General features: G+C 34.0%; 1 protein-coding gene across 1 annotated transcript; it reads right to left on the bottom strand.

Moving 5' to 3' along the window:
* Positions 1-14,278: 14,278 nt before the first annotated feature.
* Positions 14,279-48,437, bottom strand: tkta (transketolase a). Its single transcript, XM_056468707.1, has 14 exons — positions 48,018-48,437; positions 44,538-44,655; positions 43,189-43,302; positions 39,572-39,669; positions 35,907-36,098; positions 34,485-34,603; positions 33,261-33,457; positions 32,290-32,454; positions 26,418-26,574; positions 23,883-24,013; positions 23,429-23,512; positions 21,212-21,305; positions 18,484-18,606; positions 14,279-16,490 (listed from the first exon to the last, which is right to left on the bottom strand). The coding sequence occupies exons 1-14, from the start codon at positions 48,122-48,124 to the stop codon at positions 16,303-16,305; spliced, it is 1,887 nt and encodes a 628-aa protein (XP_056324682.1). The 5' UTR covers positions 48,125-48,437; the 3' UTR covers positions 14,279-16,302.
* Between the last annotated feature and the right edge of the window lie 23,652 nt (positions 48,438-72,089).

Below are 72,089 nucleotides of genomic sequence, written 5' to 3'. Positions count from 1 at the left end.
TATATATATATATATATATATATATATATATATATATATATATATATATATATATATATATGTAGAGAGAGAGAGAGAGAGAAAGAGAGAGAGAGAGACATATTTTACACACATATTTATAAATAGGTACATATTTATACATTTTCATAAGGTATATAGATTAATTGGCATTTATATGTCAGTACGGCGACACAGTGGTGCAGTGGGTATCACGTTCGCCACACAGCAAGAAGGTCGCTGGTTTGATCCTCGGCTCAGTTGGCGTTTCTGTGTGGAGTTTGCATGTTCTCCCTGTGTTTGCATGGGTTTCCTCCGGACATGCGGTACAGGTAAATTGGGTAGGCTAAACTGTCTGTAGTGTATGAGTGTGTGTGTGGATGTTTCCCAGAGATGGGTTGCGGCTGGAAGGGCATCCGCTGCGTAAAAACTTGCTGGATAAGTTGGTGGTTGCTGTGGCGACCCCTGATTAATAAAGGGACTAAGCCGACAAGAAAATGAATGAATGAATGTAATCAGTACAATATGTATAATAGCATTGTAAAATATTTTTATTTCACTACTACTACTACTAATAATAATAATAATAATTATAATAATAACAATTATTAAATCATTATTATTAAATCATTATGTATTAGCATCTTTATTTTGTATAAATTTATAACATAAACATAATATTATTATCTTTAGTGTTAAACATTTTTAATGTTAAAATACACACACCCACACACACACACACACACACGCACACACACACAAACACACACACAAATAGTTTATAGTACACACATATATAGTATGTAGTAGGCACACAAATACATATAGGTTACAAGTAAAACAATAAATGAATATGCAAAAAACTTGGCATATAGCACCTCCAACTGGGTTTATTGAATTTTCTGAATTTATTGAAATTTCTGTATTTTTACATTTTTTTAAGGTCTGTCTTTTCAATGGTATAGAATATTTATACATATGCAGACGCATGACATATATACTATTAGCCTGTTGTGTAATATTAAAGACAACACGGTACAGTAATTAATTATGCAATAGCTCATTCAGTTCAATTCACATTCATTTGTATAAGGTATATAAAAATGTGTATAAAAAGTGCATTGTCTGTTCTTTGAAACAATAGGTTTAACAAAACTAGTATTGTATTTACAGGCGTGGGTGTCTAATACAAATTTTAGTATTTGCAGATAAAACATGCAGTAACTTTTACAACTTGAATAAATTAAAAGAATTATTTTGTATCTAAAATCCTTGCAGAGGCAGGCACTGTCTATACATAGGTGGGTCAGGTGAAGTCTTCATAAAGGACAATATTTCTGAAAAAAAAAACAGAAATATATTGTACTCAAACGATGGCACTGTCAATAATAATCAATGATGTACTTAGATTTCATGCTTGCAGCCCGTTTTCTGTCTTATATCAGTTTCATTTAGCCTTTTTCGTTTTTCAAAAAGGAACACAAATAAACACGGTCCCTAAGTTGAGCGCGAATAAGAAGCTGAAAAACGGAAGCGTCGCGGTTTTTAAGGTGGACCGCATAGCGTCAATAAGAAGCTGCGAATAAGAAGCTGGATTCAGCCTCGTAGGGGAAACTCGGTTTGCTCTGTGAGATCATCTGGCAGGAATACGAAGTGATTTTGCCTCTAGGGTGTTGTGGGTAATGTAGTTTTGCGTATGGGCTTTTGAGTTGTGTTGTGGTTTGAGTTGGAATGCATTACCCATAATGCTTTGTGTTTGTACACGAAGGCAACACAGGATGCACAGATGGTTCAGGGAGTGAATGCCAAACTCACCGCAAAATGCTGCTCAATGCCACCATCTGCTGATGGATGATGGATATATTTTTATACATATGAATGGATTTCCATGCTTGTTTTATCCCTTCTGTCGTGTTCCCATCCTGCCCCTTACTTTAGTGTTCCCGGTCAAAATTGACCGGTCTGTTTTAACTGTTCTTATATTAGCATTAAAATAAATTTTCTCCACCAATTTTTTATTCAACATTCTTTAGCTGTGAACAATGTCTCAATGTAGTGTTTAACATGAATTTACAGAATTAGACATAAAATAACTGCAATGAAAATAAAATTAGGTGCTGAAAATGTATTACAAAATGAACAATAGATGACAGAAATCAAAATACTTTGTTTCATTACTAATAGACAGCTCGCTAAAATAACTATCACAGGGTCTGACCAAAGAAATTGAAATTTGAATCCATCTGAATGATTTATCAACCAGCAAAGCACAACAAACAACAAACAAAATGCTATCCTTTTCTGTGTTCTGGGTGATTGAATTTTCAGTCCTTCAAGTGTACCGGTGAGCATGGACACAGAACTAGCACTAGTTATACTTTGGTCATTTTTGAGCGAGATATAATAAACTAATATAATAAGTCTAATATAATAAAATAATTGTTGCTAAGCTAAGCTAAAAGTGCTCCTGCTAGACTCAGAGATAGGCTGAATGAAGATTGGCAGAAAGAAAGACAGACAGACAGAAAGAAAGAAAGAAAGAAAGAGAGAGAGAGAGAGAGAAAGAAAGAAAGAAAGAAAGAAAGAAAGAGAGAGAGAAAGAAAGAGAGAGAGAAAGAAAGAAAGAGAACAAACAAACAAACAAACAAACAAACAAAAGAAAGAAAGAAAGTAAGAAAAAAGGAGAACAAGATTCATTCTCTGTGCTTCTTTCCAGAGAGAGAAATAAATAAATAAATAAATAAATAAACAAAAAGAATAAAATAGGGAAAGAAAAAAAAAAGAAAAATGACACACATAGATGGATTCACATAACAGACACCTAGTCTGTGTGAAGATATGATACACTGTTTTATCAGGTGTAAGTGAGTGAGTGAGTGAGTGAGTGAGTGAGTGAGTGAGTGAGTGAGTGAGTTGGGGTAGTGTGTGTGGGGATGTTTTCTGTCTGATAAATGAATATAGTCTGGATACCCATTCATTTCCTATGGCGGTCACTTTTGACCGGGAACACCACAGGTGTAACAAGGTTGATTAAAACACTCAAAAATCAATGAGACAATCATCACTTTTATATGTTCAAATGCATAGTGTGGAGGATATCATAAGGCAATATTTATGAGTGATTTAAGTTGTAAATCGGTCAGATTTGACCCAAACACGACAGGAAGGTTAAAGGATGTATTTAACCCTCTATGTCATGGTGCTGCCCTCAGGCAACAAACCAGTTTTTTGGCCCACAAAACCCCTCTTTAACTTTTAAATATAAAATATCACAAAAAAAAGTCTAATAATAAGTTGGTGACCAATGTTTGATTGTTATTATCTATATACTAATATGGTAGTTTTTCATTTGTTGCCTCAGGGCAACACTGTGCAGCTAGACCACTTTTGTTAAAACAATAACATCTTATAGACTGAAATGTGCAGAAATGTATAGTTATCACCATAATATATATAATTTGCTATACTGTATACTATTACTCACAGGAAATAGATGTTCAAGTATTTTATAGAGATAAAAAACAAGATTAAGCAGTTAGGCTTATTCCTTCTGACAGCGAGCTTGAAGAGTCACACTAGCTATCTGTTTCCATTCAAAGATGCGAATTAAACTAGCAAAAAGCCACAGTTCTGCAGAGTTTAACTTTAACCCTGATTAAACAAACCTGATTAAACTAACTGAGATCTTCAGGCTTGTGTTAAAGCAGGGTAGAAACTAGTTTGATGTGCATCTACATTCAGTCCACTTGATGGTCATAGATAAACAGAAAGGGAGATACAGAGTACCAGGATGGAAAGGTTCATCTAAAGGAAGGTGCCCAAACTCTGTCCTGGAGGGCCGGTGTCCTGCAAAATCTAGCTGCCAACCTTCCAATATGTTTCTAGTATGCTAGTTAAAGCTTGAGTAGCTGGTTCAGGTGTGTAATTGGGGTTAGAGCTATACTCTGCAGGACACCGGCCCACCAGGACCAAGCTTGGACACCCCTGACCTAAAGCCAAGTGACAAAAATGTGGCAACCACCTTTGCTTCACATCCACCAACAACTACTTTCTGAGGTTCCACAGTGAATAATAAACATTGGTAAATAAGTACATTTAATCGGTACCCCACAGGACATACAATACATCATTTATGGCTAGTTATTGATGAAATATTACTTGTTGATATTATGTTAAATTAATACTATTAGTATTATTACTACATTTTTAATGTATTGATGGCTTGTTTGTACCTCATTTCATATATAACAGTATAGAAAACCTTAGTGTTTTAGTGCCCTAACTGCACGTTGTTTCCCTGAGGCAACAAATCAATATCTGGTCGGCGGCTAGGGGGGAACATAATTTATGATTGAAATATTATAAGGGACACCCAAGCACAAAAAAATTAGGGTGAAATATATTTTCCTTGTAAAACAAAAATTCATGCCATAGAGGGCTAATTTCACCCTTTCCGGGATTTTGCAGAGACATTTTTTTAAATATTTGCGACAGAAAAGTTTGCGATGGTTTCTCTCAAAACCTATATATGGGATTTTTTTTTGCTTCTATTATTGCGTTTTGCTGTATAAATACACACAAATCTTGTAATATAAAAATTGAAAAAAATGATAAAAGAACCATTGGACTCATACAATCCTGGATGGACTCGCATTTGTTTGCCTCTTGTGTGGGAAATAAACAAATACAGGTTATATTATACAACAATAAACCACGGTTTACAGTAGCAAATCTAATGTGCACTACAGTATTTATTAGTTTACCAGTTCAATATAATTACTATAGTATTGTGTTGTTTACATGCTACAATATTAAACACAACAGTATTATCAGCCTGATCTCATGAAAAAAACGTAAGTATTTTTACGTTTTGTCAGTTTAGTGGCTAATTCGTACAAATTCGTAAAAGTAAAAGTTATACGTTTAAAAAGGAGGCGTGGCATCTAACCCAACCGTCATTGGGGGATGAGCAAATCGTACTATATTGTACGAAGTAGATCGTACGAATTCATACGAATAAGCCACTAAATTAAAAAGTTACGAATTGCGTTGGTATTATACAATACAATACAATATTATAGCATTTATAGAATTATCGCAACTCAATGACTTTACTAAAAAGTGTTAAAAAGACAATATAGTATTTAATGAAAATTACTATAGTATTTTTTACTTGGTCTGACAAGGCAAGGCTTGTCAACAAACTAAATATGAGCAGATTTATCCAAAGAAAATACTACTTGGTCAGAAAACAAATATTGTATATTGAATATTGATTACACATATGTTGTGATTGAAAATCTAAATGCTATATTATACTATACACCACGGTTTACTGTAGTAAAATCAAAAGTACTGAAGTTTATCAACTCACTAGTCAATACTACAGTACTGTTTATTTATATCCTACTAAAGCAACAAGTCATTAAAAGATCAAGAAAAAATAAGGTATCAAATAACTGTATAAAAAAGGAAAACACCTCATTTTTAAAATAAAAAAACACAATTAATAGACTTATTATACCTAAGCAAAATCTAAACAAATTACAAGATAATTACCAGGATGGGTTTATAAGTTGAGAAAATATATAAATAATGTAATAGTATTTAATTACGTCAACAGATTTCATTTTCCAAATAAGTTTTAGGTAAATAAAATGTGAAAATATGGATAAAATAATGTTTAATTGTCAGATATATTTCTGTAAAAAGTATTCTAGCTTATTAAGTGATCACATTAAATCCACTTATTATTGTTACACACTGTATATGAGTATAATAAATTATTTTTTAAACATTATTCCCCACAGGTTTGAAATCCCCTTAAATGGACAATACTTTTCTATCATTGTTTATTGTTGCTTCTCTAGGGATTTCCTTCAAGTGGCTTCCACAATATCATGTGACTGACTGAAAAACAAACCTCAAACTGGTTTTGCCAATCAATCTGAAAGTGAAAATGTTATTTATTATCATGCCATCATTCAACGGTGCCATATCTGAAGACAAGAACACACTTGAGAGTTAAAAGTGTCAAGAGTGAACTACGGTCGAAACCAAATGGTAAGTATTATTTATTTTTCCTCCTAGTACAATTACACTAAGAAAGATCTAATTGAGTATAATTTGTATTTATAGGGTGCGTTGGATTTTTACAACCACTGTAAGTTTGCTTGCTCACTATTTTACTATTTTAAACTAAACCTTTTGTTTAAATCAAATTATATGAATAAAAATCAAATAAATGAAAATATGATTTAATTTCAACATAATTGATTTCCCTACAGATAAATATTATCATTTTTTCTCCGTCTGCTTTGGTTTGGGCTGTGCTCTGATTTCCTACAGGCCCTTTTACTGTAAGGAATTTTTATATCACTATATATAATGAGTGAACCTGTTTTATAAGGCGTGTTTTGTGTGACTTTATTGAAGTGAAGGGTGAGGTTTACTGAAACTATTATAGTTACATTCCTTCCTGTTTTATCAACATGATAAAAACACTTTAAAAAGCTCAAAGGTTGTTTGAAATTTTTAATGACAGTAAGGGATTGAAATGTAAATGTGTGTTTGATATATATTTGAGTAATTAATTCCTCTTTCCTCAAAATCTCAACATTTCTCTTTTTCAGCCCTTGTGTTGCCATTAGTTTTTAGTTTGTTCTTCACGGGGGTTTTTGAAGGTGTGGGTGCAATTTTTGGTAAGTTTTTTCTTCTTTAAAAATAAATCTTATAAAATGAATTAGACAAACCAAAAATGTAAAAATTAACTAATTAATTAATGCTTCTAAAATTAGACAAGCTTTTATACTGTCAAAAGTATTCATAGTATTTTGTGTGCTTGAGCAATACTGTATAAAATGTATTAAATTGATCGACTAATATAATGTAATAAACACACACACACACACACACAGATATATATATATATATATATATATATATATATATATATATATATATATATATATATATATATATATATATATATATATATATATACAGATATAGATATAAATATATATATACAGATATAGATATATATATATATATACAGATATAGATATATATATATATATATATACAGATACAGATATATATATATACAGATATAGATATATATATACAGATACAGATATATATATACATACACACACAGACACACAGTTGAAGTCAAAATTATTAGCCCACTAAATATTTTTTCCCCAATTTCTGTTTAAAGAAGATTTTTTCAACAAATTTCTTAACATAATAGTTTTAATAACTTATCTCTAATAACTCTAATGACTTCAACTGTATATATATATATATATATATATATATATATATATATATATATATATATATATATATATATATATATATATATATATATATATATATATATATATATATATATATATATTTATGAACATACAGTGCATCCGGAATGTATTCATAGCGCTTCATTTTTTTTATGTTACAGCCTTATACCAGAATGAATTAAATAATTTATTTCCTCAACATTCTACACACAATACTCCATAATGACAATGTGAAAACAGAGTTTTTGAAATTGTGGCAAATTTATTAAAAATAAAAAACCTGAAAAATCACATGTACATCAGTATTCACAGTCACAGCTCTAAATTGAGCTCAGGTACATTCTGTTTCCACTGATCATTCTTGAGATGTTTCAGCAGCTTAATTGGAGTTCATCTTCAATTTAGAGCTACACGGCAAAGGCTGTGAATATTGATGTACATGTGATTTTTCAGGTTTTTTATTTTTAATAAATTTGCCACAGTTTCAAAAACTCTGTTTTCACATTGTCATTATGGGGTATTGTGTGTAGAATTTTGAGGAAATAAATGAATTTAATCCATTTTGGAATAAAGCTGTAACATAAAAAATGAGGAAAAAGTGAAGCGCTATGAATACTTTCCGGATGCACTTTATGTATGTAAAAGAGGGAAAAATCATATAAAATAAACTTTATAAAGTAAAATAAAAACAAAATACATAAAGTGATTTTACAAGACGTAAATAACACACATTTTCTTCTGCAGACCAATCATAACACCTCAATGCAGGTTTATTTGAGTAATATTTTGTTAACAGGTTTGCCAGCACACACTAAAAGATGTAAGGGTGGACCGTACCACTGGAAAGGTGATTTTATTATGTTCAAACAGGTTACCCTACATAACATCATTTGATAAATGGTAAATTTGCTTTGTTCTTCATTTCAACAGATGTCTTCTGGGGTTACTGTATGGCTTTTGTTGTGACGTTCCTTTATCTTAGCTCCTATTATGGTACAGTATGCGGACTTAACAAAATGAAAATTGAAAATTCTGCTTTGCCATCACAGGAACATTTGAAATATTTTTAAATGGTCATTTTAAAGTTGAATCTATTTACCTATGTTACTGTTTTACAGTATGTTGAACTATTAAAGACGCTGCATACAATTAAAAACACATTTAAGTATTTCTTTTATGACACTTTATCAATTTGTGTCTGTAGAATTCAATTACAAAACATATTTTAAAGGTTATTTTTCAAAATGCTTTTTGTTTTTCTACTGCACCTACAACTACAAATTTTCCCTTCAGAAGCACTTACATACACCAAAATGTCTATACGTCTCTAATTTATTTCATACATAACACTTATATTACTTTATACACAACATATTACTGTACAAAAATCTGACATTTTTATTTTTTGCAATATTTTCTAAAATATGGACTGATCAGAGGATTCCCAAAATCCTCTCTGTAAAAATAGGAGATAGGAGGATATAAGAATATTGAACCTGACTTTTTTCAATGTTTACATTTTTGTGTAAGAAATGTAAAGGCAAATTAGTGCACATTTAATTAAATAATAAATCATTTGCTATATATATATATATATATATATATATATATATATATATATATATATATATATATATATATATATATATATATATATATATATATATATATATATATATATACAGTTGAAGTCAGAATTATTACCCCCTTGAATTATTAGCCCCCGTTTATTTTTTCCCCAATTTCTGTTTAACGGAGAGCAGATTTTTTTCAGCCCGTTTCTAAACATAATAGTTTTAATAACTCATTTCTAATAACTGATTTCTTTTATCTTTGCCATGATGACAGTAAATAATAATTGACTAGATATTTTTCAAGACACTTCTATACAACTTAAAGTGGCATTTAAAGGCTTAACTAGGCTTAACTACTTAAAAATATAGCTTAAAGGGGCTAATAATATTGACCTTAAAATGGTTTTAAAAAATTAAAAACTGCTTTTATTCTAGCCGAAAATAAAACAAATAAAACTTCCTCCAGAAGGAAAAACATTTTCAGACATACTGTGAAAATTTCCTTGCTCTGATAAACATCATTTGAGAAATATTTGAAAAATAAATCATAAGGAGGCTAATAATTCTGACTTCAACTGTATATATATATATATATATATATATATATATATATATATATATATATATATATATATATATATATATATATATATATATATATATTTGTTAAGTGATGTTTAACAGAGCAAGGAATTTTTCACAGTATTTCCTATAATATTTTTTCTTCTGGAGAAAGTCTAATTTGTTTTATTTCGGTTAGCATAATAGCAGTTTTTAATTATTTTAAACCCATTTAAGGTCAATATTATTACCCCCCTTAAGCAATATTTTTTTTCCCAATATTTTATTTAGTACTATTTATTTATAATATATAGTAGTATCTTGTCAGTTTATGCTAACTTGTCCAACTGTTTTGCAGTTTATACTCTGTCTTGTGGCAGTGGTCTTGCTGTGTTTGCCTTAAGAGGGTCGATACGCAAATGTAATGCTCTATGGTAAGATTTTTCCCCTTGATTGTATGTTTTGATCTGTACTGTACTTTAGATATTTTTCTAAAAATGCATTCTGTTTTTTTAAACATGCAGTAAACGAAATTTAAAAAGAAAGCGTAACTAGCAAAATTGAACTTAGTAAGGTAAGAAAAATATTTTATTCTTACTTTATAGACACATTTTATGTATTAATAACTCCATCACTAATGTGTAAACAGCTTGTAATAAAACTTATGAAACACTTTTAGTCTTCAAATGTGATAATTTTCAATGCCTCTTGCAGGTGTCCATTTATATCAAAGGAAACCGTGTGATTTCTTTGTATATATTTAAATGAATATTGTTTATTATGTTCTTCTTAACATATTTGCTTTTTTTTTTTAAATGCATTTACAAATGCCTTAATTCATAAGTTATTATGTTCCTTGCACACACCACTGCATTTGTTAAAAACAAAATACTGAAACAATTGTGACATATTATTAAAATGTAAAGCAGCTTTTTTCTGTTTTAAAGGGCACCTATTTTTGCCCTTTTTCAAGATTTAGGATGCACAAGATTTGTGTCTCCAGAATGTGTCTGTAAAGTTTCAGCTCAAAACACCCATCAGATTATTTTTTATATCTATCAGAACATTTTTCTGCTCTAAACAATTCACCTTTCAATTCAATTCAATTCAATTCAATTCAATTCAATTCAATTCAATTCAATTCAATTCAATTCAATTCAATTCAATTCAATTCAATTCAACATTGTGCTTTAAACACAATGTCACTGTCAGTGTTGCCTGTGCATTTAATGCTAGTTCTCCCCACCCACTGTTCGAACGTGCCTGTCAGAGTGTGCCTCAATCTCCGCCTCGGCTGCGTCAGATAAACAGCACAGTGACAGACATGAAGGAAGCAGATCTCACGTAACGTTTGTAAGAAATACTACAGTAAGAACTTTACCAATGATTATTTGATGTGTTGTGAAGTTAATTCAAGCCTTTCTGCATTGATGAGTCACACACAATGCTGTAACGAAGTTCATGCACGCACGTGCACACTCACACAGCGAGCATGTTTAAATTTGCACTGTTTTTACACGCCAAATGTGACAGGATACACTTTAATATCCACTGCAGTATGGATATCAGTTATGTTAATGTACAAAATTAACCTGATTTACCCTCCACAAAACGGGATTGAAGCGTCTTCTTTTATAATTGCACTGACATGCAGCTGTGGTGATCAATTATAGCAATTTTACCATCTTTAACTTACTGTATTACAAACATGTGCTGTTTTAAAAACATTGTAAACTTGTAAAGCTCATTCTTGATCACATTTGGATTTGGATACTATTTTAATGTCAGGAAATTATTAAAAAAGAGACTTATTGTGTTTCTATCACTCCAATATGTCACTGGACACACAGTCCTGTCCAAACAGCTTACAAAAGATGATTTTTATTATAGTATGTTTAATATTTAATATATTTTAAAATGTCATTTATTCTTCTGAAGGTAATGCTGATTTATTTTAAACATCTACTTCAGTCTTCATTGTCAAATTATCATTTATTTTAAGTTGAATTTTGGTTATTTGGGTACTTAATATTTCTGTAATGTTCATGATTTATTCACAAATACAATTTCAATAAAATGACACTGTTTTATTATTTCTGTATTTTCTCATTTTTGCCATTTAAAGAACTGCTTTGTTTTACTTATGTTAAGCTTATGCTTTAAATAACTCTCTTAAACACATTTTCAGGTTTATCCTGCACTAAAATAACCACAAAAATATCTAAATTAATAAAGAAAACATTAAAATGTCTAAAAACAAAATGACAAAAACATAAAATTAATTCATTATATCTATAAAAATATCAATATGTCAATAATATTAAAATAATTCTGCAGTGCAGTGAAAATGCATGGCGGAGATGCTTAAAACTGAGATAAAAAGTGTGTGAAAACTAACCGCGTTCTCTCTAGAAGTGCGAATAAACCAGGCAGCACACACATCGACTCTCAAACTCAAATGTAGAGGGCTTTAATCAATGACTTGTTGAGATACATAGAAAAATAACAGAGGAGGTGTTTGTTGTTGTTCATAGTTCAGATATAACAGCACGTTTTACCTTCAACCATCTCTCAACCTCATCACATCACAAAACGCTACTCCATCTACAAACTACAAACACGTTCATTAAAGACAAAGCATTAACTGCTCGACTGACTGCACACTTTTGAATTGACTCACCCTACAGACATTCTCATTTGATGCTCTTTTTTTGTCTTATTTCTCAACACTACACTCTACTAATGCAACATCAACATCATATCACGTTTCCTGTGAAGTCCAGCCCCGCCCGGTCATCATAGCTACACCGTTACAATATAAAAGTAGTAAAATATAATCGCAGAAACAGTTTTGTTGTCGGGTCTTATCAAACGACGAGTTAAAAACACAAGTGTCAGGTTATACAGCATATCGATGTATTTCTGAGGTGATGGTGAAAAAAATGCATTAACGTTTCTACATTTTTAACAGGTTCAAAGTCAAGAAGAGGCTCTGTTTACGTCTGATATTAAGATGCATTTCGTGGTTATTAAAGCAAAACTGAAACAGCAGCTCTTTCTATTATTTTCAACTGTCTTATTTAGCGATAATATGATGTCACACAGAGGTAAAATTGATGTTGGACTCCAACATAACTTTGAATTTTGGTTGTATATGAAATCCGGTTGACGTCAGAACCCAACGTCAGTCTGAGGTTAGACTCCAACGTCAAGATGATTCACACAACATAAAACCAACCAAAGATCAACGTCTACTGATTGTCATATGGATGTCATACCATGATGTTAAGTTGAATTTGGATTTTGGTTAGTTAATGCCACAGCCTAAAACCAACCAAATATCAACGCCAGCTGACGTCAGTATTAGATATCAGCAAATTGATGTTATATTTTGGTCACCTGACGTCGCAACCAAAATAGACGTAAACAAACACAGACGTAAAGTTGATGTTAGACTCCAACGAAATTCGGGTTGACGTCAGAACCCTATGTCAGTTTTGTGGTTAGACTCCAACGTCAAGATGATTACACAACATAAAACCAACCAAAGATCAACGTCTACTGATGTTAGACTTTGACGTTGTATGGATGTCATACCATGACTTTAAGCAGATGTTGGATTTTGGTTAGTTAATGCCACAGCCTAAAACCAACCAAATATCAACGCCAGCAGACGTCAGTATTAGATATCAGCAAATTGATGTTATATTTTGGTCACCTGACGTCGCAACCAAAATAGACGTAAACAAACACAGACGTAAAGTTGATGTTAGACTCCAACGAAATTCGGGTTGACGTCAGAACCCTATATCAGTTTTGTGGTTAGACTCCAACGTCAAGATGATTACACAACATAAAACCAACCAAAGATCAACGTCTACTGATGTTAGACTTTGACGTTGTATGGATGTCATACCATGACTTTAAGCAGATGTTGGATTTTGGTTAGTTAATGCCACAGCCTAAAACCAACCAAATATCAACGCCAGCAGACGTCAGTATTAGATGTCAGCAAATTGATGTTATATTTTGGTCACCTGACATCGCAACCAAAATAGATGTAAAAAAACACAGACGTAAAGTTGATGTTAGACTCCAACGAAATTCGGGTTGACGTCAGAACCCTATGTCAGTTTTGTGGTTAGACTCCAACGTCAAGATGATAACACAACATAAAACCAACCAAAGATCAACGTCTACTGATGTTAGACTTTGACGTTGTATGGATGTCATATCATGACTTTAAGCTGATGTTGGATTTTGGTTAGTTAATGCCACAGCCTAAAACCAACCAAATATCAACGCCAGCAGACGTCTGTATTAGATGTCAGCTGATGTCAGCAAATTGATGTCATATTTTGGTCACCTGATGAAGTCGCAATCAAAATAGAAGTAAAGATCAACGTCATATAACATGTTTCTGCTGGGATTGATCTGATCAAAATGCATTTTAATACTAGGAGTAAACAGGGCCAAAATGTGTTTAACGTGTGAACAGTTTTTTACTGCAAAAATCAGTTTCTTACTTAAATTTTTCCCAATATCTAAAAACTCTTAAATGAAGTATTTTCTAGACAAGCAAAACATTTTGTCTTGTTTTAAGTAATAATATTTATTGATTGATAATAAAAGTGAGTTTTTCTATAAATAATCTGCCAATGAGGTAAGTAAAATAATCTCATATCAAAAGGAATATTGTTTTGCTTACCCCATTGGTAGAATATTTTGTTTGTTTTAAGGAAAAACTCACTTAATTTGACATATTATTTCTTAAAACAAGACAAAATGTTTTGTTTGTCTACAAGAAAACAAGACAAAAAAATCTAAGCAAGAAAAGCTTTTTTGCAGTGTTCAGTTTGTTTACAAACATGTTTTGTTTGAAATACATTGTTTTATGCAAGTAGAAATTATTGTAAATGTGATTTCATGTAGATTTTAAACTGTTATTACAGCAGAAGAGCTTGTAAAAGACTCCTGTGTGTGTATTTGCATTAACACTAGCATTCACAGGCTTGAGGTTTGGTAAGATTTGTTAGTGTTTTTGAAAAAAAAAAAAAAAAAGGATTTCTTTGATAAAAAAGTAAAAATGTTGAAAAATGAACACAATTTTTCTATTTGAATAGATCTTAACATGTAATTATTTTAAAGCTGAATTTACTGCAGTATTCAGTCAAGCGATCCCACTTTATTTTGCTAATTTGTTGCTATGACATTTTGTATTATCAATGTTAAAAACAGCTGCGTTGCTATTTTTTATTTGAAATAGCAATCTTTTGTAACATATAAACATACTTTTTGATAAATTGAATGCATCTATATTAATTCAAATGATTAAAGGAATAATTCACAACAAAAACAAAATTAACCATTTACTCAAACTCAAGTAGATCCAAACCTTTATAAATCTCTTTTTTTTTGGTCCCACTTTATATTAAGTGGCTTTATCTAATATGTACTTACACCGAAATTAATGATTTATTACAATGTACTTATTGTGTAAATACATGTTTTTACATCATACTTATGCTTGATTAAATACCTGTATGTAACTACATCTGTAATTAATTTCTGTAATTACATTTGTAAATACACTGTTGATCATCCCTTACACCTTAACCTGCCCGTAAACCTACCCATACCACCACAACTGTCCATAACCATACCCATAAGTGCACCACAAGTGTTCTCAAATACATTATAAACACAGTAAGTACATTGTATTTGTTTTTTGATGCAAGTACATAGTAGTTAAGGACACTTAATATAAAGTGGGACCCTTTTTCCAACCCAAGCTCATTCTGAATACGTACCCCTATATACATTTCTGAAGTGCGCCAAATACATCCCAGGAGGTATGTTTTTTGGCAGTTTTTGTTTTCGCGAATCCACTAGAGGCCGCTGTTCATGCTTCTTGAGATCTCAGATTTCTCTCGCAAAAGCTATTCGTGCCTGCTCTTCTCATGTAAATTCACCAGAGGCCGCTGTCGACTCACTTATTGAATGACCGACTGACTGACTAATCGACTGACCCACCCTCCTCCTTCCCTAAAACCCAACCAATAATGTTTTCGAAAGCACTGATTGACCTGCCCACCCACTTAGCCCAAACCCAACCGACAGTTTTAAAAAGCAATCCAAAAAAAGAAAAGCCCTTGCCTTATGTTTACCATGTTTTCAGATTTTACCACATTCTCACCCTGGTATTTACTTGTTTATTTTATTTTGGCTTTTGTTTTTGTTTTACAGGCTTTCTGGAATCTTTCTTCACCGGACTCGAACACCGTCATCGTGATCAACTCCTCTCTTTGTCTCAAGTCTACCGACGTACATTGTAAGCCACTGGACAAATGATGTCCACAAATGTATATAGGGGTACATTTTCAGAATGAGCCTATGTTGCTGTTTCTCTTAAACAGAAGCACAAAAAAAGATATTCTGAAAAATTTTGTAACCTGTAGCCATTGACATCCATAGTAGGAAATAAAATAGGAAGTCAATAGAAACCAGTTTCCAAAATTCTTCAATATACATATGTGCAACAGAAGAAAGCCCCAAAACAAGTGGAGGTTCAGTTTTGGGTGAACTATCCCTTGAACCTTGAACTATCCCTTTAATTTCTATTTAAAAAAAAGAAATCTTACCCCAAACATTTAACCTGTAGTGCATTTGTAATGAAAACCCAAAACAAAAAGTGAACATTACTTCAAAATGTACAGCACGTTTCTCACATTACTATTTTACTCACGTTAGGGTGATTGACAGTGAATGAGGTGGAGGGAGGGGCCACAATCTGAAGAACAGGAGTCATGTGACACAGTGTTATCTGATTGGTTGGGGTTGGAGTGGGCGGGGCAGAGCGAGCAGGATCACTTGGCGTTGGCCGAGGAGCTGAGCATCTTCCGCACCACCTGAGTGATGGAGTCGCGGTCAATGCCGTAGATCTTTAGCAGGTCGTTCATTTTGCCGCTGCGGGGAACTTGAGCCACTGCGAGACGCTGGAAAGTGAAGCCAGGCTCATTGACGATAGCGGAGCACACTGCCTCCCCTAGGCCTCCTGTGGAATTACAGTAGAAATAATATTTTTAGCAAATTACTGGAATAAGTGTTGTGGAAAATCATGTCTATGTTTGTGGTAACAGAAATATACAGTAACGAGTTGTATTTGTCAAGTTTTTTCTTGTTCACCCCTAAAACACATACACACACGTTTGTTTTTGTGAATTGTGGGGACATTACAGTAATGAGTTGTTTTTGTCATGTTTTGTCTTGTTACTGTTGAAAAAAAAGACATTCCTCCTAAATCACACACACACACACACACACACACACACACACACAGGTTTGATTTTATAAATTGTGGTGACATTACATAACACATATTACAATTGTGGGGTTTTATACTGTACAAACTGTATATTCCATCCCCATAAACCAACTCTTGGAAACTGTGTATAGTTTTACTCTTTAAAAAATCATTCTGCTTTAAGCTTTTTGAGAAATGAGGATTTCATAATTCACCACTTTCTTATAATACCTGTGTAATATCCATGTCATTATACAGATTTGTGTTCTGATGTGTCACAATAACACGTACACACACACACACACACATATAATATATGCTGCTCAGTATTTATGCGGAAACTATTTATGTGCATCTCAGGTCGTCAACGTACGTGTCGAGCTACCGGACAATTTACTCACCATTTACTTTAACTTTTATCAATGTCTTTCTTCTGTTGATCACAAAAGAGAAAGTTTTTTTTCTATTTTTTTTTTCAACTAATAATAAAAAAATCTGGGCAGCACGGTGGCCCAGTGGGAAGCGCTGTCACCTCACAGCAAGAAGGGCGCTGGTTCGAGCCGTGAATGAATGATTTTTTGAATGATTAAAAAAATCTACTTTATTTTAATAAACAAAAATCTTTTAATTCAGTGTCTACACGGGATAGATGTTAGAACTGCTAAAGTGACCTACAACACCCTTAAAGGCACAGTTCAACCAGCAATGACCAATTACTGATACTCAATTGGTTCTAAACAGGTATCAATTTCTTTCTTCTTTTGATCACAAAACACAATATTCTGAAGAATTCTGGTGAAAAAGCAGCCATTGATATCTATAGTAGGATCGTAAAGCATTTTGGAAGTCAGTGGCTGCTCATTCTTCATTATGTCATCCTTTGTGTTCAACTGAAAAAAGAAATTCAAACAGGTTTGCAACAAGTGAAGGATAAGAAAATAATGACGGGGTGAACCACCCCTTTAACGTGAAGCATAAGTCACTTTTCTGGTCCTATCTGGTTAAAACAGGTCTATTTATTTAGCAAAAATAAAGTTCAGCTTAAGCTCTTTTTATCAGCAAGAAACCACATCAGAATTGGCCTCTCTTCTTAAAATTATCATCCACCTGTGCATAAAGACCAATGTTTGACCTTCAGACACAAGTTCTGCTTCTAAATCCCTGACATGTGGAGCATCATGCCTTAAAAAAACCAATCCAAATCTCTCTTTATCCCTGCATGCCTCTGCGCTCAACATCCCTCGCATGTTCTCTCTGTCCATCTCTATCCTCTTTGTGTCCCGCGGGGCAGAGGGCATGTTTGCTTTCACAATGATTTTGGATGTTAAACTCTCTCACTCTCTCTCTCTCTCTCTCACTCTCTCTCTCTGCTCCTCTGGCACGCAGGCAGTAATGCCAGGTCCAGGGCCGTCTGTGTTATCTAGGTCACAACAAGCCCTGCGGCCGTACGTTTGCTTAAGGAGACCTGACAGCCCTCCGCTTCTCTCTGTCTTTTTTTCCCCCTGAATGAACAGAATGAGACACCGCCAAAAAAGAAACAAAAAAAATCAAGCGATTATGACAACACAATGCCTCTCATGACCTTTCATCCAATGACAATTCGCCAACACATCATGTTTCTCCCAGTCAGCCAATCGCACGCAGCCACGGTCTCCTCTCCTCGATACGAGTTGTTCATGCTACTTGGAAAATGCAGTCATGCTGAAATGTGCACTTGAGACAAGGGATAAAGCTTGAGACCCACCTTCATAATAGTGATCCTCAACCGTGATGACACGACCCCTGGTGGCACGCACATGGTCCACAATGGTTTTATTGTCCAGGGGTTTGATTGTGAAAGGATCGATCACTCTGATGTAAATCCTCTCTGGGGAATGACAGACAACAGGTGGAGAGTTTACATAAAGCTCACATAATAAACATCACAGTATCTGACTAATGGAGAGGTCAAAACAAAGCAATGGCCTTCTTCTTTAGATTTTTGTCTTGTTTCTAGCCAAATATCTAAAATTTCTAAAATCAAGAAGCATTTTCTAGACAAGCAAAAAATATTGTCTTGTTTTAAGGAATAAAATGTCAAAATTAAGTAAGTTTTTCCTTAAAACAAGCAAAATAATCTGCCAATGGGGTAAGAAAATTAATATTAATTCAAAACGAAACAAGTCTATTTCATTTGGCAGATTATTTTGTTTGTTGTAAGGAAAAACCCACTTAATTTTGGCATATTTTCTTTTGAAAATAGGGCAATATTTTTACTTGTCTAGAAAATGCTTCTTGATTTAAGAATTTTTAGATATTTGGACTAGACAAGAGACAAAAGATCTAAGTAAGAAAAGCGTCTTTTGCAGTGAGCACAGCTAACAATCAAGTGTTATATATACAACCCAGGTTCATTATTGATACGTACCCCTGTATACATTTCAAAACAGCACGAAATATGTCCTAGGATGTACTTTTTTTGCAGTTTTTGTTTTCGCGAATCCGCCAGAGGCGCTGTGTACGCTTTTCAAATCTTAAAATTCTCTCGCGAGTGCCGTTGGCATCTGCCCTTCTTGCGTATATCTACCAGAGGCCGCTTTCAACTGACTGACTGACTGACTGACTTACCCACCCACCCCCTTCTCTAATCCCAACCTACAGTGTTTTCAAAAGCAATCCAGAAAAAGAGAATCCCTCACGGCCGCTTGATTTTGACAACATTTTCAGATCATAACACATTCTCACCCTGTTATTTACTTGTTTATTTTATTTTTGTTTTCTTTCTGGTACTATCATTCACCGGACTCAAACCCCGTTGTCGCGGTCAACCTCTCTTTACATCATAAGTCTGCCGACGTACGTGGTGAGCTACTGCGCAAACCCGTAACAGCGGAAAAGCCACCACACGGAGGTAAGCAGTCAGCTGGTAGCGAGAAAAAAAAACAGAAGCCGTCTGCGGCATCATACCGCCCCAGAGCGTTTGCTTTAACTAAATGCAGCCATACATAGCTCTGGCTACATAATTCACACTCTCCAGAAATTTAAACAGGAGTACATTTTCACAATGAGCCTGTGTTGTGTATATATATATATATATATATATATATGGTTGAAAAAACTATTTAATTTTTCTACAATATATAATGCGAAATTAAGTGAAATTTCATCAGATGAAGTGAATAGCTTTATTTGGAAATAGTTTATCATTTTAGATACACTAGGATGAATTTGTAAGGGAATGCATCTTAATAAAATATAATAAACCAAACACAAGCATTGTTGAGTAGATACAAATGAAATAAACAATGCTTTATGACAATGCTGGGAGTCAATATTCAGGTGCACAAATTGAATAATCAAATGTAAAATAACACTGTGTAGTCTTCATCGTATATACAGTGCACTGTAAAAAATGCTGGGCTCCACACAACCGCTTTATCTTGTCTCAACGCAAATATAACTTATTGTTTTTTGCCAATTTTAAGTTGATTGAACATTAAACAATTAAGTTGTCCCTGAAAAAACTCAAGAACTGTTTTGAACAAGCAGCAAAAATGTTTTGTGTTCAAAAAATTAAGTCTATACATGAATACTAATAATAATTCTTAAAGTAACAAATATAATTTCTTATGCCTAAATGCTTTAAACTGACTGACCTTAAAAACACTCACAAATGATAAACGTTTTGGTAATTTGACTTGACGTTAATTTATTTTGACTACTATGGATGCTAAAACAATATAATGTTGCAAATTTATCATTCATTCATTTTCTTTGTCCCGGCTTAGTCCCTTTATTAATCCGGGGTCGCCACCGCGGAATGAACCGCCAACTTATCCAGCATATATTTTACGAAGCAGATGCCCTTCCAGCCGCAATTTCTGGGAAACATCCATACACACTCACTCACACTCATACACTACGGATAATTTAGCCTTCGCAATTCGACTATAGCGCATGTCTTTGGACTGTGGGGGAAACTGGAGCACCCGGAGGAAACCCACGCAAATGCAGGGAGAACATGCAAACTCAACACAGAAATGCCAACTGACCCCGCCGAGGCTCGAACCAGCGACCTTCTTGCTACGAGGTGACAGCACTACCTACTGCGCCACTGCGTCACCTGTTGCAAATTTAAATGTAATTATTTATTCATTTTCCTTCGACTTAGTCCCTCATTTATCAGGGGTTGCCACAGCGGAATGAACCGCCAACTATTCTGGCATATGTTTTATGCAGCGGATACATTTATACTGCATGTCTTTGGACAGTGGAAGATAGCGGAGCACCTGGAGGAAACCCACACCAACACGGGGAGAACATACAAACTCCCCACAGAAATGCCAACTGGCTTTTCTCAGGACTCGAACCAGCAACCTTCTTGCTGTGAGACAACAGTGTTAACCACTGAGCCATTGTGCTACCCTTAATTGTACTTATGTAACAGTATTTTATTTGCATCAACATATTTCCTTGCTTTTTATCATTTGTACCTTTTTTGAGTTGCTCGGCTGCAGCCAGAGCTTCATGAAGGGTCATTCCTGCTGCGATCACTGTAACCTGATCTTCTTTACTCTGGCACACCACCTGCTCAGAAAATATAGACATTAGTGGCACATTATAACACATAGGCTTGAAATTGCCCTTTATATCATTCACTCTTTACTATATTAGTGCACTAATAAAGTCCACTTAAAGGAGTGAACGTAAACAAGGGAGTGAATAGGAGCACTCGATGCACCAGGAGGGATGCTGTTTTGTTTGTTTGTGCTTTGCTGGTTGATAAATCCCTCAGATGGATTAGATTTTAATCAACTCGCTCAGATCCTGTGATGGTAATTTAACCCTTAGCAAGCTGTCTATTAATAATGAATCAAAGTACTTTGATTTCTAAACGTTAATTTAACAATGAAATAATAGTAATTTATTTAGAAATGCTGAAACCTCAGATTTATTAGAAACCTCATTGTGTGATCAGATGAAGAAATTCATTAAGTGCACAAACTTTCAAAATGTATTATGGGTATTCCTTAGCCACTGAGTGTACATTGGGTTGTACACTCATTTTTGTGGTGCATTAAGGGATTGATTGAGTGCACTTCAGAACATACAGGCTGCATTCCAGTCCACTTTAAGACACGCACTTGTGAACTTCCTTTCCCTTGTTACCTTGTCTCCATGTTATTGTGTCACTTCATCAAGTTTACATGGACATACTCTCGATCCATCGATTTTGACTGAGGGAGCTAGTCTGCTTCATTTGTCCACTGCAGCACATATGCAGTATGTCCACTAATGCAATGTAATTGGGACGTCTCAACAGTGTAGTTCCGCAAGTGCTCAAGGGTTTAGAGCAGGGGTGCCTAATCTTTTTCTTATAGAGACAAAACCCACACTTGATTAAGGGTGGTAGGCCGAAGGTAAATATACCAAACTATTATATTAAATGCCCTGATAGTATCCCAGTTTATTAATATTTATAAATAAATAGAAAAAATAGTTTAATTGTTTTGAATCTATAAATTTCTTTTACATTTTATAATGAACTTTTTACAATTAAATCATAAACAAACACTCTTATAACACAACGGTGTTCAATGCTGAATGCACAAGTCAAGCTGCACCTGCCTTTGCCTTGATTTGCTTGTCAATGTTTTATGTATTGTCCTTTATCTTCGTGGGACAGTATGTAAATTTTTAAAAATCTGATTCATGCACAACATTTAATTGAAACATTTCAATTCACATGTTTTTTTGTAGCTTAACAATGGGGTATATGAACACAGACTTTTAATTTTCATTCAGCCAGCCCAAGCACTTCTGGGGAACTGTCGTGCCCTTCCAAAATTACGTTTTCATTAAAAATCAGTGGTCTTCACTGCCTGATTGATAAACAAAATAAAGTTGGTCTCAGACCGGAAAAGAAACACAAAATAAAATTCAAATTTTCCACACCATGTCCTTAAAATATGATTTATTTTACCCCAGTATTTTCAATGGAGTTTCTGCGTTCACCTGCTACTACTGACGGCACTTGCATTTACACTGCCTTTCATCTCGTTTTACACTTGAACAACTAAATGAATGCTTAAGCCTGTTTAACTAATGTATTTTACTTCCATTAAAACATCGATGCTGTAAAAGGTGAAACCATGTGAAATTAAAAATAGTCCCATAAACCTTTCACCGGAAGTTTATCGTTGGCTGAAAGCACTAGCTGTTCATAGAGCCCAATAAACAAACTAACTAACAAAAGGTTACATTAAATTACAAATGGAGATTTCTGTTGGAGGCATTTAGGCCAACCTTCATTCTAAATCTCTTCTTAGGTTTGATGGTGGGTCAAATCAAATGTTTCCATGGGCCAACTTTGCGAGCTCTATTCTGGGCACCTCTGGTTTAAGGCATTCTATTTAAACAAATTCAAATGCTCCACCAGTAGTGGACACTTGTGTTAACGTAATCAGTGACGTATATCTGAGGGAACGAGACAGAGGGAAGTTAGCGAATGAAGGGTATAAACATTTGAACTGGAATGCAGCCTTACTATGGTTTCGGATACAGCCTTATATCATTTTTTTAAATAAATAATGAAGCTGTGAATGTGTATGAATGTATGCTTCAAAGATGATCAAATTTATAAACTATGATATACATTTATTTAGTATATAAATCTGCGGAAGCAGTCAATTTAAATGATGAATGATTACCTTGGCTTGGCCAACATGGAAGTCCTCATTGCTGTTGTAAATGATTGCAGTCTCTGGACGAGTGGTGCGGATGTAGCAAACACCCTACAGTGAAAAACACACTTTACAGATCCAGAAAGCTCACGGAAATCTATCTAAATACGAATTCTGTTCATAGAAATCTACAGTGCAATATACAGATTTTAAAAAATACATTTCTTTTTCATTAGCTTTTTCTTAATTTCTAAATTCCTTATAATTCTGTTTCCTTAGACTGCAGTTCTGCATCTTATCAGTCACCTCGATTAATTGCAAAACTGATTTTTAACACAAATTCTACTATACACTAGTTGTATTGAACATTTGTTGTGTTCAAACACTCTCTGCTGTGCTAATTTTATGTACTGTATGGGCATCAGACAAAAAACAAACCAAACTGTTCAACCGCTCATAATGGTAGACAGAACATGCCAACCTTTGTGTTGGCTGCGAGCTCCACAGCCTTTTCAGCAGACACAGCATCACTGGGGTAGAAAATGGTGGCAGTGGGGATGGCTCTAAAAATAGCCATGTCCTCCAGCCCCATGTGAGCCGGTCCGTCCTCTCCTAAAACACAAACACACACACCAGGCATACACGTACCGCTACATATACATTTCTGGAGAGCGCCAAATAAGTCCCAGGAGGAAAGTTTTTTTTTTTTTCCAGTTTTTTATTTAACAAACCCAAATTTGTTTTCAGATCTCAAATTTCTCTCGTGATTGCCATTCGCACCTGCTCTTCTCACGTAAATCCATCAGTGGCCAGATTCAACTGACTGACCAACCAATCCCCCTACCTTCCTCGTTCACTAAACCCAACCAATAGTGTTTTAAAAAGCAATCCAGAAAAACAAAAGTCTTTGTCTGATGTTTTCAGATTTAACCACATTCTCACCGTTATTTATCTGTTTGATTTTTGGTTTTTTTTTTGCTTTTGTTTTACCCACTTTCTAGAACCGTTCTTCACCAGACTCGAACCCCATATTCGTGGTCAACTCCTCTCTGCATCTCAAGTCCGCTGATGTACATGGCGAGCTACTTGACAAACTGGCAAAAGTGGGAAAGCCGTCCACACAGAGGCAAGCGTGAAAAGGAATGGCGTCATACTGCCCCGTAGCATTATTTTAAAAATGAAATGCATCCATACAAACTTCTGCCTACATAAGTCATGATCTCCAGAAAGGTATTTAGGGCTACATTTTCATAATGAGCCAATGTTGCATATTTACCAAGGGTGCCAACATTAGTGTAGAGCACTGTATGTAAAACAGCTGCAAACGCATGCGACAGATGGACAGGCAGGCAGGTGCACAGACAGACGAAGTGGCATGCAGTGTACCTGTGCTAACGGAGGGGATGCCAGGTCACCCAGAAACAGGGGGAGGGAGAGAGGGAGAAAAGGGTTGTGCAAAGAGTCGCACCACCTCCAGACGACCAGGAGAACAAAACACACATCAGAAAGACAGCTTCAGGAAAAGGAGGGGTGAGCTGCTCATAAACTAATGCAAAGACATCACCATTAAGAGTCACAGCTGCAGAGAGTGAGAGGAGAATAGAGTGCAGCAGTCGAGTTCTGGAAGTAAAATCTCCATTCGTGATCTTCATAAGGAAATTAATTTTAATGATATCCTATAAATCTTTAAAGACCAACCTACTGTGAGCTCCAAAGTGGTTAATGGATAGTATGTGCTTCTGTTGAATATCTATTCGCTTTTCAGCTTAGTAAAAAACATATCTTTTTAAATAGTTGTGTCCCAAATGATGCACTATGTAGCTTAATAATAACTTTAGAATGAAAGAAGTCCAACATTTAACACTTTATTATTATTATTTATTATTATACTTTTGCACAATCAGTCTTCTCAATTAGAGCCAGTCATTTTTGGAACACACTTCCCATTGATTTAAGGGATGTTACAAATTATTCAACTTTAAAATATAAGTTAAAGAAATGGCTAAAAGCAAATCAAGTTTGTTATCATGTGTAATTCTTTTGTCTAACATTTTAAGAAATTATTATTACATGTTTTATCCTGTTGTCATATGTAACTTTGCTGTTTTTGTATGTGTGATGATGTGTTTTTTGATTTTAGGTTGCCTTTTAAAATCGGGCAAGGGGCAACAGATGAAAATTACCCCTTGTGGCTATCTCTGGCTTATTTACAGTTTGACTGTTTATTAATGAGCATTGTCCTTGTTAAATAAATAAATTACAAAAATGTTTATTTAAATATATTACCAAATATTTAAAGTGTGCTTTTTCTTTTTGTTACTTAAATGTGAGCTCACTACTTGCATTATTTATACTTAAAAACAGCACTGAATAGTGCATAAATAGGCAGATTGGAACGCACCCTATGTTTATTAGCTGATCTATTGGTGGAAAACATTACCAATGATGCTGTGCAAAAACCCAGCAATCAAGTAAGTAAAATGCACTAAAATAGCTTTTTATCTCCGCCCACTCCCATGATGCACCATGTATGATGTAACAAATGTGGTATATCTACTCTCCCATGTTTTATGCAGCACATTCTGCATGTATTCTGTAATACACCTAAAATTAACAACTTGAAATGAATAGCTTCATATATTTTAATCATTTTTGATTGTGTCATTCGCAATGCTATGCGAGAGTATAGTTCTTTTTCCTGATCACTAAAGCCATTATGTACACAGTATTTTCTCTCTGTGAGTCTCTGTTTGGGGTTTAAATCATTTTTGAAATGTTAAAACAATACATTTTAACAAGTTATCAAAGCATTTTTATCTGTGTAAACAAATGAATGGAAAAAATTCTTCCGGATCCCATCCTGCTAAAAAAGTGGGCAGGTACTGCTGGAATCTGTGGGACGTGCTGGAAAAATAGGTGGGGTTTACAAGTAATCTTTTTGATTAGACAGTGCACTTGACTATTAGAAGCAGGGTGAGGATCTGGAGCCTTTAAAACTAAATGTTTCATTTCTTACCGACAGACAGGCCGCAGTGGGAGCCGCAGAGGTTAATGTTGCTGTCTGAGATGGCAGCCATGCGGACCTGGTCATAGGCGCGGGTGAAAAATGTGGCGAGGCCACTGGCAAACACAATGTTTCTCTCACGTGCAGCACAGCCTGTGGCAACACTGACCTATGAGAGATGAATATTAGCATGAAAACCTGCAACATTTCTTTTCCTACTAATAAAACCAATGCTTTCCATGTGATGGACTATTGTTTTTTGGGCTTCTTGGAGCCAAGAGTACAAGAGTGACTGCCCTTGCAACCCCAGTAACTGCATAGCAACTATACAGTCTTTAGTAAGTTTTAATATAACAGGGAAGAAACACATGGAATCCACTAAACAGGAACTTCCTTTTATCCTTCATATGATAGGAATTACCAACATGCAGCTCACACACTTGCTGTCATTTCCTGTTTCCTGTCTTAAATCCTCTCCATGCAACTCATAATCTAGAATATGATGGAGCCTCAGCCACAGCACATTTTACACACTTATCAAGTTATCACTTACAATAAAAATATATTCCTTTTGGCCAAAATTCTTTTACTCTATTTATTTCAATAAATGTGGGGTCAGAATAAATATGTACAAACATTATTTTAACAATATTTTGACATTATATTACCACAAAAGCTGAATAATACACTACAGTTTTATAGTAATTAGTAAAAAGTTGTTATTACAGTGCGTCCGGAAAGTATTCATAGCGATTCCCTTTTTCCACATTTATTTTTTCTTACAGCCTTATTCCAAAATGGATTAAATTCATTTATTTCCTCAAAATATTACACACAATACCCCATAATGACAATGTGAAAAAAGATGTTTTGAAATTGTTGCAAATTTATTTAAAATAAAAAGCTGAAAAATCACATGTGCAGAAGTATTCACAGTCGTTGCTCAATACTTTGTTGATGCACCTTTGCAGCAATTAAAGCCTCAAGTCTATTTGAATATGATGCCACAAGCTTGGAACACCTGTCTTTGGGAATTTTTGCCCCTTCCTCTTTGCGGTACCTCTCAAGCTCTATCAGGTTGGATGGGAAGCGACGGTGTACAGCCATTTTCAGGTCTCTCCAGAGTTGTTTGATAGGATTTAGCTCTGGGCTCTGGCTGGGCCACTCAAGGACATTCACTGAATTGTTGTGAAGCTACTCCATTGATATTTTGGCGGTGTGCTTTGGGTCATTGTCCTGCTGGAAGGTGTACTGTCACCCCAGTCTGAGCACTTCAAGAGCACTCTGAAGCAGGTTTTTATTCAGGATGTCTCTGTACATTGCTGCATTCATCTTTCCCTCTATTCTGACTAGTCTTCCAGTCCTGCTGCTGAAAAACATCCCCACAGCAGGATGCCGCCACCACCATGCTTCACTGTAGGGATGGTATTAGCCTTGTGATGAGCGGTGCCTGGTTTTCTCCGAACAGAACGCCTGGCATATACTCCAAAGAGTTAAATTTTAGTCTCATCAGACCAGAGAATTGTGTTTCCTATGGTCTGAGAGTCACTCTACCATACACACAACCTGATTGGTGGATTGCTGCACAGATGGTTGTCCTTCTGTAAGGTTCTCCTCTCTCCACAGAAGAATGCTGAAGTTCAGACAAAGTGACCATCGCTTTGTTGATCACCTCCCTGACCAGCTCTAGGAAGGGTCCTGGTGGTTCCAAACATCTTCTACTTACGGATGATGGAGGCCACTGTGCTCAATGGAACTTTCAGAGCAGCAGAATTTTTTCTGTATACTTCCCCAGCCTTGTGCCTCAAGACAATCCTGTCCCAGAGGTCTACAGAAAATTCCTTTGTCTTCATGCTTGGTTTGTGCTTTGACATGCACTGTCAACCCTGGGACCTTATATAGACAGGTGAATGCCTTTACAAATCATGTCCAATCAACTGAATTTACCACAGGTGAACTCCAATTAAGCTGCTGAAACATTTCAAGAATGATCAGAGGAAACAGAATGTACCTGAGCTCAATTTAGAGCTTCACACCAAATGCTGTGAATACTTATGTACATCTGATTTTTCAGATTTTTAATTTTAATAAATTTGCAACAATTTCAAAAAATCTTTTTTCACATTGTCATTATGAGGTATTGTGTGTAGAATTTTGAGGAAATAAATGAATTTAATCCATTTTGGAATCTGTAACATTAAAAAAATGTGGAAAAAGTGAAGCGCTATGAATACTTTCCGGACGCACTGTATATTTGTTTGGTCTTTCATCAAATAAATCAAATACTTTCTTACATAATGCATCACCATATACAGATTTATTGAGGGTTAAGTTTTGAAACACTTCTTGAAGCCACTGTATTACATCGTTAAGCAATCAAAATCAATTAATATTTCTTTTTTGACAGACTACATTACAAATGACTCTCTCACTAGTATGCATGCTCAGATCTATTATTATATATGCTTTAATTAGCAATAGTATTGCATCTGATTGGTTAACTGTGCATAACTTATATGAACTCTGACCAATTAATTAGTATTCAGACTTTCATCCTGTCCATCACGGCCGCTTCCCAAAACACAACACGACCAATGAGTGACCTACATTTTACCTAGCAAATGAACAATGAGTGGAATATTTTGGCGAAGCGCACTGATCATAAAGAATGTGCTTGTGAGCTGAAAGAAGGCGGTGCGGGTTTTCTGCATGGCTTCTCGGGGAATAGCACTGCAGCAGGGCGTGGTGCAAAATGGAGCGTAAGTGGGTCACATCTTCACTGCTGCATTATGGATAGAGCGCCATGTATTATTTAGCAAACCAGTGACTTCGGTGCTTTGAGGAGAGTTTTATGTGGCCAATCCCAACACTGTAATTTAGCAGAACAATCAAGGGAGCGTTTAGAGAGGGTTTGCTCACTAGTCTAGTGTCCAAAATGTGAATATCTTTTATTTTAAAAATGACAAGGTTGCACTATTGAAGCAATATTAATATGGAAACATAATATGGAACATAATGTTGAGTTTTAGTATTAGAATTAAAACACACACGGTGGCTCAGTGGTTAGCACTGTTGCATCACAGCAAGAAGGTCACTGGTTCGAATCCCGGCTGGGTCAGTTGGCATTTCTGTGTGAAGTTTGCATGTTCTCCCCGTGTTGGCTTGGGTTTCCTCCAGGTGTTCCGGTTTCCACCACAGTCCAAAGACATGCACTATAGGTGAATTGAATAAACTAAATTGGCTGTAGTCTATGAGTGTGCATGTGAAAATGTATGGATGTTTCCCATTATGGGTTGCAGCTGGAAGGGCATCCGCTGTGTAAAACATATGCTTGATAGTTGGCGGTTCATTCCGCTGCGGTGACCCTTGATGAATAAAGGGACTAAGCCGAAGGAAAATAATTGTTTACTATAAGAAAAGTTCAGATGCGAAAACTCTAAGTGCCGTCTAAAATTTACCTACACATATACACACTTTAATTTGTTGTTATACTTAATAAATCTCCATATAAAATCCAGAAACTAAGCTTATTTTTGCACAGGCCTCTCTACTGGGTTAAGGGTGCCAACTGTGATCAATGGTAAAAATGACTAATTTTACCTCTTGTCAACTTGGAAAACCATCAACAATCAACAACGCATAATTATATTGTGTCGTGGCTTCACAATCAAAAAATGGGTTACAATGGAAGTCAATGGGGGGAATACAGCCACATACAGTAAATTAAGGAGACAAAATTAAAAGTGTATGCTGCACAAAAACTAACAATGCATCAAAGAAAATGTTGTTATTGATTTTACAATATTATTATTATTATTGTTGTTATTTTTATTTTTTTCCAAGTCCAAAAATCCAAAAAAATCCAGTCCACAAATACTTTTTATATTAAAAATACGTCATTTTGTGTGTGTTTTTCACCAAATCAGTGACATCATTTATGAACTTGGCAATTAAAGAGTTAAAATCCTGTAATTTTTAAAAACATTTAGAAGTTCTGAGCAGGACTGCGGTTGATTGATTTTTGCAAAAAAAATTACATTTTTTTCTAATCTGGTGCGTTTTTACAGCAGTTTATTAAAGTGAATGATTTCATCTCTAACATTACGAAAGAGCAGTACATTTGAACAGTGCAAAAGGGTTAAGAAGACATTTTCAGACAGCATTTAGATTTCTGCATCTGAACTCTTCATATGAACATATTTTAAATTAAAAATGTAATCTGTGTTCGATGCAGAGCTGAATTTTCAGCATAATTACTCAAGTATGAATTGTCATATCATCCTTCAGAAATAATCGAATGATGATTTGCTGCTTTATTGTCATCACTGTCGACTTGAAATCTTAAAGTTTTTTATTGCTTTACAGTATATTTTTATTGTAAAATAAAATGTATTACCCATGATACTTTACAAAAGTATTAATTCATAACTCCAGCCACTCCCTTGAAGCATACTTTATAAACACACAACAAACTACTTTCCAATAAACTTTAAATATACGTTTCTAGAGATGCTTTGCTTCTCAGTGCTTTATGTAGTTCTTGCCCTCATTAAAGCTGTTAAGTACACAATATTGTCTTTTTGTCTGATTTTCAAACCCAAAAAAGTATTTCTAATATCGTTATGCTGCTTCATAGTTTCCTACCATGCTCTGTAATAGGGAAACATATACATTACTGCAGTGTTTCCCAACCCTGTTCCTGAAGGCACACCAACAGTCCACATTTTCAACCTCTCCCTAATCAAACACACCTGAATCATCTTATCATAACATCAGAAGAGACTCCAAAACCTGAAGTTAATGGGTCAGATAATGGAGACATCCAAAATATGTACTGTTGGTGTTCCTCCAGGAACAGGGTTGGGAAACACTGCATTACTGGTCAAAATTTGGGATTTTTTTCCAATGTTTTGGAAATGAGTTAGTAATGTTTTTAGTATTAGAATTTAAAACAAATGTTTTCTATATAAAGACCTTATATGCAAAAACCTCTAAGTGCCATCTGAAATTTTCATTGAAAATAAACATTTTTCTCAGCCTACTATTTTTATGTTGAGTTATTTCCCTTTAAAAATTATGAAAATAACCTATTCTTTGCTATAAAAGTGAAATTACTTAACCCATACACAGGAGCCTTATGAAAATAATAATTTTAGAAGAAATTTTCAGATGCATTTAGAGGATTTTGCATCTGAACTCTTCAAATGAATATTTTTTCAAAATGTAATCTATTTGTTTGATGCAAAGCTGAATTTTTATAATTACTCAAATGTGCATTGTCATATCATCATTCAGAAATGATCAGATGATGATGTGATGCTCAATTATTTATTGTCATCACTTTTAAAAACTTGAAAGTTATTACTGCTTTATATTTTTGTTAAATGAACTTTATTTCCCACCATGCTGTGCAAAAAAATTCACCAATCACAATGAGTAAAATGTGCCAAAATAGCTTTCTAGCTCCACCCACTCCCTTGAAGCATACAGTACTTCAATAAACACACTACAAAATTCATTTACAATAAACTTCAGATATACAGTTTCTAGTGATACAACCAACTTTTTTTTGATTCTCAATGCTTTATGGCAGGGGTGTCAAACTCAACTCTCAGCCCTGCACAGTTTAGTTCCAACCCTGCTTCAATACACTTACCTGGAGGTTTAAAACAAGCCTGAGAGACTCAATTAGTTTGAACAGGGGTGTTTAATTAGGGTTACTGTGCAGAGCTGTGGACTTAGTTTGACACCTGTGCTTTAAGGGATTGTAGTTCTTACTCTCATTAAAGCTGTTAAGTGCACAATATTTATGTCTTTTTGTCTGATTTTCAAACCCAAAACAAAAGTATTTCTAATATCTACTTGCTGCTTCGTAGTTTCCTACCATGTTCTGCTCTGCGCTGTAGCACTCAATGAAGCGGTTGGGATGCTCATTTTTAAAGATTTCAGAGAAGGTGAAGTTTTTGGTGTCGACATCCATCGCCACAACTCGTTCGTTGTAACGTCCCAGTTTGGCCACAGCCATCCCATACCCCTTACATGTAGCGACCTGATAAAAAGAAGATTGGTGGATAGAGTTAAAGCAAGGCAAGTTTATTTATATAGCACATTCCATACACAATGGTAATTCAAAGTGCTTTACATAAACAAGAATAAAAGAAACAAGTATAAAACGATTAAAACTACAAAGAATAAAAATGATTAAAAACAGATTAAAATGTGTTAAAACAGGTTTTAATGGAATGGAAATGAAAATAAAGACATAATAGTGCGATCTATTGGACATAACAGTGCTCATTAGGTAAAGGCGTTTTGAGTAGGGATGCTCCGATCAGAATTTTTGGAGCCGATACCAAGTACCGATTCTGATGCTATAATTGCATAAAGCACATTTTCCCTCTAAGTATGATACTTAAGTGGAGCTTTCTTCCTTCCTAAAAGAATAAAGGAAGGATGTTGCATATAATCCCTTAAACATGTCTCTTATAACCATTTAGTGTGGACATGTAATGGCCAGAGGCAGCTTTAATGAACAAAAGGTTTGGAGTGCATTTTTGATGCATAAGAAGTTAAATTGTATCTTCCTCTGCTTGTAAACCCGTACACTAACACTTGCGATCGGTTCATGTGATCGGCCAGATAAGCGAGTACCAATCGAGTCATAAAATGTGATTATCGGCCGATACCGATCTCTGGCTGATCGGTCGAAGCATCCCTAGTTTTGAGTGTTGATTTGAATGTGCCTAATGTTGGAGCACATCTGATCATCTCTTCCAGCAGCGGTTAGACAAAGACTTACACAAAGATATTGAACCAATCTATCATTAGCCCAGCCATCTCGCCTTGATGTCTTACCTTCTCTCCAGGTTTGTAGTTGGGGGCGCTGGGCATGCGGACGTTGCGCAGACTCACAGGTGGAGCGTCCTCGATGGGTGAGGCTGGGTACATGCGCTTGTTACTGTTCATTATGCGGCTCTGAATGTCTCTCATGACATTCTCTGCCATGTCTTTTGACAGCACCTTGCCATGCCATCCCATCTTATCTTCTGCCACTGTATACAATGAATGCGTTTTTGATGAAAGATTACTTACTTCTTATAGACACCACAGGAAATAACAAAGCTCAAAAAGTGGGTGCGTATTGATTGACTTTTTGGAGGTTGTTGGAAAATGAGCAGGCTTGTAGGTCTCTGTGAAGTGCTGTGAAAATTGAATTTTTTTATTCAATGTTTGACAAAATCTCAACTGAAGCATGACGAGAGGGTGGGTTTTTTATCACCGCTTTGCCAGTAAGAGTGGTTGTGCTCAAGTGCATCAAATGTGAAGAATCTTGAAGGGGCGGGGCATGTCAGACACTAAAGAGCATTTGATTGGTCACGATTTGATGAGAAACTGAAGTATGAGGTGACGTGATTAAAACCATTGATCTATTTAGGTGGAAGTGACAAACTACAAGCTTCACATGTTTTTTATCAGTTTTATATCTTCTAAACAAGAATTTTGTCACTGTTTTGGAGCCCACTAGCTTATAGATATCCTTAAAACTAACAATACTGATATTAATATCTAAAAAACTTTATTTTAATTTCATGGGACCTTTAAAATATAGAATTGGAGAGTGTCTTTCTGTTGACATGGTGAATAGAAATTCATTTGCAGTCTCTATAACATGCGGAAGCATTTCTCATGGGAGGTTATGGTTAGCTTTTGTTTTAATCAAAAATACTCATAAATACCCTTGAAAACAACAAAACTCAAGTTGACATGCACTGATGTGGTTGACTTTGTGGAAGATGTTAAAAATTGAATAAAAATTAAATTAAATTAAATGTGTCTGACTGTTAACAGGGTGGATTAGTTTTTAATGATACTCTTGATGACAACAAAAGTCAAAAAAGCGGGCGTACATTGATAGACTTTGTGGGAGGTGTTGGGAAATGGTTGGGACTTAAAATGAAGAATTCATTTTTGGATATAATAGGATATAATAGGAGAGTTTGCCTGTCTAATATCTGCAAAACTTCTTATAGGAATAAGATAAGAAAAACTTCTTTTAGGAAGTTATGAGAAGAAATGTACCAGGAATGCCTTTGCCCTTGATGGTCTTGGCGATGATGGCGGTGGGCTGGTGGCGAGGTTGGCTCATGGCTTTACACAGCTCCTCCACACTGTGGCCGTCCACAATGATAGCATGCCACCTGAACACACAACAAACAATGAATTGATTGATAGCTTTACACTGCAAACACACTTGTAAAACCTTTGTGGGACCTGCCATAGACTTCCATTGTTTAAATACGGACCCAACAGTATTTTCTGTTCCACTCCAAAACCTAACCCTCACATTCATTCATTAATTCATTCATTTTCTTTTCGGCTTAGTCCTTTTATTCATCTGGGGTCGCCACAGCGGAATGAACCACTTATCCAGCATATGTTTTATGCAGCGGATGCCCTTCCAGCTGCAACCCATCACTGGGAAACAACCATACACACTCATTCACACTCATACACTACGGACAATTTAGCTTACCCAATTCACCTATAGCGCATGTCTTTGGACTTGTGGAGGAAATCGGAGCACCCGGAGGAAACCCACACGAACGCGGGGACAACATGCAAACTGCACACAGAAATGCCAACTGACCCAGCCAAGACTTGAACCAGCGACCCTCTCACTGTGAGGTGACAGGACTACCTACTGCTACCTAGATATTTATTAATATCTTTTTTTTTAACATTTTCCGATAAACATAATTTTGTGTTAATTAATATCTTATTTTCTCTGTGCAGACGCAGGCAACTTTCGTTAGATTCATTGATTTTACATTAAAAATTTTTACTAATTTCAGATACTTGCCAAAGCAAGATTGACATTTTAAGATGCAGTTAAAATAAATATTAATACTATTAATAAGAGTAATAAAATGAGCAACCATTATTATTATTAAATCATGACATTATTTTCATGATTACTAGGAAAATTTAAACAAATTCGATTACGCAAATTCTTATTTTGCAGGTCATTTTTCTTTTGTAATTCTGCTAATTTGTCATTATCTTATTTTCACAGTACAAAAAAATTTTTCTTAAAGAAAATATAATTTCTCAAGTGTTTTTGAGTGTTAAAAAAAGTCCCTTTAAAAAGTCATTTTACTAAAATCAAGTCAAATGTCTTTTTCCAGATATAATATACTTATACTATACTTTATACTTATACTATATACTTTATAGCTACTTATAATATATATATATATATTATAAGTAGCTATAAAGTATGATTTTACATCCCTAATCCTACCCAATACCTAAACACAACAACTATCTTACTAACTATTCTTAAACAGCTAATTAGCAGTTAATTGAGCTAAAAGTCTTCGTTAATAGTTTGTAAACAGAATGAATTGTGATAAATTGTTACTGAGTTGAGTGATGAACCTCATGGATCTGAAACCATAGCAGTGCTTAATTTTTCAGTCCAAACCTTATCTCCAAACCTACCCGAAGGCCTCACAGCGTTTCTGGTACTTCTCCACATGGTGCTGCAGTGGTGCTGGGTCGCTCTGGCCTAGCCGGTTGATGTCCAGGATGGCCATCAGATTATCCAACTGGTAGTAGGAGGCGAAGGCCATGGCTTCCCACACGGCGCCCTCAGACATCTCTCCATCGCCCAGCAAACAGTGCACACGGTAACTGCAATGAAAGGCATTGCATCTTCTTAAAACAATGCTGCTTCATGTGCAAATATGCTGTCTTGATAGAAGTGTGCTGTCAGTGGGTGTTGCTGTGTAGTTAAGCTGTGCGGAGTGTAATTTAACACACTGTTATGTGGTTACCAGGTCAATTTGTGAGGTGTTCTGGGGGATTGTTTATTGTTGTTTGTTTCTTTTACTTCTCAGTCTGCTTGATTTAAAGTCCATAAACTCCCTAAAAATGTTTTGAAGCTAATACTTATATTTTAAATGTGTGTGTGTGTTTTTATTCAGTTTTTAGACTTCAATTTACTGCCACAGCATATCACTCCACGGGCCAAGACCGTTTCCTTACTGAAGCTAAGCAGGGCTGAGACCACATGGGAAAACTAGGTTGTAAGTGGTGTTGGTGAGGCCAGCAGGGGGTGCTAAACTTAAGTCTTTTTAAGTCCTAATGTCCCAGTATAGTGAAGGGGACACCATACTGTCAGTGAACGCCATCTTTCAATTGACATGTAAAATCGAGGTCCTAACTCTCTGTGGTCATTTAAATTTCAATGGCACTTCTCGTAAAGAGTAGGGGTGTAACCCCGTTGTCCTGGCCAAATTCCCTCTATCTGCCCTAACCGATCATGGCCTCCCAACCACCCCCATCCACTGAACTGGGTCTCACCACTCCCTCAACATATAAATGTGGGCTACAAATTTTTAGATCACAGTCGTAAGTTATTTTGATTAGCTCCAGATTTGGCTTCATGACTGACTAATCTAATATATATGCACAAATATAATACTGTATAGCATCCTATAGCAAATTTGGCTTCATGACTGACTAATCTAATATATATGCACAAATATAATACTGTATAGCATCCTATAGCAAATTTGGCTTCATGACTGACTAATCTAATATATATGCACAAATATAATACTGTATAGCATCCTATAGCAAATCTGGCTTCATGACTGACTAATCTAATATATATGCACAAATATAATACTGTATAGCATCCTATAGCAAATCTGGCTTCATGACTGACTAATCTAATATATATGCACAAATATAATACTGTAGAGCATCCTATAGCAAATTTGGCTTCATGACTGACTAATCTAATATATATGCACAAATATAATACTGTATAGCATCCTATAGCAAATTTGGCTTCATGACTGACTAATCTAATATATATGCACAAATATAATACTGTATAGCATCCTATAGCAAATTTGGCTTCATGACTGACTAATCTAATATATATGCACAAATATAATACTGTATAGCATCCTATAGCAAATTTGGCTTCATGACTGACTAATCTAATATATATGCACAAATATAATACTGTATAGCATCCTATAGCAAATATTAATTCAAAAGATTTGTGAGCGGTGTACTTATATATGCTGAGCACTGTATATACACCACAAAACCAACATTATTCAATTATGCAAAAATGACTAACTTAAAAAAAATATTTAATATATTTTGCATTAATAGCTAAAATCTTAAATGTCTTCTTTCAGCAACAATTAAAGATTGTACTGACCCTAAACCCTCAAAAATTATTCAAAAGGGTATTTTGTTTTGGCTTGTGAGCTGATGTGTTAAACCACATCACCACCGCCCTCTTTAACACCACCTGACACTTTAACACCCCTGTCACACAAGTTTTACTGTCTTCACGAATGAGAGGAGTTAAATTTAATTGATTAGAAATCAGCTAGGATTTGAGTCAAATCGCTCTTACACAACAGCAGTAGTGCTTCCTCCTATCCAACAACACTCACTCTGATGCTGTATTTATGGGCTTTTGCAATGCATAATAAATAGAGAATTAAAAACAATTTGAAGGATTTGCACAAAAATAGGTTTAAATTTGAAGTACATTTGTGAAGCTATCCCCAAATTGAATTCTATCCAAGATGTAAAAATAACAGAGTGATGGCCGCTGGGGCTTTGATTATTAGAGCAGAAGAATCGCAAAAAATCCACACCCTTAAAATCCGCAGCACGATCTCACGTGGATATACAGACTTCAGATTACAGAGAGCACTCAGATAAATACACACAGATCAAACTGATTACAAATATTTGCAATGTATTTTTTACATATATGGATGCTTTCTTCACATTTACATATTATATATTTAAGGTTTAGGCATCTGATCGCTATAAATTAAAAAACTTTTTTTTCTAACATATTTGTTTATTTATTTATTTCAGAAAATTACACTTTGTAAGAATCTAAATTGTTTTTGTTTACAGTAATTGAAAATTTGGATTATTCTACCTAACACATATTAATTTAAATGAATATTTAACTGTTTTGAAGTTAAAACAATGGTACTGTGTTGTCTTAAAATTTGTATAATCATGTAGGGCTGTACAATATATCACTTCAGCATCGATATCACAATGGTATCATTCGCATTAGTCACATCGCAAGTGTATGCAATGTTGAATCTGGATTCTAATTTATCATTTTGCAAGTGTTTTTTGAGGCCTGTAACTGTGTGAGGGTTTCAAAATCATTCAGGCCTAAAAAATTTTACTCTGAAAAATTAATTACAATTAATTTTATGGAATTGTTCATGAAACAAAGACTATGCAGTATTTGAGCATTTAATTACTGTATACCTGAATACATTTCAAGTCTTCAGAAAACAATAAAACGCTGTATATTTAATTAGCATATTTTTCTTTATTGAATTTATCTATGCTTGTAGAGTTAATTATACAAATATTGTGCTTAATAATATAAATAATAGGCTTATTATACAAAACTTATTATGCTCAAGTGCTATACAAATAAACTTGAATAATATTTTATGCACTCCCCTACAAAATCTTCCCAATCAATCTAAAATTACAAACATTTATTCTTTACAAACATTTATTCAACTCATCTTGTGAAATTGTATTCACATTGCAATATATATATATATATATATATATATATATATATATATATATATATATATATATATATATATATATATATATATATATATATATATATATATATATATATATATATATGGAGGAATAAAAAAAATCGCAACATGTAATTTTTTCAGTATCGAGCAGCCCTAGAGTCATGCATAAAACCAAAATAAATATGCAAAATAAATAAAATAATTAAATAAATGTTTTTAGTAAAATGCTCTAAACGACCAAATTGTGATTGAAAAAAAAATATTAATCAGCTCAATCAGCTTAAATAGAATAAAAGAAAAAATATGTTTAACTCAAACTCATAATTATAAATAGTAAATCTAGAAAAACTAAGAATTTCCAAGTGATTTAAAACAAACAATAAAAAATTACAATAGTATCTAAATACTAATATAATACTGAATATGACAAAACCTTTCTTTGTTAACAAATGTCTCAAAATCTGGCAAATATTCTAGTAAACTCTAGTATATTCTGAACTCATGAATGTATGCATTTATGGGTAACATTCTTACCTAGATTTGTCAAAGTATTTAGCCGTATATGCCATTCCGCAGGCTACGCCCAGCCCCTGTCCCAGAGAGCCTGTGGCCACATCCACAAACTGCTGCTTCTGTTAAACACACACACACACACACACACACACACACGTGGCTGTTACATAAAATAACTGCTGCCATTGGTGAACGGCTCATTAGCTGCAGCCAGTTTAACCTGAACATTCGTTTCTGTCCCAATGAACTGCAGTGTTTCTCGCAGTGATCTGAGAGCAAGTTCCTTCAGACTCAATGTGACACAGATAGGCCTGTCACAATATCTATTATTTGTTTTACGATATACTGCACCAAAATATATTGCGATTAACAATATTATTGTCATTTTAAGAACATTTTATGCTACTCATCATTACATAATGCCAGAATGACAATATAGTATTATCACAATGCAAGTACACTCATCCAAAGAACACATCATATATTATTCCTAAGATTATATCAATTCATTATAGTCATTTTAACTCTTTAATAATCAGGCATTGGAATCAGAATGTGAAAACAAATATCCTAAATAAATAATAATATATTTTAACAAAAAAGTGCAAGGTAAAAAGTAACAAAGGCTGCAAATTTTCAGCTGTCAGACACCCACATTAAAATATACTATAGTAATTTATAATAAATACTATAGTGCTTTTTTAACCATACTGACACTGACACCTCCAATAGAGATAGATGTTAAAAATGTAAATGCTAGAATTATTTTTTATGTATGTGGAATATATATTCATTACCAAAAATGATTGAGGCCATGTCCATGTGTTGTGTGGTAAGTCGATTTATTGATTATTGGGACAGGCTTGGACACAGACCCTGTTCACACCTGGCATTAAGATGCAGTTTAGTCATTCGGATTACAATCAGTCTAGAGCAGGGGTGGGCAAACTTGGTCCTGGAGGGTCGTTGTCCTGCATAGTTTATATTCAACTCTAATTAAACACACCTGAACATGCTATCGGTGTCTCCAAGATCCCTAATTATCTATAAGCAGGTGTGATTGATCAGAGTTGGAGCCAAACTGTGCAGGACACCGGCCCTCCAGGACCAAGTTTACCCACCCCTGGTCTAGAGACACATTGCCATTCACACAAGTCAATAAAATGCATCTTTTGTCTATAGGCAAGTGTGTGTAAGACCTTTTCTGAACTCTTAATCTAATATTGCAAAATAAGCTTATGAAATGTACATACTGGACAGTCAAAAAAGCTTTTAAGATGCACTAATTTTTGTTCAACATTTATACAGGTAACATTTCCTGTGAGTTCCTAATACTTTACATTATTTTAACATTTATTTACATGATGAAATAAATGTTATAATGTACAAAGTAATTAAATTGATTGTGACTATAAAAATATCACGATTAAAATGCAAAGGGTCTTAATCGCCCCTCCATTGCACTTTGGTTGAGAAACCTAATACTATGTTTGGCTCTTGAAAAGCTCACATATATAATAAGGAAAAATTTCTCTGAATTTGGTGATATCTGGGAGGTGTTTTTGATCTTTGTGAAAAATGATATTGAAGAAGCTTTGGAAGTCTGAAGTTGTGGAATGTGAATTGGTGCTTGGTTAGAATTCTTTTTTTATTTTAATTAATTAATTTATTTTTATATAATAATAATAATAATAATAATAATAATAATAATAATAATTATTATTATTATTATTATTATTATTATTATTATTACTATTATTATTATTATTATTATTATTATTATTATTATTATTATTATTATTATTTTAATAAGTATTATTATTTAATTTAGATTTTTTCATAAGCCTGTCTGGGGTAAGTTGTGGGTATTGGGGTTTGAATTATTTAAAACCTTGAAAAAAAAAACTCAAAGAAGACATGTAATACAAAAATGCAAAGGGTCAGATGTTTTATTGATGCAAAAAAACCAACAAAAAAAACGTAAAATTAGTTTTGGTCACATTCCTCTATGTCGCTTTGTATAAACAAAAAAGATTAACAACACATTTGTACATAAAATAAACATTCAAATATTGTATTTCAACAAAGAAATGCACAAATACACTGATCTCTGAAGGAAATGCTATATTTAAAATCTAATTTGTAATCAAATTTATTTTTGGGAAAGAAAAATGTAATTTAGGACAGTCATTTTAGCATTATTTAATGACTTATATCATAATAAGCGTGTGCTTCATCCTGCTCTATTTCTAACTGGCTAATTCATTTGTTATTTTAAGTGTATATGTATTTGTATACACGCAAACACATGCAGCTGCCAGTACCTGACTGTATTGTTGTTTTTGTTTTTCATCTGTTTTTGTTGTTGTTGTTGTTTTGTTTTCTTTGTATGTGATCCCAATTTGTGTACCTCTTGCCTATTCTAATAAAAAAAAAAATAAAGTGCATATGAATGATAAGTAAATATTTTTGTTGATTATGATGAAATGCATTTTGTTTGAAGAATTGTTTTAAGGGTATGATATTCTGTTCAAAATTATTAACTTAAATCAAATAAAATACTTGGCATTTATTTAATATTTTTTATTTAAAAAATAACATTTAATTACTTGAGATTACGAGAATTTATAATTGCATTTCTTAATCCACTCAATTTTACATTTTTTTTTTTTTTGTATATATTTTAGACTGTACACACATGAAAGGAGACCATGGAAAGTGATACAGAGAGTAGCAGCTTTCATTTCTGATCTAATAGCTATGTGTTAGTGTCACAATCACCAGCAATCTAATAATTGCAGAACGCTGGTAAAAACACAGATCGTTAAAGAACTACAAATCTGCCGTTACATGGACTACAGATCCGGTCATGCACCACACACTCACACCTGTTCTGGTTGTCCGCTGATCACTAACATACACAGCTGAAGCTGTTCAGAACTGATTACATGGACTTTAAAAGCAGCACAGACACACACACTAGTTGCTGAGTCTTGTTTAACTGTACTGTGAGCATTACGAAGCATTTCCCTTGGCTTGCTGTGTTAGACCCTTGCTTTGTTTTGTTTGTCTGTTTACGTTGTCTGCTGCCTGCCTTCTGACCACTCACCTGTTATTTGCCTACGACTCTGGATTCTCTATATGTACCTGATTGCCCATGTGTTGACCGTTGCTTGTCTGACCATTCTCATTATAAATCCTGCATTTGGAACCGCACCTCTGTTGTCAGCGTCCCTTCACATTACAATTAGAATCAGGAATGAAAAGAAAACATTTGCTCACCTTCAAACCAAACCAAATTATAATAGACAAAAATAGGTAGTTTTTAGTGGCTGTTCAAACGCACTGGACCACATGAGAGTCTTTATTGCACTATGACAGCAATCAATCAAATGTATATTTTAAATACCTGTAGAAGTGGTTAAAGAGGTCAAGCTAAATTTTTTCGATATCACTTACACCTGTATTTAGCATAATCCACTCGTTATCCGATTAACAAAAATGCATCTTAATACCTGATGTAAACAGAGCTGATGAGCTGCTGATCTTAGGTCAATGCGAGCATGTTTGTGTGTGTGTGTGTGTGTGTGTGTGTGTGTGTGTGTGTGTGTGTGTGTGTGTGTGTGTGTGTTACTCACGGGTGTGGGGTGTCCCTCCAGAGTGGAGTCCACCTGGCACATGCTCATGAGCTCAGACTCCTTCAGGAAGCCAATCTCCACCCACACTGAGTAGAGCACAGGAGCTGCATGACCCTGAGGATGGACATAATATCACATCCATAGATTAGACTTGATGCCATTATCCATCAATTCCTTAACTCGAATAAAAGCTATCAAATCTAGTGTTATTAAAACATAGGTCACACCTTACCAAAAGATTCTGTAAAAGCCAACAGTCAACTTTATCAAATGAAATGAGTGTAGTTAACAGAATGAATTGTGATAAAATGAATTTTTTACTGAAAGTTAATTCTGCTCATTTGAAAAGAGTTTTGAACTCAGTGTTGAAGGTAATGAGTTAATTAAATACCTCATTACTTCAACTCAAATGGGGTAAGTTCACAGTACTCATATAGATTCGTTTTTTTAACTCAAATGGTTTGTTGCAATCGGTTTCCTCAAACGGTTTGAGTTGCCTTAACTGATTGTGTTTTACAGTACTCAGTTGGTTTCTCGTCATTTATTGGGTTTTACTGTGCTCAAATTACTTCATTTACTCAAATGGATTAAGTTCACAGAACTCATTAGAATTAGTTTTTGTCCTTAAATAGTTTGTTGCAATCAGTTTCCTCAAATGGTTCGAGTTACCTTAACTTTTTGGGTTTTACAGTGTACTAATTCCGAAGAATGTATTTTCATTAATGCTAACAATGATGTCTAGATACTGTAATAAATCTATTTGTTTGTTCATGTTAATAAATATATCAATTAACATTAACTAATGGAACCTTGTAAGGTGTAAATTGTACTTTAAATTATTTCTATTTTATATTACAACCATTTTGAAATTTGAATTTCTTTGCATATTGCATGTTATATTACATTACATGATATAATAAACCAGTCACAGTGTAAATGTGCCTCTTCTGACCCTTCAGTTGTCAAAAATCTGTTCTTTCTTCTTTTGAACAAACAAATATGTTTTTAAAATGTCAACCATTGACTTCAATAGTATTTATCTTTTACAACTAATGTCAGTGGTCACCAGTTTCCAGCTGTCTTCAAAATATTTTCTATAACAAGATAAAGAATGTCAAATGTTTGTAACCACTTGAGGTTGAATAAAAAGTGAGTATTTGAATATTATTTTATGGTGAACTATTATTTTAATGATTCAGTAGCAGTAAAACTACTAAATACAGGACTAATTGGCACCATTTCAAGAAGACCCGACACCATATAATGTATTTGTGCTACTTAGTGTCATCTTGATTTAAAGGTGAAATATTACAGCTTAACGTTAGACCTGAATAATCCAGTGAGCTCACCTTGGACAGGATGAAGCGGTCATTATTGGGGTTTTTGGGGTCATCCGGCCTGTACTTCATAGTATGGAAGAACAGCACAGACATGATCTCCGCCACACTGCAACATGATGTCGGATGCCTGACGAAGTAAAACACATACAATATCCAATGACACAGACATTTGTATTATGGATTTACTATGGTTTAATATTTTTTGTCCCAAAAGTGGGTCGAAATTTCGATTTGAGTGGCGATAACAAACGTCTGTCGGACCAGATATAAGGAAAGTGCTTGAGTAAAACACGTTGTGATAATTCAGTGGAGTAAGGTAAGATGTCGACCTGTTAATGTATTTCTAACCTTATTTTGGTAATATATTAATATATTATGGTAATATATTACAAAATAAAAAACCTCTCACCTTAGAAAAAATGAACTTTTCCTGTCAGCTCGTTCGTTGAGAGCGCAATCAAAGAGCGCGAGCAAGTGCGACGGCGCGCGCTCTTTGATTGCGCGCAAGTGCGACGGCGCGCTGGATATCACTTCATTATGAATGAAGCACAAATTATGCTGTTTATGAGTAAACTAAGAAATGACCGAAACCTGTATATTGAGTGAAATTGGTAGCTACTATCTGGGAATGATTTGGATGCAGGTATGATATTTATTCTTTTAATCAGTTGGCATGTTACTTACATGTATGTTGTGTTGTTTTTTGCCTCATAACAACATAAGGACTTCACTGTATTAACAAATATTAGTTTGGGACACCTACTTAGCAGTATTATTTCCAAATTATATTATTTATTTCTATATATTATCAACATTAGTCATACTGTTTATTCGCCAGTATAGCCCTACACTGTAAAAAATGCGGGGTCACACAAACCCTTCATGTTGTCCCAACACAAATTGATTAAGTTAAATTAATTGTTTGTTTACAAATTTGAGTGGATAGAACATAAACACTTAAGTTGTAGGAAATAAATCTCAGGAATTGTGTTGATTCAGCTCATTTTAAATAAGTAGTTTCAACAAGCAGCAAAAATCTTTTTTTTTGAGCATAGTCATAGTCTTTCAATGTATACGTAAAGTATTTCAATATATTATGTTAAGTAAAGTAGGACAGTTCAAATGTAGAAAACAATTTTGTGATGTAATGTAATTGTACTTGTTTTTTAGGAATTGGGTCATCTATAAAAAAAGATTGGGTCATTTTATGGCTCAATGGACATAGAATAGTGTAGGTCTCATGGCCAAACCACTGGTTTATTATGCAACGTGTGTGAGTTACTTACACACAAAGGGCAAATAACTGAGTTTGTCAGGTCAAAATAAGACAATTAGTGACGTCTATCCAAAAGGATGCCAAAGGTGATGTTTAATCCAAGATGCCCCTGTGTCCGCCACCACACTTGTGGCATAATCTAAATCTTTGAGCAAACATACCACCCACTAACATCCATCTGCTTCAAGATTAGGTCACAGACAGCATTTAAAACCAAGTCTGACACGCTATCACACACCACAAATGATCAGATATGAAGGGTTAAATCAGGGATTTTCAATACAAAGCTCAGTCATTTTCAGATATCAGATATGAACAACTGCGGCATTTGGATTCATGCGGCAGTTTACATAACAGCTCAGCAGGACCAACAGAAAACACGCTTCGCCCAGGGGAAAGAACATGCAGCTTCATATGTGCATGAAACAAAGGAGATAAAATGACGATCCCATTTCATAAAGAAGTTTACTGTTTCAAAACACACTTTCAGTTGTTATTTTACTCAAAAGTGTCAAAGCAGATCTTAATGTTTTTATTAAACAAAAAAAGAGCATAAAGACAATAAAACATTAAATAAGCAATAACAAATTCTAAATTGCTTCATTAAACACTAAATGCCAATATAATACATAATTACTATTTTTAGATTATTTTTAGCATTGTAATTATATACTGCAGAAATCAAACTTGAAAAAAACAACCTAATAATACCCTCTACTACTAGTCTACTTCTAATAATAATGATAACAAATCACGCACAGGGAAAACACAGTAGTGACTGTCTTACGGTATTTTAATAATAATGTAAAATTTTTAAAAACATGTAAAACATTTTAAAGGTCAATTTATATGAATTGCATGAAATTTAGTCAGAATGTTTCTTCATGAAATAGCCAAATATAGTGAGTATTCTTAGATTATGTATTTAGCATTGTTCTCAAACCTCGCAATCATTGAATTTTTGGAAAAATGCAAGACATTTTATCTTAATGCAAAATGAAAATAACTATTTAAATACAAACTGAGGACATGATTAAAATAAATGCTATTTATTTAATTTTTTTACATAAAACAACTGAATGTTTCTTTATTTAATATACATGACAAGACAATAGTAATTGTGATGATTTTCATATATTTAGTATTGTTTATATCATATTAAAAAGTACAATATTAATGATAATAAAAAATTAACTATGGACAAAATGCAGTTGCTGTTCAAATAAATGAAACATTTTTTTTATTAAAACCTGCTTTTTATACGATGGATGAAATTAAATTGAAAATTCTTTATTAAATGACAATGAAAAAATTTAAAGAAAAAAAAGCTACATTATATATACATTTTGTGTTAAGTATTGTTCTAAAAAGTCAAGATAGAAAATAAAAATAATAATAATAATAATAATAATAATAATATTAATATCAATAATAATAAAACAGAGAAGTGGTTTAAGCATGCCCATAGAAATTGTAAAAACAAATGTTACAATAAATTGCAATATTATACTTTATATATTCTGCAGTGCACAAAAAATGCAAGAAATACACAAAAAAACCTCTCAAAAATCCAAAATAATACCGAATGGGTCCCTTTTCCAAGCCACATAACCTCCCATCTGTCTGCTTAGATTTAGAGGGCAAAGATTATGCCCATTGCATAAGGGTATGCAAGAGTCTGTCTATCTATCTATCTATCTATCTATCTATCTATCTATCTATCTATCTATCTATGATAAATGTAAGTCTCGTGGAGCACACAAAAAATTATTAATTTGATTTACAATTTTTTTACGGTAAGTGGTTGCAAACAATTTATATGGGCTGAATTTAAACAAACAAATGGATTTTAGTAATCTTCAACTTAATTTGTTTGTATTAAATGCAGCATATATACATTGTTTGCATCCACTTACCCTAAAAAATTAGTAAATACAATGAATCATTTTTTCTATCAATCTATCTATCTATCTATCTATCTATCTATCTATCTATCTATCTATCTATCTATCTATCTATCTATCTATCTATCTATCTATCTATCTATCTATCTATCTATCTATCTATCTATCTATCTATCTATCTATCTATCTATCTATCTATCTATCTATCTATCTATCTATATATCTATCTATCTATCTATCTATCTGTCATAAATGAAAGTCTCATGGAGCTGCAGCAGGTGTAATTATAAAGCGTCCAGCATCTCTCACCCGTTCCCCACAGCAGTGGTGGCTTTGATGGAGTTGATTCGGAGGCGGTTGGCGATGTTCCTGAGCGCCTGCACCGTCTGCTGGTCTGGTTTGTGATAGTCCTCCATGAGTTCGGCCCGACAGCAGCACAAAGTGAAGGAGAGATGGAGCTTGAGGAGCAGCGGCTGCGTGTGTGTGAGAGAGAATGAGAAAGAAGGAGGAGAAGAGAGGGAGGCTGCTTTATGACAGCGCACATACAATACACACACTTCACTATGAGCCGCAACACAGGTCGAGACAGAAAGAGAGAGAGAATGCCAAGACCAAAGAGACAGACAGATAGAAATACTGACTGAGAGAGAGAGAGAGAGAGAGAGAGAGAGAGAGAGAGAGAGAGAGAGAGTGAGAGAGAGTGCCAAGACCAGAGAAACAGACAGACAGAAAAACTGACAAAGAGAGAGAGAGGGAGTAAAGAGAGTTAGAGAGTGCCGAGACCAGAGAGATAGACAGACAGACTGACTGACTGACTGACTAACTGAGAGAGAGAGAGAGAGAGAGAGAGTAAAGCGAAGGAATCATTCATTATGACCTCTGACTGCTGTATTTAAACTCATTACCAGATTAATGATGCTCCTTTCAGACCTTCTGACAGGATGTGTGTGTGTGTGTGTATGTGTTTGTGCGTGCAGGTCTGGGTTTAGGCTACTTGGCTTGCTTAGGGATAAATCTGTTAGTCAAGTTAGTCAAATCTGACCAGGATTATTATTGTTAAATATAATTGAAACCCAGTTTATGTTATTTCAAATTTGATTTCAAATTTGATTTACTGAAAACACACACACACACACACACACACATTTCAGCTAGTCAAGAAATAAATGCTAAGAAAATATATATAAAGACAATAAAAAACTAATGGAAATTACAAAAACATCTCATTCGTTCATTATCCTTTGGCTTAGTCCCTTTATTTATCATGGGTCACCACAGTGGAATGAACCGCCACCTTATCCAGCACATGTTTTACACAGCGGATTCCCTTCCAGCTGCAACCCCGTACTGAGAAAAATCCATGCACACTCATTCACACACATACACTATGGCCAGTTTCATTCATTCATTTATTCATTCATTTTTCTTTGGTTTAGTCCCATTATTCATCAGAGGTCGCCACAGTGGAATGAACTGCCAACTTATCCAGTATATGTTTTTTAAAAAGCGGATGCCAGTTCAGCCGTCCATACACACTCATTTACACACCCTTTTCTTGCTGTGAGGTGACAGCACTAACCACTGAGCCACCGAGTCGCCCCTTACAAAAACATCTCATTTATACTAATGAGACAATTTTACTATTTGTCTAAAATTATGTCAATAAGAATATACATGTATATATATATATATATATATATATATATAAACTGTAAACATACATATTCGGTGTCTTGTACTCAGATACCTCACTAAATAGAGTGACATCTAACTTTACTGTAGTTTTCAAATGGCTGTGCAAATAGTATATAGAGCTGTCTTGAGCATTTTCAGGAAGCGTCACCAAAATCTGACTTTTTTGCATTGGAAAAAATGTACAGAGTAAACTGTCATAATAAAAACACGACATTTGACTATCTTGTTCATAAACAATGGTGTCAGGACTTTTCATCTTGAAGACACTGACACTTTCATTGACATCAATACTTGCGTTTGAGGAATGAGCTCTCCATTTTGAGCAAGTGACACGCTTTTGCAGGTTATCAACTAGGTTTTGCAGTTTGTACCAATTGTTTTGAGAAATGCATTAACTGTTGAGCAAATGTAAATAGTGTTGTGAGAAATGCACCAAAGCCACTTAAAAAAACTGTAATTATATATTAAATCATTAGCCCTCCTGTGAAACTACGTTCACATTTCTTATTGTTATTTCTTATATTCATTCATTTTCCTTCAGTTAGTCTTTGATTTATCAGAGGTCGCCACAGCGGAATGAACCGGCAACTATTCCAGCATATGTTTTACGCAGTGGATGCCCTTCCAGCCACAATCCAGTACTAGGAAACACCCATTCACACACATACACTACGGCCAATTTAGTTTAATCAATTCACCTATACTACATGTCTTTGCACTGTGGGGGAAACAGGAGCACCCAGAGGAAACTCATGCCAACACGGGGAGAACATACAAACTCCACACAGAAATGCCAAATAACACAGCTGGGACTTGTCTTTCTTGCTGTGAGGCGACAATTGTTTCTTATATTTCTTCTGTAATTCACTATTGTATATTTCTTTCAGAGAAAGTTTTATTTCTTTTATTTTGGCTGGAATAAAATCATTTTTTTTATTTTTTAATTATTTTATGGTCAAGAATATTTGCAGCGGGCAACACGGTAGGTAGTGCTGTCGCCTCACAGCAAGAAGGTCGCTGGTTCGAGCCTCGGCTGGGTCAGTTGGCATTTCTGTGTGGAGTTTGCATGTTCTCCCTGCGTTCATGTAGGTTTGCTCTGGTTTCCCCCACAGTCCAAAGACATGCGGTACAGGTGAATAGGGTATATGATGTCACTGGAGATCGCTGATTTTTAAAGAATACAGACCTTAAACGTGCCGATTTTTGCACTGGCATACAGTTGACCGGAAGCGCTAAACCAGGTTACTGGCAAATTCAAAGTCCTATTAGCATGCTTCGGCATTAACCCTATTGGGTAGCCTTAATTGTCCGTAGTGTATGAGTATGAATGAGTGTGTATGTATGTTTCCCAGAGATGGGTTGCAGCTGGAAGGGCATCCGCTGCATTAAACAAATGCTGGATAAATTGGCGGCTCATTTCGCTGTGACGACCCCAGATTGATAAAGGGACTAAGCGGAAAAGAAAATGAATGAATGAATGAATATTAATTAATATTAATAATAGTTAAGCCTTTAAAATGCACTAAAAGCTGAATATTAGTATCTTGCAAAATAAGAAAATCATTAAGTACTGTCATTATTACTGACACAATAGCTTAGTTATTACAACAATTAGTGGTTAAAACGTGTTGAAATAAATCTCTCTGTTAAAACACTTAAACTTTTAATTTATCTGTCTATTCTCAATACTCTTCATAAAATGTTTTGTTAGATTATGGGTTAGAAAAGTCTTTAAATGATGTTTCAATACAAGAATTTGAACGTTGAAGGCTTTTGTTGCCATCTAGTGGAATCTGAAGAAATCACAATTGGCAAAAATGCCAGGATGGATTGATTTAGAAGAGAGAGAGAGAGAGAGAGAGAGAGAGAGAGAGAGTGTGTGTGTGTGTGAGTGTGCGTGTGCGTGCGCGTGCGCGTGCGTGCGTGCGTGTGTGTGTGTGTGTGATCCAGCATGTCTAATTCCTATGGCGAGTGGATAGTGCCACTTCTCAGCCTCACATGGAGAAGGAGAAGGAGCAGTCGACCCTAACGTCGCCGCCTCAACGTGTCGAATTTTGAATAGGAGTGAATGGGAGGGCAGACGTCAAGGTAGCGGCGACGACACGGCGACGTCATATAAAAAACATTTTAGGCGGCGACGTAGCGGCGACGCACATAAGAAAATTGCAAAAAAAATTGACGCGTATGATACGTCTTAACTAAGTACGCCGCCTCACATGACGTCTCCTAAGCACGACGTCTCCTAAGCACGCCGCCTCACACGACGTCTCCTAAGCACGACGTCTCCTAAGTACACCGCCTCACACGATGTCTCCTAAGCACGCCGCCTCACATCACGTGTCCAAATAAAGCATTACTTAATGACTGAAAACAATATCTATGTTCATATCATAGTTTATTAATCCAAAAAGTTGTGACTGACTATAAAAAACACCCAACTTCTCTTTAATGGCTGGTTTGTAAACAATGCAATACATCATTTAGTGTTAAAAAATTAAATCATTAACAAAGTATGAAATTATTAAGCATATTATACATGTGTTTTTACGTTACAGGGTATTTGTAGTTTAAACTGCTTATAATGTCTATTCATGTAAAGTTAATGCTTAAATGATAAACTCTATTTGCTGATGCTTAATAGCTAATTAGTGTGTAGTTATTATTCTAAAGTGTTACCAAATTAGTAGCCTATTAAATTGCAGGAATATTTTATAACACATGATAATGAAGAAACATAACATAATAGGGCCAGTTAAGCCAGGCTTATGGTTTAGCTGCATTGGATATATGTGAAGGTCAATTTCATGTTCTTAACCACCTGAGATCGCTGTATACATAAATTATACACAAGCAAATTATGTCTTGAAATGGCTTATTATGTGTCAACAAATGAGTGTCTACACTCATTAAAGGATCATTTTCTAGTCTACTTTAAGGCTTTGTTATGCAGCTTTCAAGGCAAGACAAGTTTATTTTAATAATACAACTTTAAAAATAGTCATTTAAAGTGCTTTACATAAACAAGAGTAGCCTAAAAGAAGCAAGTAAAAAACATAAAAATGACAAAAATATATAAATTATTAAAAACAGATTAAATTGTGTTCCATTTGAATGTATCACTTTCAGAATGATACAGAAATCTGCATTCTGACCATGAGAATTCAAAGTAAAAAAGGCAAAATACATTTTTTGGGTGTTGTAATATTACAATGCATTGTTGTTAATTGATGTATATCAAGATGTAGGCTAATTTCAATATAAACAGTAATCAACAATTTATTACTGCATTCATGCGGGCAGCTTCAACTAATATGTTATTCTATTGTTTAGTCTTATAATTTATGGTTTAAATATAAAATGCAATATACAATTTGTAGAATATTTTAAAATATATTTAAAATGACAGGTATTTTGATAATATCATGTGTATTATTATGTGAATTATTGTTTTTGTTGTAATTATTATGCAGTTGTAATTATTATGCAGTATGACTAATTTCTACACTTTTGTATTATCAAAACTCGCATCAAGTCAAGTATTAGACAAGTGATGTTGTCCTTCCCAGCTTAGTGTATTTAAATGAAAAAGAGGAGGACCTCCAGGAGTATGTATGTGTCTAAAAACATTTCAGATGTTTATGGTTTTCATAAGGCATTTAAAATGTTTGTATTTGTTTAAAACAAAAATACAGCTCAAACACTCATTTGTTATATACCTGTTTTTTATACTATACCAAAGAATTAATAGTGTCAGTAATTTTAGTCCAATACATTTTTTTTACAATATCCTGTTCATTATTTCATTTAAGGTTTCTTTACGTGTGAGAAAGAGATTGCAAAGAAAATTGCTGTCTGGAGGGATAAATTTAACGATAGACTTGTAAGATTTGTAAGTCATGGCTGGCTTGGTAAATCTGGTTAGAACCTGTACATTTTTTGACTCACAAGGCTTACAACTTCACTGATTAAAAACATGAGACACAAATACCATTGCTAAACACACTGCATTGACTGGATCATTGTGTTTTTTATTTTGCGACTAAATTTACCTTTTTTTTTTAATCAATACACAAAGTGCTGTCAAATTTTGTTTAATATGTGATTATTATCGTAAAAGAAAGTTTGCGCAGATCTGTGCAAACAAATCTATAAATGTTATACAGATTTGTTTAACAAATAATCTATACAATTTTTTTATTTATGGAACACATGAATATAATGTTTTTTACCAACAAAAACCATTGAGCTTTTTTTTTCAGAATAAATATATTACATTTATTGGCTAATTTTCTTTTAACAGTAGTTTCCATTACTTGCTCCACAGCCTTTGCATTCCTTTTTTTACACAATACATTTGATGAACACACAAATAAAAAAAATCACAATATCTAATGATATTTAGCGTGGCACAAGTATCATTTTCATAGTTTGTGTGGCTCTGCATACCAAATGCATTTAAGTCAATAGTATCTGGATGCAGCCTTGATGATGCAAGCTGAGATTGCATCGTCTCAGTGATGCAATGTCAGACACAATGTACTCAATGGAGCTAGTGACATCAATGTGAGGGGTAGGGTTAGAGGTGGGGTTAAGTGAGCCCATTAAAAAGCATTGGATGCATCTCTAACGTTAAAAAAGATTTTACCGGTAGTCTTCTTCCCCGGGCTGTCGCCAGGAAGATGTAGACACTAGTCGCAGACAGATTTATGTGGCCAAATGAAACTTTTTACAAAGCATAGCTATACGACCACAGAAAATGCATAGATAGTACAACAATTTCTTAGAAAATGTGTATTCGTTAAATCCAGAGTAGATTCAGTTGTCTAAAATCATATGAAATTTGACTAAAACTAGACAAAAGTAGCCTAAAACGATTCAGATGACTAAATAAGTAATGTTTTGTCTTCTATAAGGCTAAACTAAATCAAAATATAAAATAACATAGTCAAAATATGACACATCCTGTGCTGAAAACGCACATTGATTAGTGAACAAGTATAATACAGTATTATTTATCATTTATGCATTATAATATTATGAACTAGGGCTGCAGCTCAGAAACAGTAATATTTACCATAATTTAAGATTTTTCATTCATTTTAAGTTTTTATGTATAGTGTTAGAGCCATAAAGAGCACTAGAGATTTGTCTTTTTATTTTTGTAATATTTTTCTGTAATATTTTATATTTGTATTGGGATACAAAGTTAGTGCTATTTGATACAGTATTTAATATTATTATTTGTGATATTGTGATATGTGCATGACGTTTATGTGTTCAGTAATGCTATACGTCATATGTATGCGTATGCATCCGGGAAAAAAGGATCAGAAAGAAGGAAGGGGCTTGATGATAGACAGTCTTTTGACCGTTCTAAAACCATATTTATTTTGAAGCTTGATAAAGTGTACATAGTTCTTTTGTTTGTACTTTGATTATTGTTGTTCTCGACAAACAAAAAAGTAAACTGTTGTATTGCAAGTTTTTGGTTTTGCGCGTCAAATCCTTTGTGCCGAGCCCCTATGGAAATGGTGAAGAACTTGAAGAATTAGATCGCCATTACATATAGTGCTTTTCACAATAATTTACGTCACATAAACATATAGCCTAGTGCTTCTAAAAATGCTGTCTGTGTATGATACAACCATGTGTGTGTGTATATATAGCCTGTGTGTGTATCTTGTCCACAAAGTCCGTTTTTTAGGCATCACCTCTCAGGTCCTCATAGGGTTGGCATTATCCCGGCTTGGATCAAGTGGCACTCCGCGATCTCTACAGGCCTTCGGATGGGTATCTCATGGAGGAATAGCTGTGAATTTTTTTTGTTTGAACAGGAGATATGTCAATGTGACATGTATCCCTTATACAATTAACTCATGTGATGCATTATATGCTTTACTGATAAATAAGTCCTTATAATCTAGTGTCCAACGTGAATCTTTTCATGTGGAAATGTGAATTGATTTACAAAAAATAATCAGAGCATTTCTCAGCAACAAATTTGAGCATTTTATGGTTTTGGGCCTATTTATTTTTTTAAATATGCAAAAGGCTATACCCCCTATTGAACTTCTTTTAAGGGCCAAGTATTTTCGCACATTTCACGGTCAGAATGACTCAAGAAATCAACATAACCATAACATAAAGGAATTATACATCTCAGAATAATATAATGATAACTTGTTCGAGCTAAACTTAAAACCACGTTTATAGTGATGGTGAATTATATGAAATAATAAATATAAATTGGTAGTAAAACAACAACCTAAGGTTACTTTATTATTTGGCGTCACATGACACGTATGTCGGGAAATGCTTATTACACGTTTGTTGAGGCGACGTCAGTGTCAGACGTGTTTGAGGCGGTGTGCTTATCACACGTTTGATGGGGCGACGTCAGTCTCAGATGTGTATGAGACGACGTGCTTATCACACGACTGCTGAGGCGACGTAACCCTCTCAGACGTAAAAGTACACGACTGTCTCCTTCGTTCGGTTATCCGTGGCACTATCCACTCGCCATACTAATTCCTGCCAAATGGCTGTTGTGGCTCTCAGGGATTACAGACGTTTCCATTTGCAGTCGTAACATGGTACACTCCAGAATAATCCACTGACTCGTAGACAGGGAGAAGCAGATGCTCGTCTGTTTCGGGGAAATTTGTTTCATGTTGTATAAGGGAAAATGAGCCAGACTTTAGAGTCCAGAACAACAAATAAATGTTCAACATTGTAGAATTGAGCAAAATAATGTAAAAATATATTACGTAAGAGCACAGGAATTTGAAAAAGTACAATACAGAGTAGGCTGTGACTTATACTCATCTCCAAAGGGACGTAACAAAGAAAGAAACAAATAATAAAATGATGAATATATCAATAATGTAAAATAATTAAGATTAAGTAATATATATTAATAATTATCCTAAAGTCCAAAAATCTGTTTCTTAAAAAAATCTAAATGTTAGTTAAGAAAATATTAGATATATCTGATAATATAATATATATATATAAAAGTTAAATATAAAATCTATCTATCTAATGCTGTAGGTGCAGTTTAAATTAAAAGAAATAGTGCATAGCAAGAACTAAAACTTAACATTTCTAAACCTGACATGAATTATAAATTCAAATATGAAAATGTATTATTGTAAATTAATTATTAATATATGTTTGAGTATTTTAAGCAATAAAAAGCTTTATATTTTACATGCATCATGTCCTATCTTAAGGTTATCTACATCTCCTTAATATTGTTTTAAACTGACAAGAGAGTTTAAAAAAGGGAAAAAGCTTAATTTACCTCGAGTTTAGTATACCTGTCAAGAATAAACACACCGTCTCAAACCACCTAAATATTCCCTGGCTCCGCCTACCTGCTACAGTAGCCACGCCTCGTCCTCTCACTTACTGGTCAAGCTGGAAAGGGATTGACAGATTTGAGCAGAACGTCCATCAAGTTGCTGGCCATTTAAAAGACAAGACACATACACAAACCAATAAGCGAAATTATTGATCTGTGCAAGAAACTGAACATTACTTACAAACTGATCCACAGCCTTTTATATGAAATAAAACGACCTTTAAATCGTTAAATTCTTCTTCATTAATCTACTGAAGGAAATAATAACTCAAATCTGAGGGTGAGCAAATAAAACTTCATTTCTAGTTTTTAAGAGGACTGTCCTTTAACAATGAATGGTTGCATAGGCGCTACTGGATGGTTACTGCATACATTCATTCACCGTGTATTGACATTCCATTGCCGAAGTAAGAAAACCATGGTAATACCATAATGATTGTGATGCAGGATGTCGGTTGTCTATTTTCTATCCAGTCTACAGTAAATCTGTCAGAGATCTATGTAAAGCCTGTTCCCGCCACTGCATAAATGATACTAAAAAGAGTTATTGTGACGGTTTATCTCAGAATAGCATAATACAAACTCGTAATTCTGACTTTTTTCTCAGAGTTGTAAGATGTAAGCTCGATGTTGCGAGTTATAAAGTCAAAATCGCGATGCTTTTGCTGAGAATGAATTTGCTGAGAATTCCGCGCATGCGTATTTAACACTTAAGGTCAGTCTCCATAACGGAACTATACTCATAACTCGCAATTGCGACTTTTTATCTCAGAATCGGGACAAATTTTCTTACATCTGCAAGTTTATATCACGTTTTTGTTGCTTTATTTCTCAAAATTGCAATATATAAAGTCATAATTCTGAATTTATAACTCGAAATTGGCGATTTTTATTTCAGAATTCTGACTATTTCTCAGAATTGTAAGTTTATATCTCACAATTTTAACTTTATAACTCACAATTTCGAGTTTACATCTCACAATTCTGAGAAAAGGTCAGATTTTCGAGTTTGTATCAGGCAATTCTGAGATAAAAAGGTCACCTTTTTGATTTTTTAAATCAGTGCCAGGAAAGGGCTTTCATAGAGATTACTATTCCTACTAATGTTTATTATTGTTGCTGTTGTTGTTGTTGTTGTTGTTGTTGTTGTTGTTTTTTGTTGATGTTGTTGTTTTTGTTGTGAAGAGTTTTGCAAAAATGACCTAACTATTGAGAAATGTGTCCATGCGTCTGTAAAAAACTGTATTATCATTATTATTTATCCAGTATAAAACACAAATTCCTGTTGTTTGTAATTATGACCACAAGAGGACGCCACTGCATCACAAAGGGTAAACTCAACTGGGAAATAAATCACATGATCATGAGACTACAGTAATATTGTAGAGTAGTTCACATCCATGTGTGTTAGCAGTAAAATGCTCATATTGCATGTAATATTTACCACATTTTCTAATTATTTTATGATTACATATTTTTAAAAATAAGATATCACATAAAAACATTTCATTTTTTATGTTAATTAAATTTTTTACAAAAACAAATAGAAATTCTCATATTTTAAATGCAAAAAGCATGCACATGCAAATGTAATTTTTGGTAATACAGCTGAAGTCAGAACTTTTATTATAAGCCTCCCTGTTCATTTTGTTCCCTAATTTCTGTTTAACAGAGAGAAGATTTCTTCAACACATTTCTAAACATAATAGTTTTAATAACTAATTTCTAATAACTGATTTATTTTATCTTTGCCATGATGACAGTAAATTATATTTGACTAGATATTTTTCAAGACACTTCTATACAGCTTATAGTGACATTTAAAGGCTTAACTAGGTTAATTAGGTTAACTAGGCAGGTTAGGGTAATTTGGCAAGTTATTGTATAACGATGGTTTGTTCTGTAGACTATCGGAAAAAAATATAGCTTAAAGGGGCTAATAATTTTGACCTTTAGATGGTTTTTAAGAAATTAAAAAAACTGCTTTTATTCTAGCTGAAATAAAAAAAAAGACTTTATGCAGAAGAAAAAATATTATCAGAAATATTGTGAAAATTTCCTTGCTCTGTTAAACATAATTTGGGAAATATTTGAAAAAGAAAAAAAATAATTCAAAGGGGGTTTAATAATTCTGACTTCAACTGTATACACCATCTACTTTCACTTATCAAATTTATTCTAAATGTATCCTAAATTATTTATGCGTGCATCTTAAAAAGTTTGTTTTGGCACAATTTTCAGAAAGCCAGATTTGGAGAACTTTCCCTCTCAAAATTCAAGGTGAAAATAATAAAGATGGTTGTGAAGTGAGCGGTGATGATATGATGCGGTGTGTGTGGCATGAATCAACACAGCTGGCAGTGTTTGTCAATGATCACATGACTCGCTGCCTCTCTGCAATGTCATGCTTAGGTTGACTGGTTTCGTCACGTGTCGGATTCTGCCATCTGATGCCACGTGTTGGATTCTGAATGCTGTGATGTCATTTTACTGCATCCCTGTCACAGTAAGACAAGGACTAGAATGGCTTGAGGGAAGGTGTGCAAGAATAAATAAAAACTGTAATTACACAGAGTGTTTGATTCCAGAACCATCTCAGATTTATTCTGTGTTTTCCTTTCTGTCTTTAATTTATTCATTGTATTTATTTAATTGGTGGTTCATTCTGCTGTGGAGACCCCTGATAAATCAAGGACTAAGCCGAAGGATAGTGAGGGAGTGAGTTTTTTTTTTATTATTTATTTGTTTTGATCTTTTTATATAAATTATATAATAAACACAATATGTAAATGTGGATTTAAAAGTTTAAAAATGCACAAAAGAATTTGTGTGTATTTTAATATTTAATATTTAGTTCAAATACTAAATTTATTAATTTAGTATTAATAATTTATATATAATTTTACCCTAAATTGTATATATATATATATATATATATATATATATATATATATATATATATATATATATATCCACTATCAGTCAAAAGTTTGGGGTCAGTAAGATTTTTAAATGTTTGAAAATAAGCTTATCCTGCTCACCAAGATCAAATATACAGATTGTGAAATTCTGATATGTTATTGCACTAAAAAAAATAACTGTTCAAAAGTAGTTTATAATTTAACTTAATAATTTATTCCAGTGATTTTAAAGATGAATTTTCAGCTTCATAACTTATTCAGAGTCACATGATCCTTCAGAAATCACTCTAATAATAATAATAATAATAATAATAATAATAATAATAATTATTATTATTATTATTATTATTATTATTATTATTATTATTATTGTTATTATTATTTTTTTTTATTATTTATTATTAATATTAATGGTAATAATAATAAAAGCAATAATGACTGTAGTAATAATTTCATTTGAAACTACATACAATAAGAAATCAGTTATTTAAAACTGTAATATTTAACAATTTATCATTTTATTCATATTATTTAATTGTATTATTAAATGTAAAGAAAATGATAAACTGTTAAATATTTATTACAATTTTAAATAACTGATTTCTTATTGTATGTAGTTTCAAATGAAATTATTACTACAGTCATTATTGCTTTTATTATTATTACCATTAATAATAATTCATTCATTTTCTTTTCGGCTTAGTCCCTTTATTCATCAGAGGTCGCCACAGCGGAATGAACCGCCAACTTATCGAGCATATGTTTTACGCAGCAGATGCCTTTCTAGCTGCAACCCATCACTGGGAAACACCCATACACTCCCATTTAAACTATGGACAATTTAGCTTACCCAATTCACCTATACCGCATGTCTTGTGGGGGAAACCGGAGCACCTGGAGGAAACCCATGCGGACACGGGGAGAACATGAAAACTCCACACAGAGACGGCAATTGACCCAGCCGGGGCTCAAAACAGCGACTTTCTTGCTGTGAGGCTATCCACTGCGCCACCGTGCAGCCCATTAATAATAATATTAATAATAGTAATAATAATTACTATTAGAGTGATTTCTAGAGTAATGAAGCTGAAAATTCATCTTTAAAATCACTGGAATAAAGTGTTGAATTAAATTATAAACTGCTTTTGAACAGTTATTTTATAGTGCAATAACATTTCTAAATTTTACGATATGTACTGTATTTTTGATAAAATAAATGCAGTCTTGGTGAGCAGGAGAAGCTTTTAAAACATTTAAAAATCTTACTGACCCCAAACTTTTTACTTTTTACCTTTTACTTTACTTTAGGGTAAAATTAAATAAATTTAGTGTTTGAACTAAAATCTTAAAATACACACAAACTCTACACTTATTATATTGCTGTTCTCTGTAAAATTATTGTTTTAAAAATATTCAAAACTAACCCGCAAACATTGATATAACAAATCCTAAACGGCTTCATATTCGAGTCCATAAAATTCAATATATTATTATTATTATTTTTTTTTTTTTTTTATTTATTCATTTATTTATTTTTTACAGTTGACAAGTTTGTAGCAATATTTGTTTACAATACAGATATATTACATTGTCAATGAAAAAAGATACAAGAGAGAAAGAAAGAAAGAAAGAAAAAAGTAAAGAACATGATATTAACTTGAGGGTAAGACACTTAACAATCAATTACAGTACATAAATTCACTACAACTCATTACAAAATGAAATAGTTCTGTTTGCTTTCTTAGTTTTAGATAATGAAATTAAATGTACATAATGACTAAACTCTTGCAAAAAACAGGAAAATATGGTTTGGTATAAGTAAAATTGCATTTGTGGATATGGAATTTAGAATGAAAATAAATTAAATTTATAATAGCATCCAAAAATAATTTCTTTAAAAGTAACAGAAACATCTTGCTGTTTATTATCATTAATAAATGAGCCAATATGTTTCCAAGATTGTACAGCAATTCACAGGTATATAAAACGTTCAGCTTAAATCTGACCTGCGTAATATCAGTTCTCAGAAATCTGTTCTGATGTCATCAGTCTAGTCTCCGCCCACACCGCTGTCCCTTTTTTCCCTCCATTTCATTCTCTCTCTCTCTCAGTCTCTGAGTTAGCAGAATCTCCTCTGGGCTTTCCATCCCAGTCAGAAACACTTGGCATCAAACTGCTCCAAAATGTGTGACCCAATCCTAGCCTGCGAACCCACGCCATGTGACACACGTCAGCCAATCAGGGCAGCCCATGGTCCCTCACCTCCTGAAGGGAACGTACATTCAGGGTGCATGACTGCTTCTATTTTTACTTTCTTTGGCAGCAAACGGCACAGACCACAACAACAGTTAAAATCATAAGTTAGCAGAGCGCCACATAATGCCATCTGGGAGACCTAGGTGTTGGCTGTGCTGCTGAATCAACGTGAGCGAAGTCCTTGGGATATTAACACCACCCTGGTGACATGGATGCTAATATTCACATGCTGCAACACACACAAATGAGGATGTGGATCTCATATAGAGTGCAAACAGACTCAAATGCTAAGAACACACTTGAATTAATGCGTGTCACAAATCATACAAAAACATGTGTGAACAGTATCATGAACAGTATTTATGATACATGTATTTTAAATACAGAATAGTATTTTGTAATTTGTATTTGATAGAGCTGATGAAAATAGCTTAATATTTTTTTATCAAAATACTTTAGTGTCTTGTATTTTTAAAATACTGTAAAATACTGTGTAAGAAGTCTACATCATGACATCGTATAAATGCACCCTCTGATTGGTGCTTTAGATGTTATCGACTCTTCCATTAAAAGAAGAATTTAAGAAAATCTTAGAGAAAGAGGAATACTGTATAAATAATAGTAGTATTGGATGGATTGCTGATGCCAAATGGTCGTCGTTAAAACAAACAACATAAAAATAAGTGCTACAGTGGCGATTCCCACCCTGTAAAACCTAAACAGTTAAGGTAACTCAAACCATTTGAGGAAACTGATTGCAACAAACCATTTAGGTTCAAAAACTAATCCTAATGAGTCCTGTGAACTAAATCGATTTGAGAATATGAAGCAATTTGAGCACACACTGTAAAAAATGAAAACTTAAACAAATTACTTCGACTTGTTACAGTTAAAGGAATTAAGTTTGACAAACTTAATTTATGACAGTTTTCAGTAATAAATTAAGTTTGTCCTTTTAGCTGTAACAAGTTTTAGTAATTTATTTAAGAAAACAAGTATGGAACAGTACATACAGTACAGTACAAATCATTCAATATAATATTGTTAATGTAATAATAATAATAAAAATACTTGTATTACCGTACCGAATTATTTCCCTTCCAATGTAAATATAAAAATAATACTTTTTTGTTTTGTGGCAAATACAAGTATTGCAAATTTTGATAGTGAACAATACTTATACTTGCCATAAATAAATTACTAAAATCCATTACACCTAAAATAACTAACTTAATTTATTACTGAAAACTGTTATAAATTAAGTTTGTCAAACTTGTTACTAATTGTAACAAGTCAAAGTAATTTGTTTAAGTTTCCACTTTTTACAGTGCAGTAAAACCCAATAAATGGAGAACTCAAACCACCTGAGTACTGTAAAACCCAATAAGTTAAGTCAGCTCAAACTGTTTGAGGAAACCGATTGCAACAAACCATTTGAGTTAAAAAAAACAAATCTATGAGTACTGTGGACTTACTCCATTTGAGTTGAAGTAATGAGGTGTTTAATTAACTCATTACCTTCAACGCTGAGTTCGAAACTCTTTTCAAATGAGCAGAATTAACTTTCAGTAAATTTTGAGTTAACCACTCATTTCATTTGATAAAGTTGACTGTTAGGTTTAAATGCCAGTAGTTGAACAGTAGGTCCACCGTGTATTTAATGAAGAGGAAAGATATTAGCCTTAAGATGTCACAACATATGAAACACAAATGTTTAATCAAAAACTCCTAATACAGTTTTTACATTGGTGATTGAAGAGATTAATAGCAAAAAATGGACTTCTGAAAAATTCTGTGTACAAAAAAATCTTTATTAACTCTTTATTTATTATCCTTTTAAATATTAATAGGTTGAATAATCAATGTAAAAGGATGATGGCAATTTTACTGGCCACATTGGCTATCAAACATTGATTACTAAGTCAGTTTAATGGTGAAGGGACTAATCAAATAAGTCTAGTTGATGGATGATTTGCAAAGACGAATGCTCCTTTGTAAAAGTATTTTATAATATTTTTAAATACAAAATACAGTATTTTATTTTGATACACGGCGTGACTGCTGTATTTTGTAGTATTTTACAGTATTTTATTTTGATACACGGCGTGACTGCTGTATTTTGTAGTATTTTACAGTATTTTATTTTGATACACGGCGTGACTGCTGTATTTTGTAGTATTTTACAGTATTTTATTTTGATACATGGCGTGACTGCTGTATTTTGTAGTATTTTACAGTATTTTATTTTGATACATGGCGTGACTGCTGTATTTTGTAGTATTTTACAGTATTTTATTTTGATACACGGCGTGACTGCTGTATTTTGTAGTATTTTACAGTATTTTATTTTGATACACGGCGTGACTGCTGTATTTTGTAGTATTTTACAGTATTTTATTTTGATACACGGCGTGACTGCTGTATTTTGTAGTATTTTACAGTATTTTATTTTGATACACGGCGTGACTGCTGTATTTTGTAGTATTTTACAGTATTTTATTTTGATACACGGCGTGGACTGCTGTATTTTGTAGTATTTTACAGTATTTTATTTTGATACACGGCGTGACTGCTGTATTTTGTAGTATTTTACAGTATTTTATTTTGATACACGGCGTGACTGCTGTATTTTGTAGTATTTTACAGTATTTTATTTTGATACACGGCGTGACTGCTGTATTTTGTTGTATTTTACAGTATTTTATTTTGATACACGGCGTGACTGCTGTATTTTGTAGTATTTTACAGTATTTTATTTTGATACACGGCGTGACTGCTGTATTTTGTAGTATTTTACAGTATTTTATTTTGAAACATGGCGTGACTGCTGTATTTTGTAGTATTTTACAATATTTTATTTTGATACATGGCGTGACTGCTGTATTTTGTAGTATTTTACAGTATTTTATTTTGACACACGTTGTGGCTGCTGTATTTTGTAGTTTTTTTTTTTGATACACCTAAACTTAAGGTATTAAGTATTTTATTTTAAAATACATTTCAATGTATTTTTGGCTAATAATTACAATAATTAAAATATATTTGATGTTGTTATTATTATGAATCTATTCATTTTGGCGTTATTTTCGTACGCACACACATTATGTAAACGATAATAAGGTAAAAGTATTTTATCATCAAATATAGGTGATATTAATTTATTTTACTCAGTATAAATGACCATATTATATAATAATAACTATTTTTAGTTCCCTGGCCATACTTAACTATTTTACAATTTTTAAATTTCAGAAATAAAGCTATTTATTATGTTATTATTTACCTAATTACAATTTAGAACATTTAATATGTATTATGACCTGTGCTTATTAAAGCAAACAGTAACATAATTATATTAAAAATATAATTTCATTTAAATATTACATTGACCAAATTATAATAACATAAATAAATACAATATTAATAATAAACATGTATTGTATATGTATTTTAAATTTTATATTTCATTTAAATCTGCAGGGGCATCACGGTGGGTAGCACGATCGCCTCACAGCAAGAAGGTCGCTGATTCGAGCCTTGTTTGGGTCAGTTGGCATTTCTGTGTGGAGTTTGCATGTTCTCCCCGTGTTTGTAAGGGTTTCCTCTGGGTGCTCCTGTTTCCCCCACAGTCCAAAGACATGCGAATTGGGTAAGCTAAATTGACTGTAGTGTATGTGTGGGAATGAGTGTGTATGGATGTTTCCCAATGATGGGTTGCAGCTGGAATGGCATCCGCTGCGTAAAAGATATGTTGGATAAGTTGGCGGTTCATTCCGCTGTGGCGACCCCAGATTAATAAAGGGACTAAGCTGAAAAGAAAATGAATAAATGAATTTAAATCCTACAGTACGACTACAGTACGACCTAAAATAAAACATACACACACACACACACACACACACATGCAGGGGCGTAGCAACCGGAGAGGGGAAATGGGGGATAACTTTTAGAGACAGACCATTTAGAAACAGGTGATTAATAATAAAATGAACGTAAAATTTTGGTTCTCATTCAGCTGTCACCAACACTTTAAAATGTCCGCTACCCCCCTGCACACATGCACACATTTAATACAAAAAATAGAGAAATGGTCCTAAAAACACGTTTCCAAACACAATAAAAAATGTTCTTATGATGTTACAGTGAAATGTGCAATAACATATAAGTGAGAAACGTTTTTGACCATTTTTTGTGAGATTCCCAAACACAAGCAGCCTATTTGCTATGGATAGACACTTGATTTTAATGCCAGATGCTCCTTGAGGGACGAGTTGCTCACTCCATTACCCAGAAGTCACTCTAGAGCTGCTACAGCGACACAGTACTTGCCCTCAGCCTCCAGGGGGCGGGGTGGTCAGCTGTCAATCATCTGGCCCTGTCAATCACTCTGATCGCTGCCAACCAGGTGGAAGAGTCACGTGCAACAGCCTGACAGGGCAGACATGTTTAGTAGTGTGTAATTCTGTACAAAAACAACAATAGAAGGGAGGAATAACTAGAGGAGGTGATTAAACTAATAAGACACACACACAGAGAAGTGAAATAGCATGGATGAAAGAAAGGCAGGTATAAAACGAGTCTAAAGTTGTTGTAGAGATACTGAGGATGAAGCTGCTGACAACATACTACAATTGACCCTCAGGGTTCTTCACGTCCATTTTCACTTCAGCGCACACACACACACACTAGACACCACTGTGTGATGACTAATACAAAAAATAAAAACTTGAAGGTGCCACAACTTGAAATCATGTGACTGAAAAACCATGTGACTGGCTGTAGCCAAAATGTTATATATAATGTAAATGTGCTTTGTAGCGATTGTGTTGAAAATCATACATATACCGTTCAAACATTGCTCCATTTTCCTTCAGAGGTCGCCACCGCGGAATGAACCGCCAACTATTCCAGCATATGTTTTATGTAGCGGATGCCCTTCCAGCCACAACCCGGTACTGGGAAATTGTCAATATTTGTTCATTCATTCACACATCCATATCTCAGCAGAGTCCATCATGTTTTTGGGTCCCCTAGAAACATTTCCGTTGTGTTACCTGCATATTTGCAAGTGTTGTGACCAATTTGCTGCGCGTTTCTTCCGTTGTTTGTGTTGTGACCAATTTGCAACACGTGTGTTGTCAAATTGATGAAGATCGTTTCTTTATTTGCTGGTGTGTTTTGTCATTGCATGTGCTTTCTTAAAATGCAGCGTGTTAAGCTCTCTCGGCCACCGTACTCATTCAGTTGATTTTGATGCAACTAAATGTGAGGAATTTGATGCGAGGAAAGAATACAGTGTTACTAATAAATCGTCATCAAATAAATGTTGTACTTTTAAAGAGGTCATGAAGTGAGAGACGTTTCTTTATCTTTCGACATATATAAGCTATTGTACTATAAAAACATCCTGTAAGTTACACAGCTTAAATTTTCCTCATTAAGGCTGATTTATACTTCTGCATCAAGTTTCATGCAGTCGCATAGCCCTTGCTGGGGCTGACACCGACACTGACACCGACACACACCTAGTGCACGCTCTGTGATTGGTCAGCTTAGTAGTGATGATAAATGTGGGTGGTGCTGAGAGTGGGCACAAGCCCGATGGAGCGAGTGTTTACAGTTGTCAAGTCCCGTGAAGTAGCTCCAGATGGAAACTTTGGTTTTGTGTTAATTCAATTGACCTATAGCGCATGTCTTTGGACTGTGAAGGAAACCGGAGCACTCGGAAGGAACGCCTTGCTGTGAGGCGACAGTGCTAACCACTGAGCCACCGTGTCTCCTATGCTAAAATTATATTTATATACATATATATTTATTAATTTTTATATTTTGATTGATATATTTGTAGCTTACAAGCTGAACACTAACCTTCAATAAAACTTTGTTAAAACATTAGATGTTGGAATCATGTCAAAGTATGCCAGAAATTGGTGTATTTTGTTAGAAACTACATAAATATTTTTCACAAAATAAATATTGAAATGTTTGATTATTTCATGCTTATGCAGTTTATCCTAATTTTATTTATTTGCATTTTTCCCCAAAAAATATCAAATATACCAGTGTTTCCCAACCCTGTTCCTGAAGGCACACCAACAGTCCACATTTTCAACCTCTCCCTAATCAAACACACCTGAATCAACTTATCATAACATCAGAATAGACTCCAAAACCTGAAGTTAATGGGTCAGATAAGGGAGACATCCAAAATATGTACTGTTGGTGTGCCTCCAGGAACAGGGTTGGGAAACACTGATATATACAATATAAAAAATGCAGTTGTTGTAACCCAAAAAGATGTACACACTACATTATTTGTTATTTTTTTCAATTAAATTTAATTGCACTTTTTATCCCAACAGTTATGGGCAACATGGTGGCTCAGTGGTTAGCACTGTTGCCTCACAGCAAGAAGGTCACTGGTCCGAGCCGCGGCTGGTTCAGTTGGCATTTCTGTACGGAGTCTGCATGGATTTACCGTGTTGGCGTGGGTTTCTTCCGTGTGCTCAGATTTCCCCCACAGTCCAAAGACTTGTGCTATAGGTGAATTGAATAGGCTTAATTGGTCGTAGCATATGAGTGTGTGTGTGAGTGAATGCGAGAGTGAATGGGTGTTTCCCAGTAGTGGGTAGGAAGGGCATTTGTTGCATAAAACTTATGCAGGAATAGTTGGCGGTTCATTCCATTGTGGCGATCTCTGATTAAAAAAGGGACTAACTTGAAAGAAAATGAATGAATGAACCCATTGTCCATATTTAACCCAATGTTGGATTATAAGAACCCAGCTTTTTTCAGAGTGTACGGTTTCAAATAAAAAACAACACACACACACACACACACACACACACACACACACATATATATATGTATGTATGTGTGTGTGTGTGTATAATATAATATAATATAATATAATATAATATAATATAATATAATATAATATAATATAATATAATATAATATAATATAATATAATATAATATAATATAATATAATATAACAGCTATACCTGAAACCTGCTAATCTGCAGTAAAAATCAACTATGTGACACAAGATTTTATTTTTAGCACTTCTGCAGGTGTTCTTCACTGTACAGGCCCATGTCATGTGACAGCGACAGAGAAAATCATGAATGGTGATTGGCTGAAATACCCAATAAGTCATTTAATTATTAAAGAGGTTTCAGGGAGAAACCATTATATCTGTTAACCAGGTAAGCGGACACCAGCTGTAAAACTATCCCGCTCTCACAGTGAGCTCAGGGCCTGTCTGACCCTGCCACTGCTCACATCTCAAAAACACATGGACTTTATAAGAGCTTCGTCATGGGTTTTCTGACACCATTTCGACAGGTTCATAAAAGCAACCATCCCAAAGGTGAGCTAAAATTGAATCCTGCTGTAATCAGTTACATGTTGGTGGTATTTTCTGCTCAAAACTTGTGAAATGTTGAATGTATGACAGGTTTTGGTGGTATTTTCTGCTCAAAACTTGTGAAATGTTGAATGTATAATAGGTTTTTGTGGTATTTTCTGCTCAAAACTTGTGAAATGTTGAATGTATGACAGGTTTTGGTGGTATTTTCTGCTCAAAACTTATGAAATGTTGAATCTATGACAGGTTTTGATAGTATTTTCTGCTCAAAACTTATAAAATGTTGAATGTACGACAGGTTTTAGTTGTATTTTCTGTTTAAAAAGTTTTGTACAAGAGGTTTTGATAGTATTTTTTGCTCAAAACTTATGAAATGTTGAATGTACAAGAGGTTTTGATAGTATTTTTTGCTCAAAACTTATGAAATGTTGAATGTACAAAAGGTTTTGATTGTATTTTCTGCTCAAAAGTTATGAAATGTTGAATGTATGACAGGTTTTAATTGTATTTTCTGCTCAAAACTCATGAAATATTGAATGCGCGACAGATTTTGATAGTCTAATGACATGTTGAATTTTGGTATCTGTCTACAAATGACAAAATTATTTTATCTACAAAGCAATAAGCATATTAAATTAAGTAAAGCGTCTACTGCAATGCTTCAAATAATAATTTTGAAAATGCATTAAATTAAATAATCTTTGTATTAAAGATAAAATATTACAATTATAATGTGTAAAGTACTTATTAAGTATAAGTGGTCAAACTGAAATGTATTACATTGTATGTACACTGTAAAAAATGCTGGGTCCCACACAACTAATTAATGTTATCCCAACTTAATTGTTTTTACAAATTTAAGTGGACTGAACATAAAGCCATTAAGCTGATATCAAAAGTATGTCAAGTATTTTGTTGTTTCAGCTCATTTAAGTAGTTTAAACAAGTTTATTTTTGTGTAATTGATTTTACAAATTTAAGTGGATTGAAAATAAAATAATTAGTTTGTCCTGAAAAAATCTCAAAATTTCGGTTGTTTCAGCTCATTTTATATAAGAAATTTGAACAAGAAGCAACAAATGGGAAAAAAATAAGATTTGAAGGGTATTAACAAAAGATTTAAAATTGCAATAATTAAATATTTTGGGTCTGCACTGTGATGCTTAAATACACTGAAAAATAATTTCTACAAAATTGTTGCAAACAATTTATATGCGTTGAATTTAAACAAATTAAATTTAGTAATGTTCAACTTAATTAGTTTGGTTAAATTCATAAATATCCAAAATAAATTTTTTACAAGCACTTAACGTAAAAAAAAAAGAAGGAATCATCTCTGAATAATTTTTTTCAGTGTACTTTAATGATCAAATATTCTTTTTTATTAAACACGTCTGTCAATATTTTTTGGGTATAACACTGAATTATATACTGTGGCGTGCATGTCTGTAAATCATGGTAAAATGTATGTTTGTCTTTTTTTTTCCTCTGAAAAGCTGCATTGCACTTATTGTTTTTGGTGGCTGAAAGCCCTTTTGTTCTTTGACTTATATCTCACATCTGAATTTTTTACTCACTAATCTGAGCTCAGGAATGTCATTGCAGTTTCTGCTATTTGCATAGAGCGCAAAGAATATTCCAGACATGACTGGTAATGTGAGAGATGAGTATGAGTTTCTGAGTTGAGCAGGAGGTGAACAGCTTCTCTTTTGTAAAGACGGCTAACAGATATTTTGAGGTGTTGCATGAAACATTACAGTTTTACCCTTTAACTGAGGTTGAGCTGTAATAAATTAAACGAATGGATTAATTCAATGAAATGCAATGCAGGGCGGCACGGTGGCTCAATGGTTAGCTCTGTCGGCTCACAGCATGAAGGTTGCTGGTTCGAGTCCCGGCTGGACAAGTTAGCATTTCTGTGTAGAGTTTGCATGTTCTCCCCGTGTTGGCGTGGGTTTCCTCTGAGTGCTCCGGTACATGCGGTATAAGTGAATTGAATAAACTAAATTGTCTGTAGTGTATGAGTGTGTGAATGAGAGTGTATGGGTGGTTCCCAATACTGGGTTGCAGCTGGAGTTGGCATCTGCTGTGTAAAACATATGCTTGAATAGTTGGTGGTTCATTCCACTGTGGCGACCTCTGAAATAGAGACAAAGCCGAAGGAAAATAAATGAATGAATGAATGAATGAATGAATGCAATGCAATTCAGTCCGAATGAATGAGATATTGAATGCAGTGCAGAACGATTTGCATGGTATTACTGTATATTCTTACCATTTCTGTTTCCTAATAGTAGTTTCACCTCTTGTGAAATTCTGTAAAAACATAATTTTTGCTTTGCAGTATAAATCAGGTTTCTCCTGGATATTCAGATGAAAGATTTCCTCTTTAAAAATGATTACTCGAGGGAAATCCTAACTCTCTGAGCTCTAATCGCATGTTCTGGAAGAAGGCCTTCATTTTCTTGCGCTGTGTAGGTCATTTCTGCACATAGACTACTGTATGCAACCATATCTCTCCTCCCACAGGAAGAAAAACACTAGTAATTTATACTAAGTTCCACAGTATTTTTGAACCATATTGTAAAGTGTATTATACTGTATATATTATAGTATGCAACACTGTGGCTCAGTTGTTAGCACTGTCGCCTCACAGCAAAAAGGTTGCTGGTTCGAGTCCCGGCTGAGGCAGTTGGCATTTCTGTATGAAGTTTGCATGTTCTCCCTGATCTTTCCTCCGGGTGCTCCGGTTTCCCCCGCAGTCCAAAGACATGC

The sequence above is a fragment of the Danio aesculapii genome, chromosome 11, assembly GCF_903798145.1.
Source record: "Danio aesculapii chromosome 11, fDanAes4.1, whole genome shotgun sequence".
NCBI classification, from domain to species: Eukaryota; Metazoa; Chordata; class Actinopteri; order Cypriniformes; family Danionidae; genus Danio; species Danio aesculapii.
Note: the sequence above shows the minus strand (reverse complement) of the source record. Positions and strands in the feature narration are given on the sequence as shown.

Bases quoted from the DNA above. Each gene is read 5' to 3' on its own strand.
- tkta (XM_056468707.1), bottom strand. From the start codon at position 48,124: ATGGAGGACTATCACAAACCAGACCAGCAGACGGTGCAGGCGCTCAGG. The intron at 43,303-44,537 runs GTGAGCTCACTG...GTCCATCCTCAG, and splicing joins ACCGCTTCATCCTGTCCAAG to GGTCATGCAGCTCCTGTGCT. The intron at 33,458-34,484 runs GTACATTTCTTC...CATTGTATACAG, and splicing joins CAAGGGCAAAGGCATTCCTG to TGGCAGAAGATAAGATGGGA.